The sequence below is a fragment of the Schistocerca serialis genome, chromosome 10 (genome assembly GCF_023864345.2).
Source record: "Schistocerca serialis cubense isolate TAMUIC-IGC-003099 chromosome 10, iqSchSeri2.2, whole genome shotgun sequence".
Taxonomy (NCBI): Eukaryota; Metazoa; Arthropoda; class Insecta; order Orthoptera; family Acrididae; genus Schistocerca; species Schistocerca serialis.
In genome coordinates, this window is record NC_064647.1 from 169,202,479 (window position 1) to 169,274,567 (window position 72,089).

At 40.1% G+C, this 72,089-nt stretch overlaps 2 protein-coding genes across 2 annotated transcripts; one reads left to right on the plus strand and one right to left on the minus strand.

The window, feature by feature from the left end:
• Nucleotides 1-1,876: 1,876 nt before the first annotated feature.
• Nucleotides 1,877-4,553, minus strand: LOC126424635 (uncharacterized). The gene is made up of 5 exons (XM_050087369.1): nt 4,362-4,553; nt 3,861-3,932; nt 3,508-3,745; nt 3,250-3,407; nt 1,877-3,135 (listed from the first exon to the last, which is right to left on the minus strand). Exons 1-5 carry the CDS (start codon nt 4,551-4,553, stop codon nt 2,647-2,649), a joined length of 1,149 nt encoding a protein of 382 aa, XP_049943326.1. The 3' UTR covers nt 1,877-2,646.
• Nucleotides 4,554-7,866: 3,313 nt separating this feature from the next.
• Nucleotides 7,867-58,733, plus strand: LOC126424963 (uncharacterized). Its single transcript, XM_050087836.1, has 5 exons — nt 7,867-8,475; nt 26,386-26,496; nt 31,175-31,547; nt 35,755-35,798; nt 57,958-58,733. The coding sequence occupies exons 3-5, from the start codon at nt 31,265-31,267 to the stop codon at nt 58,276-58,278; spliced, it is 648 nt and encodes a 215-aa protein (XP_049943793.1). The 5' UTR covers nt 7,867-8,475; nt 26,386-26,496; nt 31,175-31,264; the 3' UTR covers nt 58,279-58,733.
• The last annotated feature ends 13,356 nt before the right edge of the window (nt 58,734-72,089 follow it).

Below are 72,089 nucleotides of genomic sequence, written 5' to 3' on the forward strand. Positions count from 1 at the left end.
TCAAATCTCATGAAAAATCAAAAATGTTAACTTCAGAAATTAAAAAATTCTTTGATATCTATATTGGGCCTTTTGAAGTCATAGAAAATCCACACCCTAATGCTTATCGTTTGGTGTATCCTAAGTCAAATAAATTATTCGGTCTCAGGAATGTTGTCTCTTTAAAACTGTTTAAACAGAAATCATAATTTCAAAATTTAAATAACCTATTGTCATCTAAAACAAAAGTCCTCCACTGGAATATGCTTGTTAGAACAAAACTACCTGTACAACCAATTATGAATATTTGCATGTATAAATTAATAATTTGAAGTCACATGTTAATTGAAACTGATGAAAAAAAAAAAAAAAAAACACTGATGTAACAAAGAATGAGAGAAAGATTTATTTTTACTTTTTTATAAAAAAAGTCTCCCTAGTGAGCATTTCTGAATTTTTCTAATTTTGGAAGCTAAGTCTTCCCTGTGGGTGAAGGCATGCATGTGAGGACATGCATGCAAAGGCATAAGTTTCAAAACCAATTTTAGATAAAACCTCATGATATATGAGCAGTTTATTGTTGTTTATACTGATGTTGTGGGGAGCAAAAGTACTCTTCATAAAAATGTGACTTGTAGTAATATTGTAGTAGAGGCGCAAGTGTATATAAACAATTGCAAAAATTTAGATAATACTGATGTATCTTTAGCTGTACTAAAAAAAAAAAAAAAAGAAAATCATAAGCAAAAAAAATACAAAAACAAAAAAAAAACATGACTAATAAAAAATATAAAAATTAAAAAAAAAATCAGAATTTAAAATATATATATATATATAAAAGGCAAATATAGAGAAAAACACATTACACTATATATGTCCAGTATCATTTTTACTGTACAATATGTAAGCATAATGAAATTAACAATATTTAATAAAAAATTAAATCTTATTCTAAGAAATGAGTTTTACCTTTCTATTATTTTCAATCTGTATTCTGTATGTTAGAATATTTCTCATGTATGTTCTATACCATGTATATTTGTCATGTCAAATAATTTCTTTACTTGAATTTTTTTGTGTATGAGATTGATGGGGAAGTATCGTTGCAACAACAGCCAGTAACAAGTCCACAGATTCAAAGAGTCCAAATTTGGAAGAGGTTATCAGACTGCATCATTAATGTACTAATTGTGTAATACAGATCCATCACTGAGTGTTGTCGGGATTTTGTTGTATATGTCCATAACAACAAAAGCCCTGGGGAGCAGTTGTAATGGATCTGGGAGATGTTATTTTTTTTTACCGTAATTGTCGATACTGAATTGAAAATGTTTTCTTATATTTTTGTCAGAATTTATTATAATTTCTCTTATTATATATTAATTTACTTCTGCTTTTGAGAGTAAAAGCATATTGATTACTATTAGAAAATGTATCGAAGAATAGCAAAGAAACTGATTGTGTAAAATACCTTTGACATTGGAGTAGTCTTTGACTATAGTCAGTCCGAGTCGGAAGCTAACTCTTGGTGTGTGTTGACGGAAGAACAATGTGAAGGTCGCAGTCATAAATAATTTTGAATTATGTTAACTATTATTTTTGTATTATCTGAAAAGAAGAAACTACATTGGAAGAAACTGTATTTGAAACACCAAAATGAGAGAAACACGCTGAACCACGTCATTTTCTGCAGCCGACAACGATGCATTGTGGAATCATACTTAGACAACTGAAGCCAAGACTTATATTTGCTTGCAAACGTCTAATGGAAAAGGTACTGTCACGAAATATGGCAAATTTAAGTTTATAACAAAAATAGTGACCATATTTTCAACTTGTGTAATAGCCGGGAAGCCATATTTCAATATGAAGTAGTAACTGTAAAAAAAACTGTAACAATAACATTCCACTATGAAATGTAGTATTCATGAACTATGGAATAAGTATTAATTTAATGTAATGTAATGTAATGAGCAGCTCAGTCAAAAGGTAAAGGCCAATCCCATTCAGAATATGGTCGCAGCTGTGGTGCCTCTTTCATAGTCTCAGAGGATGTAATATGGCATGGTTAGTGTTAAGTTCTATATAGCATGCACAAAGCACAATCTCTCTGTTGGTAGCCTATAACTGAAAGAGCAAATGTTCCCGAGTTAATTGCATATGGTGTTCTAATGCTACAATCTTGAGAAGAAATTATACCTATTAGTGCAAGTGTGCTGTGTAACACCACTGTTGACTGTGGATGAATCTGGTGCAAGATCCCCTGTTATTTACTGCCTCACTACACACACTAAGCGCAGTCTATGTCGGTTTTTCTTAGATCAGATACAAAAGTTTACTAGAAGCACCAAAAACAAGACGACAGTCTCATCAACAAAGCTTTTATCAATACAGTTTGGTGATTGTGACAGCTACTACAATGCCAGGAGAGTGTAGTTGTGGGTTATACTGACAACAGGTTGTGTGCCTTGCATGCTGGCCAGAAGTGGAGACAGAGGACATGCGCAAAACATAAATGGCAATTCAATGCTGAAGAGTAGTGTGTACACTGTGCTGAAAACCCTGCACTTACAAGCACAAAAAAATTCTCAGAGTTATTGGATGGTTTCCTTACTTGTCTTTTGCATATACATGGTCTCAGCTACTGTTTCCCCTTCCCAAGAGGTCTTATATAATTGTCTCAATTTCTGCACAGGATGGTGTTGCAAATGAATGTTCCTTCGTTTCACATGTCTTCCTTACTGATTGGAACTGTCTCTGAATCCTGTATGTCTCATTTGGTGGAGCTGAAGTTACTAGAAAATGTGGACCAACGAGTTCTTTTTGCGATGCAATGCCTGCCCTCATTTCTTTAATTAATTTATCAAATGATGCAAGGAGAGAGCCAGCAGTTTCACTGCTAGCACTTCTTGCTACTTGTTGCACAATAGTCAGCCTGTCTTCCAAAGCAGCTCGGTAGTCAACAGTGCTGCCAGCACCTGAAGTCTGCTGAGCAACTATTTGTGTTAACTCCTGCACAGATGACACTCTGCAGAACCTGTCTTGCAGAGGGAGCTTTACAGTTCCTTTGCTGATTTCCACAGCATGAATGTGTTCATAGAGGTTACCCCTGATCAAATTGTCTGTGCAAGAACACACACAACTGTGCACACAGATCTGAAAAGAAATACAAAATAATACATTATACTCACATGTGGATTAAAATCTCTTAAATTGGCACAAATGGTTGTTACACCTAGGAATTTAACTGTTGAAAATAAGTGTACATACCTTGCACTCAGTATAGGACAATGGGCATGCAGTGCAAGAGTTCTCTGTATAAGTGACAGTATATGGGGGCCGATCAGAAACGGTGTATACATGCCATGTGCCATCTTCAACGCAGTGTATCAGTTCCTTATTGATACCACAACCTCTTCTGTGACTTACTTATTTCAGCACTGCATGTAGTTCTCTCTGTCCCCTTACAAAGCCTTATTAATCTTTGAAAAAGTGAGTCCCTCGTTCTGTGCAACAGGGCCTGGATACATTTATCTACTCTGTTATTTATTTTCTTCAGTACGTATGAGTATTTAAGAGTTTTATGGTTTGCTTCTAAGAACATATTTGTATTAAGGCCAAGTCCAATTCTGTAGCTGTATGCCCACATATGTGCCCTCCATGAATATCTATCTTTAAAGTACTTGCCAAACTCCTCAGTTCCTTCCTCCTCTGCACACCAAGTAAGAAAGCCATCCAGCAGCTCTGAGAATTTCTCTCCATCTGTCTGTAAGTGCAAAGTTTTCAGAGCTTTGAATACAGTACTCCTCAGCATTGCATTCCCATTTAGTTTTGCACATATATTCCGTCTCCATGTCCGATCAACGTGCGAGGTACATAACAACTATGTCACTATGGCCCATAACTACACTCCAGGCACTGTAGTAGCTGTCACAGTCAACAGACATGAATACCTGTAAAAATCAAACACATATGTTAATGCTATAGTTATTTTCAGCAAGCAGTGGATCAAACATTCTCTAATGAAACTGTCTTCTTACCTTTGTTTTGATGTTTCCAATACATTTTTTAATCTGGTCAAAGAAAACTTGCATGGACCTTGTGTCAGTATGTGTACCGAGGCAATAAGAAACTGGACATCCAGCACCAAATTCATCCACGGTCAACAGTGTGGTAAGATAAAATTTATACTTATTAGTGCCATGTGTACTGTCTATCAAAACTTTTTCTGCACAGAATTTTTTTGCCATTTTCTGCTGATACTCAGTCATAAGGACTATCATAAAGTCACTTTCTTATAATTTGTTTCCATTATCCTCAGTGCCTTGGGCTTTGTAATAAATCACCGGGGAATCTTTCCCTAAGTGCTCTTGTTGTCTCACCCACAGATCAACACTGGTTGCATCATCTTGGTGTGCACTACTATCGCCCCGCTTGTATTCTTTCCTAATATTTCTAATATCTTGTTTGCTTAAAAGATGAACTCTTCTGAAGAGTCCAACATGAATGCTCTCTCTCACTTTCTTCAAAATTGTAGTATCAGGAACACCTTGTGCAATTAATTCAGCAACCATTGCCCTGTCAGCTGTGGTCAGATGTAGGCTACCCACAGAGAGACTGTGTCCTGTGTGTGTCCTGCAGAACTTGACATTAACCATGTTAGATGATACACACAAGATAACACTGAGTAAGATCAAAACATATTAGCAGCTCTCTAATAATTATTATAAGCAAGGTGCCTGAGAAATAATGGTAATGGAGACAGTCTCTCCTACTCATGTGTCACAAGAATCTGAAAATGGTTGTGGTATGTACCTACAATCAATGTCAGACTGCTTTATGCCAACATTCCAAACTAAGCCTAGGGCTACACTACAGATCAGCCTGTCACCACCACCACCACCACCACCACCACCACCAAGATTTAGAAACATGTAGCATGCTGGGGCAAATCCCGATTAACAACTTAAGTCCAACAGTTTAGAGTAGTGTAAGTTATACACTGAAGATATATTGCCAATCATTGATTACCCTATGATACTTTCTTACCTATATTTACATAAATGATACCCAACATTAACACTAATAATTACTAAATCATATCATAAACTCACTGGAAAGTCCTACATATACAATGTACAAGATCAGTTATCTGGCAAATACAAATAATACGCTATACTTTTGTTTCCTCACCTTCCACAGAATTAAATGTCATTTCTTTGCACTCCATTTTCTGTTAGTGAACACGCTCCAAATGGTGTATCAGTTCTTGCCTCCGAGAGCATCTAAATGTATTGTACTTGGTACATGTCATCTAAATAACAAAAAAACAGGTTTTTGCTTAATATCTTAATAGCGTACTGCAACGGAAAAAGAACGTGTAACCACAATTAATGCACTTATTCATCCATCATGTTTCATACTGCCAATTATGAAGGAGAATCTTCAGGGACGTGGAACAACACAGTGAAGCCGTGGTGAGAAACTAGGGCCTGCATTACTTAAATATCTAACATACGTTATTTGTGCTTGGTTATATCTCCATAACGTTTTCGCCAATATAGCACGCTTCACTATGACCCAGCCATCTGATTGCAGTTACATTAAGATTCACGCAGCATTCATATGGTGACAGAGAGGTAACCAACTTGCCTCCTACCTTTCCAGACGCGAAATTGTGTCTCTTCATGTGTTTGTTTACGTCTGTTACCAACTTGTCGCAAATATTACATATTTCTTTTAAAGGCTGTACATAAATATTCTTGCGATGCTTCACCCTCATATGTCGGTACAAGCTTTTTCTTGTATTAAAATTTGTTCCACACACGTCACACAAGCCTGCCACACCACGAGTCCGTTCAACATTATCCATAGTGTACCTTGCGACGATGAATTAACAGAAGCACAACATCAATACACACACCAATATGGTTCCCGCGAAAATCATACGAAGCGTTCAAAGATCTACCTACAACCAGCTACGTCTCATTGGCTCTTACCTCCATGGTATATAATGCCTCGTCGAGAACGAATAGAAGGAGACGCCGTGACGTCACAGCTGCGAAGCTATGTGAAGCCGAGGGTAGCCATCTCAATCCGACCAAAACATTGCTGCTGTAAGCTTGTCGCTCGCTTTGGGAAGGATTTTGCGCAATTATGGTGACTTGTGTGGTGTTCGGGTGTACGAATCGTTCTGATAGTGATGCAAAATCGAAGGGAATAACATTTCATGTGTAAGTTGTCTCGTTAAGTGTGATTTTACAACTTCATTGTGAATGAACGTGTGCTACATCGGTACTTGTACTATAGCGTGTTTTTCTCCTGTATGATTTTAGATTTCCTAAAAATGAAAGTCGGAAAGCTCTGTGGGAAAATGCCGTGAGGAGGAAGAATTGGCGGGCGTCTAAATGGAGCACTATATGTTCTCAGCATTTCCGAGAAGAGGACATAGACCGAACTTCCCTTTCAACAGTAAGGCTCCGAGAAAATGCTGTACCATCAGTTTTCCCTACACACCCAAAACATTTGCAAAAGGTGTGTTAATTCAAAGAATTAAATTCTTAGTTTTCAAGTTCACGTTTCAGTATAATACGTACGTATCGTCGATAATCGAAGTGTTGAGTAACTCACTTTGTCTTCATCATGTACCAAATTAAAACCTAACACTACATTAACTGGCGTAAAGTATAGGCCTAAACAAGACACTGTGTAGATTTGCCATTCTATGTACCGTATTTCAGTAAATATTGGTGGTAATGAACAGTGTTTCCCAGTAGTGCAACGTAACTGAAATGTCAGAGTACTTATTACAAACAAGATGTATTTATGGGGCTTTGAAGGGAGGGTATAGCTAACTTAGTTTTCAGTTTCTATCAGTGTGCGATTTGCAGGGGGGGATTGGGGGGGATTACCCCCCTCTGCATCAGACCATCCCCTCCTCTGGTTTTAGTTTATGCATCCCAACCTGGGAATGTTTATTTCCCACGCACTGGAGTAAAACTTCATAAATAAATTTGTGGAGCCGAACACTGAAAATTTTTAATAAGTCTTACTATTAACATGTTTCAGTTTTCTATCATCAGAATAAGTACAACATTTTCACAAATGTGCCTCTACTTTTTGAATTCCCCTCGTATTTCTGTATCCGTATGTAGATGAATTTGTAAATAAGCTTTGCCCATAATGTACTTTTAAAGATATAACACAGGATGACTTTTCTGATACTGCATACGCGTCAGTAGTGAGTTTCGGCATTAACATCTATTTATAAATAGCTGTTTAACCATGCGTAACGCCACGGCCCAAGCTAGTAACATATATAATTCTACTAACCCCCTAAGACACCCCCCCCCCCCCTGGTAAAAGCACAAATCGCACCCTGGTTTCTATTATTTAGTTTGTGATACACGTTTATTACTGAATTAACAAAATTGTATCGTTTACATTGAAGGCTAGCTATTCGGAATATTACATTAAAAACTATTTTTAATCAGAAGAAACGCGGAATTTCGCCTTTACGAGATTTTATTTTAAACAAAAACTTTGAAACAACCAATCTGATGACGTTACATGCGTATATGGTGCAATTAGCAATTGTAATACACGCAGCGCTATAGCACACTGGCAATGTTTTGATCAGAGTGTCATGGCAGCGAGCCACGCCCCCATGGCTTCAAAACGTAGTACGGCTGGGATACGTAGCGCCATCTCCCCTTATTCTTACTTCCATGTATTATACTGCCTGCGTAAAACTAATAAACGTTTTGTCAAACTTAACTATGCTTGCCAAATATTTGACCGTGAACGGAGATGTTTCATGTGCTTGTCAAGCATAGAGCATGTTTGATGTGTAAAGTTTGACAAGATGGCGGACGTTGTTTATGTTGGTTCGTCGCATATATGCGGTGAAAAGTTATTTTACTACAATGTATGTAACTGTATCGTGGGTATCCAAAACCATGAAAACAACGATCAAGGCCAAAAACAACACAGCAATGACAGTTACCAAAATGGCTGAGGTATCAGATATTTCCCAGCAATATTTTACGCTGGGAGGGGTTATGAACAAAATCACTGTTGACGCATAACATAAACTAGATTGCAATGAAATTAAAGAAATCGAATCGGAATTCTCCGGTTCTTCTGTGGATGATGCGTGGTATATGTTCCTACTTTATGGTATTTTGATTAACTGTCATTAGAGGGAAAAGTAGAAAACCTTAAATTTTGGCATACATCCCTCTTTTTCAATTTGAGAGCCAAGTAACTAGCCAAGTCCCCCATTAAACGTTTCACTGCCCATCCGCAGAAAGTTGATGTAATGACAAAGTTCTGAGAGTAAAATTTCCATTAACAGGTTTTCGTGTGTATATTTCTCTCATATTTTAAACTATTCCCTGGACCAACATCTTGTTTTCGATTTCCTCTTCTTACTTACCCAAAAGTCAATGCCAGGACGGATAAGTACCTGAAAGGAGGACCAATTACGTTTATTAGGTATGTACAACTTACGTCTACCTGCATGTGTCATATTGATGTGAGGCACTTCATATAGTGAAGAATATCGAGACATGACACTGTATGATCTTATATTGTAGAGCTAATTTTTGCGATTTTTGAGCTAGATAAATCTAAAGTATGTTTGAGTAAAATGTGAGTTTATATATACACATTAGTACTATATTCATCTGCAGCGAAAAGTTATACATAAAGTCAGATTAACATGTTCTGTTTCATTCAGTTTCTTAAACTCGTGTGTATCTAAGTACTACTATTTGAGTCAGTTTCGTACATTGTGATTTTCTATTTTTGTTTCCCAAAAGATGAATAAAGATTCAAAATATGGCTCCAGAAAATAACAAGCAATGTCGTTCCTACAAAATATTTGCAAGTGTGCTCTGAACACTTTGCAGATGACTGGTTTGATAGGGAGAGGTTCGGAAATGCGTACTTAGTCTGATACTGTGCGAACAATTTTTGATTTCCCACAGCATCTGTTGCCGAAAGTGACATCAAGAAAATCACCAACAAAAAGAAATTCATTAAGAGCCAATATGTGTTGATTTTACCATACTAGTAGGCCCTACTCGTGGAAGAGAGGAGATTGCTGAGATATGGTTTAGCCACAAGGCAAATGTCCTGTGTTCAAGTCTTGGTATGGCACAGTTTTAATAACCCAGAAAATTTCATACCAGCCCAAACACCACTGCAGAGTGGAAACATCCCCCAGGCTGTGGCAAAATCATATCTCCACAGTATCTTCTCTTACAGTAGTGCTGGTCTTGAAAGTTTCTCAGGAGAGCTTCTGTGAAGTTCAGAAGGTAGGAGATAGGGTACTGATGGAAGTAAACCTGTGAGGAAGGTTGGTGTGTATTGCTTGGGTAGCACTTGCCTGCGAAAGGCAATGGTTCTGAGTTAGTGTGTCGATCTGGAACACAGCTTTAAATTGCGTGTTTGTTTCAAAATTGTGCTACTTCTTTACTTGTACAGTAGCGTATTTTCTCTCGTATGAAATCAGATTTTCAAAAGATGATTGAAAAGCACTGTGTCCCTTGAGGAGAAAAAGTACTGGTGATTATGTAAATGGAGTATTTTCAAGAATGTCGCTTTCAACCGTTCATCTTAGGGAAATTTCTGTGCCACCTAATTTTTCTGCTAACCCAAAATGTTTGAAAACTGTACAGTAATTCATGGATTCCAAGTTCATGTTTCTGTACAAAATATATGTACCACAAGTAATCGATAAGCATTGAATGATCTATTTCCTCAATATTCATGTGCTGAAGTCATATACTCATTTTTAATTTAAGTTCTAAAATATAAATAAGATGCTATGTAGCTTTAAAATTCCAGTTATTTCCATAAACATTGGTATTTGCAGAAGCATGTTCAACAGTAATGTTACTTAAATATGCATGTTACTTTATTCAGTGTGTTGTGTTGTATTTTATCACACTCTTTTGTTAATTTATGGGTAATTAAGCCCGCCCAGTTAGCAGTGTGGTCTAATGCATTGCTTTCTGGGCAGGAAGCTGCCCAGCAGATTAGTGTTGAGGTCCAGTGAGCTGGCCAGCCTATGGATGAAGGTGGTTTTCCATCTGCCTCGGTGAATGCGGGCTGGTTCCTCTTATTCCGCCTCAGTTTCACTATGTCAGCGATTGCTGTGCAAATACTGTCTCCATGTATGTGTACACCATAATTACTCTACCACGCAAACCTTGGGGTAACACTCGTCTGGTGTGAGACATCCCCGGGGGGGGGGGGGATTCACTGGGGGGCCGAACTGCACAATAACCCTGGGTTTGGTGTGGGGCAGCAGTGGTGTGAGTGGACTGCTGTAGCCTGTTGTGGGGTTGTGTAGCACTGCGAGCTACAGCGGGGACAGAGCCTCCCTGTCGTTTCTAGGTCCCCAGTTCCGTACAATAAAATACAATAGGTAATTATGTTTCAGTAGTAAATGATTATATCATAAATTTTGTTTAAGTTTGTTGATTTTGGGAGCATTCAGAAATCCATTCAGGTCTTTTGAATAAATGAATTTCAATCTCCACCCCCGTGAGCTCCTGGGTCAATTCTAGCATCGGATTCCACGTCCACCCATCAGCGTTGACCAGTGACGCTGCATGTGGTGTCATTTGTTTTTGATGCAAAGGACAGTGGCCTGTTATTAAATATTATCTGTGGTTTTATTAATATCTGATGTAAACTACGCTGTTTCTTGCAGATATGTTGTTATTTGCAAAGATGTGGTTAGACAGGAACCTAATAGGACAGCTTAAAACATAAAACACTGCAAGTTAAAACATTAGCAGTCATAAGGAATTGAGAAAGTTCCAATTCCACCCATCTACTTTTACCCATGATGTCATATTTTGAGTAAACTGCGTGGTTTACAAGAGTTACTTAAGACGACAACAAATAACATGTAATACAATTACATCCTTTAAGGTGAAGATCACATACTTAAAAATGACGCGAAATATTAAAAGCAGCCAATGAATGGAAATTAATGGGACAACTGCTGGAATTATGGGGTTATGGGCAGGGATGACCTAAACAAGATAAAACTGTAATCATTTCAAAGCTGCCAGAAAATCCAACAAAAATGCACATTTATTCCTATGGAATAAATTGAACAAAAAATACAGAAAAAACCAAATTGAAGTTGAATAATTTATTTGACCACCAAATGTGCAGTCCTCCATGTGTTGCAGGTGGTAAATGCGTAATGAATTACCGGAAATGGAACATGGCGAGATGCGTTGACTTTGTCAACTCTCAACTAAATTGTCACGTACCAATGTGACCTCGGCCTCAGTCTTTGCTACAGTGTAGACTGTCATGACATAGTTTTTCTCCATATCGAATACAAATGCAGTCAGCCACACCCTGTCATGCATCATGAAGTTACCGACTGCAGTACACAATGGAAGACAGGTACACTGTAACAACATTTAGACTGTGTATAGGTCAGATGAGGACAGTGATACCAGAACCCCTCTTCCCTCACTCAAAAAGATGTGTGTGAAATAGAAAGCATAGTTAACAAGTATCATAGTTTACACTAGTTACTAAGATGAATGTAGGTTGTCAAGAGTCAAAGCAGATGTATGGAATCTGACTGTTCACGTGACTCCAATCACATTTGTAATCTTAGTTCTCACAAAAAAATATTTTGCTGTTTTTTTGCAAATGTGGTATGATTTCCATGGATTTGGTTGGGCATGCACTGAAGTGTACAGCCCAGGTCAATTCTAGTTCACCTTTACCATACTTTTTTCCATCAGTAAGTGCATATTGTTATTTCTTTTGAGATTTTTTTTTTTTTTGTTTCAGGTCTCAGTACTTGAGCTTATAGGTCAAGTCAAATTGTTGATTATGTCATCTGTTATGTTTCGTGTTTAAGTAGCACATAGAGTGAAATGAAAAAGTGCAATCCCTTACAAAATAACAATTTACAACCTTTGTAAATAACAGATTTCAGCTATCAGTCGTCCTTTGGAATATTTATTGGCAGATCTAGATTTTGCCTTGCAACTTGCCATTCTCAATGCTACGAATACAACAGGTACATAGTTAGATGATGTCATAAAAAAGTTGCAATTAATGGCTTAACTCATATGGTTTGTATATTACATACCATAATCCTTTTTTTGGTCAATGCATGTAATGCCTGTTGGTCTGGCCTTGTACACAGTTCATGGAATACTAATATTTGCAGAAGGCAGACTGTGTGGAGAACACCATCTATGTGAACTACATATAAACCTCAATGGAAGTAAAATTCTTACATTATCGTCAGACTTATTTCATCTTTATCGTCAAGTAATAAAAGCACATTTGCTTAAGACAAAACATAAAGTGCCGACTTTGACATCCAATGGGAGGTTGCTGCATAAGTGTGAGAGGGCAGGTTCCTCAACCTCCTGGAAGAGCTCGAAATCTTCTGCCATTACAAAAATACCGACAGCAACCTGATTAATGATCAGGTAGTTGTGAAAAATGCTCGGTTCTGGGAATTGTTCGAGGACTTGTTGATGGGAACCGGTATAGGGTTTGACCCAGGGGGAACGAGGTAAGCACCTACCATCTTACCAATATGTAGCAACCATTTGCAGTATACTATATGAGTACGATGGGTATAATTCTGAACCAGTAGAACTTCTTCCATGATATGTTAAGTCAAATGCATAAACAGTATTATTAACAGCAACTCCATATATTGGCTGTTTTACATTTACAACGAAAATCAGCTTTAAGAAAGAAAGACGTTGGCACTCTCTGTATCTATAGCGGAATAGTCAAATTGCAATAACCATGCATCTAACTGATGTTTGACGCTGTCTATGAACTATTTAGTAAATATGACTAACTATATACTTATTAGATTTTAATAAAGGGAGATATAATATAAAAATAAATATATCTAAGCCATATCAACCAGTAGATGTATGCAGCATGATTCCTCCGATGGTTTTTTAAAAAATTAAAGAAGTTTTACCCACCTTACATAATTTAAATGTTTCAATAATAATAATAATAATAATAATAACAATAACAGACTCACAAGGAGTGAACATGGTAATTTTATTACTTGACGATAAAGATGAAATAAGTCGGATGACAATGTAAGAATTTTACTTATGTTCCATTTCATGTAATTAAATTTGAAGTGGTTTACTTTAATTGAGGTTTATATGTAGTTCACATAAATGGTGCCATATAACCAGCCGATGTGTTCTCCACACAGCCCGCCTTCTGCAAAAATTAGTATTCCATGAACTGTGTACAAAGCCAGACTAACAGGCATTACGTGCATTGACCAAAGGAGGATTGTGGTATGTAATATACAAACCATATGAGTTAAGCCATTAATTGCAACTTTTGTATGACATTATCTATGTATGTAGCTGTTGTATTCTTAGCGTTGAGAATGGCTGGTTGCTAACCAAAATCTAGATCTGCCAATAAATATTCCAAAGGACGACTGATAGCTGAAATCTGTTATTTACAAATCAAAACAATGATCACTGCGTGCAACAGCCTCTGAATGGAGGGTAACCTGATGAATTTACAACCTGTAAAAACCACATAACATAATGGAACATGGAATCAACAATTAAAATTGACCTATACAGCTTAGTTACAAATGCTGACTCCAAAATTTTAAATCTTAAAAGAAAGCACGTCACAGACCTATCACAAAAACACAAAAAAATAACAAACCTTGGAATCGACGACTAGAATTTACCTATGTGGGTGAATTATAAGTATCAGTTCCAAGGTTTGTTACTTTCTACATTTTGTTTTGGATGTGTGCACTGTTATTTTTTAGGAATTTCATTTGTCTATACTACTGTGAAAAATGAAGTACTTTGTAATCGATAAGCAGATACGACCTATGTAGGTGACGTCTGCTTGGCAATTCAAGGTCTTGGCAAACAAGGTGTTATATTTGCAGTTTTGCAATATGTATCCCCAGCTTCTTCAGCATTTCTGTTTTCTGTTGTTGCTATCCTAGGAATCAGTAAATAAAATTGACATATGTGTCAACTTAGTTGTCGATTTCGAGGTGTGTTATTTATCACATTTCTGCAACAGAACTGAAAATGACACCAAACAATTACATCTTTAACGAATAGCAGTCCACACCTAAAGAAAATGAGACATTGTGATGAAACACCGAATCAACAAGTACAATGATACTATATATTAAAATTCTCAAAGACTGAACAGTCTAGTTACCAATTCCAAAATTTTCTATTTTTCATGAATTTCTGTGTAGTGCCTCTTCCTTTAGGTTTTCTATGTTGCTGTTTTCTCCTTACTACCTATTTATGTCCTTTACACATTTTCTTTATATTACTGTTTATTTTATTGTGTGTTTGTTGTGCTCGAGTTTAGTTTGCCCTTGTCCTAAATGCCAACTTTCATGTGATTGTCCCCTTAGATTCAGTATTTTTTATTAAGAATTACTGGTATTCCATATATTACTAGTTGATGCGTGGTATTGTGGTAGACTTCAAAGATTGTCTGTAGTTCTTTCACTTATATGATGATTTATTTCATGCCTTCTGTTTTTTTTCTGTTACTTTCTTTTTACCCCCAAATTCTTTGCAGTGTAATTTGTGGCTGTGTAATTACTCGTGTGAACTGTGGCTGTATTTTATCATACACTGATCAGCCGGAACATTATGACCACTGACCTACTATCGATATAAACTCATGCAGGCCATAGCAGTGTCACATGGCTAGGAATGACTGCTAGTCAAGACACACAAGCTGTGCATGCAATATCAGTGTTGAGTGTGCAGCCCGTGTAGAATGGGGAAGATGCATGACCTATTGGACCAAGGGTAGATTGTAATGGCTCGGAGGCTTGGCACGAGCATTTTGGAAATTGCACGACTTGTCAGGTGTTCGAGGACTGTCTTCAATACATGGCGAAACCAAGGTGAAAACCCCCTGCGGATCCGGGGGTTAGAATAGACCTGAGGTATTCCTGCCTGTCGTACTAGGTGACTAAAAGGAGTATCGCACATTGCGTTCTTTATGTGATGGGCCCCTGTAGGGTTTGACCGCCATTCTTCAAAATTTTCCCGAAGAGCAAGCTAATTGGGGAAGGGAGCCGTACAAGGTGCATCATGTCCATCGAGCATTGAGATCTTTAGCCCACTTTCTCGTTGCATTGTAGTCCTGCCCATTCTTCACATTTTGGGTGAGGACACCTTCCTGGGTGTGTTTTCCACCATGCACTACGCAGTGTCGATTTCTGCTTTGACGATGACCATGGACTTCTTTGCACCTGATATCCAGCATGGTAGCCAGTCCGTTGTGGTGGGGCTGCCATGTACCCTGTTGGTTGTAGCCCCCTGACCACACAGGGATCACTCTGCTGATGCTTTCACCATTAACTCCCCACGTATGCCAAGGGGTAGGTGCCTATCCCCCTGAGGCATTGGGACTCCCGGCAATGGCCAGGTGGCCTTTGCTGTGGCTGGGTGGCGCCCGTGGTGAGGGCCCCTGGTCGGAGTGGGTACATCAGGGCTGATGATGCGCGATGAAGTGTAGTCCATCGTCTCTTGCTGGTGGTGAAACACCAGCAGTCTCTAATCAACCATGAGCTCAGTTCAACACACAGAAGTATGACCCCAAATTGTTCCCCTCCCTGGCCATGCCATGGGAGGAACGTCAGGCTGAGGATGGCAGCAGATCTTATTCACCCCAGTACCTTGTATGTTCGAGAGCTGATGGGGAATCTTTCATGACAATGAAGCCTCTGTTTTTTGTTGAGAATTTAGAGGACAAGTTCGGGAAGGTGGAGGGCTTGTCCAAAATGAGATCTGGGTCAGTCTTGATCAAAACAGCAGCCTCTGCCCAGTCATCGGAGTTACTCGCTTGTGGCAAGCTGGGGGATGTTTCTGTAACAATCATGCCCCATAAGAGCTTAAATATGGTCCAGGCTGTCATATTTCAGAGAGACCTTCTTTTGCAGTCCAACGATGAGCTGCACATAAATTTAGAGCGGTGAGGTGTACATTTCGTCTGGTGTGTCCACCGGGATACGAAGGATAATCAGGTTGCCACCGGTGCCTTCATCTAGGCTTTTGAGGGTGATACATTGCCCGAGAAGATCAAGGTGATGGTCTACTGGTGTGGTGTAAAGCCCTATATCCCTCCCCCCCCCCCCCCCCCCCATGCGGTGCTTTAAGTGCTGGAAGTTCAGTCAAATGTCTTCCCGCTGTACTTCCAGCGTCTCGTGCCGAGATTGTGGACACCCATCACACCCCAATACTCCATGTGCCCCACCTCCCATCTGTGTCAATTGCAGAGAGCACCATTCGCCTTGCTCGCCTGGCTGCAGGAAAATGATGGAGTACAAGACCCTGGACCAACTGTCTTACACTGAGGCTAAGAGAAAATTTGAACACCTGTATCCTGTGCGTATGACATCGTCTTACACAGCCGCTACAACAGTTTTGGCACCATCAGCTCCGCCAACCCAGGTCACCTCCCAGAGCCGGAAGACTACACCTGCACCCTTGATGGTGGGGGGCATTTCCCTCCCTGTTGCTCCTGCACCACTTACTTCACCCCCCCCCCCCCCCCAACCATCGAGGACGTCCGTCCCCACTTCTAATCTGGAGAAGCGTAAGTCTTCTTCATCTTCTCTCGCTAGGAAGGGGTCCCTTGGGTCACTCCCTTCCCAGGTTTCTTCTAGTGGGAAAGACGACACCTGCCAGTCACTGAAGGGCCCAAAAGCAGCTGGTCGTAAGGCTTCATGGTCATCCTCAGTCCTGGAGACTGAGCCAGTGAAGTCCTCCTAGCCAGGGAAACCCGAGGAGCAGTGAGAGAAATCCAAAAAGAAAACCCCTAAGACCAAAGAAATTGCGGTGGCACCCACACCACCGCTACCTACAAGCTCTGTGGCTGAAGATGGGGTGGAGATTTTGGTGTCCGCTGAGGATCTAGATCTCACCAGACCCTCAGAGACAATGGACATAGACTGCTCAGGCAATAAATCAGTAGCAGCAGGTGACTCTGAGGCGTAAACTGCCTCATTGAATGTTCCATGCCTTCCCAGTCTCATGATGTCATCCTTCCGTGGAATTGCGGTGGTTTTTTCCACCACCTGGCTGAGCTACGGCAACTGTTAAGCTTTACACCTACTATCTGCATTGCCCCCCAGGAAACCTGGTTCCCAGCAATGCAGACCCCTGCCCTCTGCGGCTATAAGGGATGTTACAGGAACTGTAGCGACAATAATTGAGTGTCAGATGGAGTTTGCATTTGTGTCCTAAACTTGGTCTGTAGTGAACATGTGCCTATTCAAACCCCTCTTGAATCTGTGGCTGGCAGAATAAGGGCGACGCAGGAAATAGCTGTCTGCAGTGTATATCTTCCTCCAGATGGTGCAGTACCCCTGAATGTATTAGCTGCACTGATTGATCAACTCCCTAAACCTTTCCTACTTCTCGGAGATTTTAATGCCCATAACCCCTTGTGGGGTGGTACCATGCTTACTGGCAGAGACGGAGATGGCGAAACTTTACTGACGCAATTCGACCTCTGCCTCTTAAATACTGGAGCCACCACACATTTCAGTGTGGCTCATGGTAGTAACTCAGCCATTGATTTATCAAAATGCAGCCTAGGACTTCTCCCATATATTCACTGGAGAGCACATGATGACCTGTGTGGTAGTGACCACTTCCCCATCTTTCTGTCACTGCCCCAGTGTCAAGCACGCGGATGCCTGCCCAGATGGGCTTTGAACAAGGCGAACTTTCACCTCTGCTGTCACCGCTGAATCTCCCCCCACATGGGAACATCGATGTGATGGTTGAGCAGGTGACTAGCACAATTGTTTCTGCAGCAGAAAACGCGATTCCTCGCTCTTTAGGCTGCCCAAGGTGTAAGGCAGTCCCTTGGTGGTCACCAGAAGTCGCTGAAGCAACTAAGGAGCATCGGCAACCTCTACAGTGGCATAAGTGGCACCCTTCCCTGAAGCACCCCATAGCTTTTAAATGTCTCCGTGCCTGTGTTCGCTACCTTATCCAAACAATGGAAGGAGTAGTGTTGGGAGACATACGTCTCCACCATTGGGTGTCACATATCACCTTCCCAAGTCTGGACGTAGATCAGAAGTCTTTTTGGGTACCAGACCGCAACAGGTATCCCCAGTGTTACCATAAATGGTGAGTTATGTACAGATACAAAAGCGATTGCTGAGCACTTTGCTCGAGCCTCTGTGTCGGAGAATTACGCCCCAGCCTTTCCCACACTCAAGCGGCGGCTGGAAGGGAATGTCCTCTCATTCACTATACGCTGCACTGAACCCTATAGTGCCCCATTTACAGAGTATGAGCTACTCAGTGACCTTGCACATTGCCCCGACACAGCTCCTGGTCCTGATTGCATCCACAGCCAGATGATTAAACATTTCTCATCTGACTACAAGCGACATCTTATCGTCATCTTCAACTGGCTCTGGTGCTATGGCGTCTTTCTGTCACAATGTCGGGAGAGCACCATCATTCCGGTGCTCAAACCTGGTAAAAACCCACTTGATGTGGATAGCTATTGGCTTATCAGCCTCACCAAAGTTCTTTGTAAGCTGTTGGAACGTATGGTATGTCGGTGGTTGGGTTGGGTCCTAGAGTTGCGTGACTTGCTTGCTCCATGTCGGGGTGGCTTTCGCCAGGGTCACTCTACCACTGATAATCTTGTGTCCATAGAGTCATCTGAACAGCCTTTTCCAGATGGCAACACCTGATTGCCGTCTTTTTGACTTTACATAAAGCATACGACACGACTTGGCGACATCATCTCCTTGCCACATTGTTTGAGTCGGGTCTCCGGGGACCACTCCCAATTTTTATCCAAAACTTCCTGTCTCTCCGTACTTTCCATGTCCATGTTGGTGACTCCCATAGTTCCATCCATATTCAGGAGAATGGAGTCCTGCAGGGCTCTGTATTGAGTGTGTGTCTAGTTTTAGTGGCCATTAACGGTCTAGCACCAGCTGTCGGGCCATCCGTCCCACCTTGTGTGTATGCAGATGACTTCTGAATTTCGTACTGCTGCTCCAGTACTGTTGTTGCCAAGCGGCGCCTCCAGGGAGCCATCCACAAGATGCAGTCATGGGCTCTAGCCCATGGTTTCCAGTTTTCAGGCACAAAGTTGTGTGTCGTGCACTTCTTTCAGTGTCGTATCGTTCATCTGGAACCTGCACTTTACCTTAATGATGATCCATTCACTATAGTGGAGACATATCAATTCCTAGCACTGGTTTTTGGCGCTCGATTGACTTGGCTCCCTCATCTTCGTCAGCTTAAGCAGAAATGCTGGCAGCACCTCAATGCCCTCTGTTGCCTGAGCAACACCAATTGGGGTGCAGATCGCTCTACGCTGCTGCAGCTCTACAGAGCCCTTGTCCAATCCTGAATTGACTATGGAAGTGCGGTTTATGGTTCGGCAGCACCTTCAGCGTTTCATTTACTCGACCCTGTGCACCACTGTGGGGTTCAATTAGCGACAGAAGCTTTTAGGACGAGTCCGGTGACCAGCATCCTTGTGGAGGCTGGTGTCCCTCCACTGCAGATCAGACGTACCAACTGCTCACCAGTTATGCAGCACACATTCATAGTTCCCCCTGAGCATCCGAATTACCGTCTCCTTTTCCCGCCCTTGGCAGTCCATCTCCCGCATCGGCAGTCCAGATCGAGGCTAACAGTTGCAGTTCGCGTGCGGTCCCTTCTCTCCGAACTGGAGTCCTTCCCTTTACCACCTCTACTTGCAGTCTGTTCACATATGCCTCCATGGTGTACACCTCGGCCACAGCTTCGTCTGGACCTTTTGCATGGCCCTAAGGACTCCTTTAACCCCGCTGCTCTCCGCTGTCACTTCCTCTCGATTTTTGACGTGTTCCGGGACTCTGAAGTGGTTTACACTGATGGCTCAATGGCTGAGGTCATCTAGGCTTCACATATGTTCATGGAGGACATACTGAGCAGCACTTCTTGCCAGTTGGCTGCAGTGTTTTCACTGCAGAGTTGGCAGCCATATCTTGTACTCTTGAGTACATCTGCTCATGCTCTGGCTAGGCATTTCTCCTGTGTACTGACTCATTGAGCAGCCTACAAGCTATCACCCAGTGCTACCCTCTCCACCCTCTGGTACCGTCCATTCAGGAGTTCATCTATGCCCTGGAACAGTCCCGCCGTTCCGTGTTGTTTGTGTGGACCCCAGGACATGTCGGAATCCCTTGCAATGAATTTGCCGACAGGCTGGCCAAACGGGCGATGCGGAAACTGCTTCTGGAGATACGCATCTCTGTGGTGTCACCGCCAGACACCACACTTGCTAGGTGGTAGCCTTTAAATCGGCCGCGCTCCATTAGTATACGCCGGACCCGCGTGTCGCCACTGTCGGTAATTGCAGACCGAGCGCCACCACACGGCAGGTCTAGAGAGACGTCCTGGCACTCGCCCCAGTTGTACAGCCGACTTTGCAAGGAAAGGTTCACTGACAAATACGCTCTCATTTGCCGAGACGATAGTTAGCATAGCCTTCAGCTACATTTGCTACGACCTAGCAAGGCGCCGTATTCAATTGATAATTAATATTATGAAGCATGTACCATAACGAGAGATGTTCTACAATTGTGGATTAAAGTTAAGTATTACATCATCTACGTACTTTATTTACAATTCTCAAGATACTGTCCTGTTCCAGACCTCACGCCAGTCAGCGTGTAATTAAACGCGTGCGTTTCGGCCTCCTCTAGAAACACAGTGTTGGCTCTTCTGCCAACACTTCAATCTCAGTGTTGCTGTGGCTCCCAAATGACAGTCGTCCACCTCTTGCTGGACTGCCCACTTTTAGCCACTCTGCAGCAGGCTTTTAGCTTTCCCAGCACCCTGCCTCCAGTGTTGGGTGACAATGCCTCCACAACAGCTTTAGTTTTACATTTTATCTGTGACAGTGGGTCTTATACTTCTATGTAGGTTTTAGTGCATGTCCTTTGTCCCTCTGTGTCCTCCACCCTAGTGCTTTTAGGGTGGAGGTTTTAATGTGTTGCAGAGTGGCAGGCTTTCCCTTTTTATTCTCGTGGTTGGCCAGCCACTGTAATTTGCCATCATGTTTTACTCTCTTCTGTTTCTGTTGTCTTCCTGTCCTCTTTTGTTCCTTTTAGTGTTCGTTGCCTTCCCTTTATTCTTGTGGCTTTTCCTTTCTTTCCGTTTTGTGTTATATGTTTCGTCCGTTTTATTCTCACACTTGTGGCATTGTTTTATTGGGAACAAGGGTCCGATGACCTCGTAGTTTGATCTCTTCTCCCGCCTTTAAACCAACCACCCGACCAAGGTGAAACCACATCTGACAATCGTGGGATTGGGGGCCACAACGCATTACAGCTTTAGCATATTGTAGTCTGGGCAGACTGGTGAAACAGGGCAGGTGCTGAACTTTAATGCTGTACAGAGTAGAAGTGTATCTGAACACACAGTGCACTGAACATTCCTAATGATGGACCTCCACAGCCAATGACCAATACATATGCCAGTGTTAACAACACCACTATGATAACTACGACTGAAATGGGAATGTGACCATTGACATTGGACAGTGCGTTGCATGCTCTGATGAATCCTGATATCTTCTTCGTTGTGCCGATGGCGGGGCACAAATCTCTTGTCTTCCAGGAAAATAGCTCTTTGACACCTGTACTGCAGGATGGAGACAAGCTGGCAGCGGCTCCATTATGCTCTGGGGAACATTCACACGGTTATCCAGGGGTCCAATAGAGGATGAGCAAGCCACCATGATGGCCAAGGAGTATCGTACACTGGTTGCAGACCGTGGTCACACCTCATGTTTCTTGATGGCACTGGTAGTTTTCAGCAAGATAAAACACACCATGTCACAAGGCTGGGAGTGTGATGGAATCATTCAAGGAACACATTAGTGAGTTCCAGTTGATGTGCTGCCTCTCCCCCCCCCCCCCCCCCCCCCTCCCCCACTTGCCAGATCTGAACCCAGTCAAACACATCTGGGATGTCACTGAACGGGCAACAAAGCTCATCACCTCCCCCCCCCCCCCCCCCCCCCCCTGGAATTTATGGGAATTAGGTGGGTGTGTGTGTGTGTGTGTGTGTGCGCGCGCGCGTGTGCATGCGTATGCACGCGCGCATGCGTGATGCTAGTTCCCTCCAGTGACCTACCAAGGCCTCATTGCTTCTGGACCACATTGGGTTGCTGCTGTTACCCATGCCAAAGGTGGACATACTGGCTATTAGAGAGGTGGTCGTAATGTTCTGACCGATTGGTGTATGTATTTGTATTACCTCTTTTTTTCTGTGATAAATTTGTTTGCATATGAATAAGCCTTGTTCAACCCTTGTTGCCTGTAGATATCTCCTCTATATAGTGTCTTTGGCTTAGGTATAGAGTAATCGGTTGAAACTGACATGTGGAATTGGGTTCAAGAATTTGTATACAGATTTTCAAAAAGGGAGCTGTGAATTGTCTCTACCCCACACAATATATTTTAAAGAAAATATTTGGATAAAAATCCTTTTTGATGAACATTTGGCTTTGCACATAAGGGAATTTTGGAGAAGTTCAGGTTCATTGTTTAGATTATGTGTGTGTTTAAACTGAACAGAAGTATGTCTTGTATAATTATTTAATGAATTCACATAAATAAGCATTGACTGCCTAAAATAGAACTGTGTATTTGAGGTTAATCACAGCAAATGCGCATTTTTTGTATCTGAAGCACCGTTAATTGATAGTCTCTGTGTAAAAACAACATTACTGATCAGAAAGCTTTGACACTATCTCCTTTGTAAAGTTGTGCACTGTTCTGAAATGCTGAATATATCATCGACTGCTACTGTGAAATTAGAGATAATATAACACTTAATGTTAGTGTTGGACCAGTTACATTAACAGTGTGTCAAGTGACAGTGCCCCTGGGCAAAAAGGAAGGCAAAAACTTTTTTTTTTAGAATGAGATTTTCACTCTGCAGCGGAGTGTGGGCTGATATGAAACTTCCTGGCAGATTAAAACTGTGTGCCCGACCGAGACTCGAACTCGGTTGGGCACACAGTTTTAATCTGCCAGGAAGTTTCACTTTTTTTTTTGTCAGTGGATGACTATATTACGTTACAAAATGTAGAAAAGACGAATTTTGTTGTGGCGTAACCGTAGTGATCTGATTTCATTAATGTTAAAGACCTGAAAAAATCTTGCTAATGCATAATTAATGTAAATGTAGTAAAAAGACACAGTAGCTCAAATTGAAATGCCATTCAAGGTTATTTTGAAATGAATAGAATATAATGAAATAGAAAATACCAACTGTGTTCTTCGTTGCAGGAGGAGGCATCCAGTTAAGGTATCATTATTGGTGCCATTAACTTAAACCTTTAAGTAAGCATACAGTGACTTTTTTGCTGGAATAAAATACAGAATACAGTGCTTTATTTCATTCCTCCCATTCACCATAACATCTTACAGATGTTTGCTAAATAATGAGAGAGATGGATAGTGACTGTGATAGGGAGCTGCAACACAGATTTTAGGTGACCCAATGGCTTTGTAATTTAGAATCATAATAGACAAAATTCATCACCATGGAAAACATTACAAATTATTGTTGTTTTATTTATTTGAAGATGGAGCAGAACCATGTGTTTTTTTGTTCTTACAGTGAATAATGCATGTGCTAAGTACACCATGTATGTGCTGTGGTACTTTATTTATATCTAATTAACAAAGGTAATATTGTACTCATTGTACTTTACTCCTTGATTTCTGCATTTTTATTTATTTATTTATTTATTTATTTACTTTTTAATGGCAAATGACCCTATTTAGCTGTGAAGCCCTCAACAGCACTACAAAAATTTCTATTTCTAACTTAAGCACTTTGCATATAGTAATGAGAAATATTCATACAGCACTAGAAGAGACCACGTTCAAAGATCACATTCAAACTCAACCAATGTTAAATGCAGCTGTAATATAAAATGTTAATATTTTCAAATTTTCGTTGAACTGCAACTAGTTAAGCCAGAACTCCCACTTGTTGACAGTTTGTGATTTTTTTCCCCCTGTGTGAACATTTCACATACATACTGACATGCTCTCTGAGCTCATAAGTCTGACTTTGCGTCACTCAGTAACATTGCTGTATGAGTTGACAGGAAGTATATCTAATGGAAGATCCCATGTTTGTGGTATCCCCCCCCCCCCCTTTATTATCAAATTAACAAAATTGTGTTGTTTATGCTGAAGACTAGCGTAGATATTTGTAATCTTGCATTAAAAATTACTTTTAAACATTGCTTTTCTGACATTTTATTTTAAGCAAAAACTTTGAAACAACCAATTTTGAGAACATTAATTATCTACGTGTTGTGTTGAGCAACGGCAGATATACAGAGCAATAACGCACTGTCATTTTTTGGTCAGGGTGGCATGGCAGCAAGTCCTGCCCTCTTGGCTCCAAAGCATAGTACAGCGCAGGTCCCTAGTAAATCTCCCTTTATTCTTACCTCCGTGGGTGGTGAACTCTAGTGTGGGATGTTTCTGTTCCTCCACTGTTTGTGAGAGATTTTAGTGAAGTGTTGGACTTCATGCTTTATATTACTCTGTGTTGTGGGAGCTTTTGTCGTCTTTCACTTCATTTACTCTTATGGGTAAAATGAAATTTCCAGTACCAGGTTTTCGATCTGTGTGGGGGTTCCTGGTATTGCTTTGTTTCTTTGAGCTATATAGGGCAAGCTAAATGTATGTTACCAGTGGTGCATATTCTTGCGTTTTTTTTTTTTTTTTTTTTGGTTGAGTTGATTGTTGACGATTTTGTGTACATCATTTTTGAGTGAACATTTGTTTGGAATGATGTCATGATTGTCGTTACAGGTATTTAGTTTGTTCCTGCTTAAAATCGCCTAATTTCTGCAGTTGCCCCATTAGTTTAATTTTATTTCTCGAGTCAAATATTTCACATATTACTGATGTTTGTTCATGGGTGTAATGAGTGAGGTTTGGTCACCATATTGCATATACTTGAATTAGCGATGTCCACCATCTTGATGACGGAATGGGTCAAAGGCGATGGGTGGTATCCAAACTTTTAGTGATCTCTTTTGAAGTTAACATTTTCAGTTTGTGAATGTAATTTATTTGGAGGGGAAGTTCATTTACATTTATGTTACTCTATTTTTTAAGGTCCTCCTACACAGAAATGTTATACAGCGTGTCCAAGAGGAATGGTCAGTATTCTGGGATATGACAGGAATGATCATTTGAAGCAAAAAAAGTCCAGTAGACATAGGCTCTAGACGTTTTTGCTTTGAATGAGCATTCCTGTCATATACTTGAATACTGATGATTCCCCCTAGGACACCCTGTATTTATAGAAAGCGTATGTATGACTTCTGAATTGTAATGTAGGAGTTTGTTTTAATTAAAAGTTTTCAGCAAATTGTAACTATCAAGTTTTGAAGTTATTCAATGTCTTATTTTATTATTTGACTGCTTTCTGTCAGGGTAACAGACATTATTTTTGTTGCTGCATATGTTAATGCAGACTAGATATTTAACTATAAACCATTTTTTTAAAGATTTCATAAATTTGTACCAGTCTGTTACATGAAAGTTTCACACTTGCATGCATTTGTGGAAGTACTGGCAGGTTAGATCCTAGTGAAAAGAGTGTCAAGATACACAAGTGACTTTAAACAGTGCCAGCTTAGGACCTTAACAGTACAGTCACTTCCTTGACCTTTCCTCCACCTAGTTAAATGGAGCTTCTTCCATAAGTAGTTATTTCCTCCTCCCCCCCCCCCCCCCCTCCATGTGTTAGTTACATGTAACATCTTGTTGTGAAGGAATAGGATATAAATACATACATACAAACAAACAAACCCAATTAAAGGTTTGTAAATATTGCAAATATTTGACTTCTTCTGAAAGAATGAGAACAATTAAAAATAAGCAGTAGCTTCAGTGAAAGTGCACTGATGGTTAGCTGTATTTTATGTTGCTTGTTGTTGTTGATGAGGGGTCATAATTTCCTTCACTTCATAAGTTTGTTTCACTTGTACCAATGTAATCTGTGCTGTTGGGTTACAACCTAAGCGCAATGTCAGAAATCATGATCTGCTTGGAAGAAAACAACCAGATTTTTACTATAACCATAATTATAATATTGAGTGATTCGTGATGACTGCTGTATGTTATCACCTTATTGGTTATGACCAATGATAAGATTGCCAACAGCAAGATTCAGTGAAAATTTTCTGGCATTGTAAGTGCATTGTAGCCGTACCTTATAACACACACACATTTCAGTTGCATCATTTTCTGTAATTGTTCATTTTCATTTTCTTCAGAAAACGAGGAAGAGACCGCCACCGCCGCCGCCGCCACCACCACCACCACCACCACCACCACCACCACCACCACCACCCCCACCACCACCACAAAGGCAGGAGGCTACAAAGGTACTGTTGATCTACCTACTATCAATGGAACTCATTTTAAAATATCTTCTCTTGTTGCTGACAACCCCTCAGTTTTTGAGTGAAAAAATTGAAGTAGTGTCAGTAGCGAAAATCCTCAAATGCAATATGAATTTTCTGTTAACAAAAAATGAAGAATTAAAGGAAAAAATAAGTTGTTTAGCATTCAGATGCCAAAGAGAGGATGTTACATCTCTTAGCACAATAGTTGATGAGCTTAGGAAAAAACATATTAATGGTTTGGTCTACTTGAAAGTACTTGCAGAATGCACAAGGAGTTGTTGCAGTGGCAAACTAGGAAAGGTAATTCTCTGAATGAGTCTAGAACGTACAAACTAGAGCTACATTCATTTGCTCTCACTTTAGATTTTTTCTCACCAATAGCGTACAGGTATGTTGAACGCTACTTTAATGTGTGCCTGCCACATCCTAGAACATTAACAAAATGGTACCAATGGGGCACATGGATTTACCTCCGAGGCTTTTAACGTAAAAAGAGCAAAAGCTTTCCATTAGCAATCAAGTAATGTCATTCTTTGCAGCCTATTGGTTAATGAGATTGCACAGGGAACACACAGAGTCCAGTGCTACTGAATATTTGGTTGGTGTTTATATGGGGGTTGCCTATTGCCGTGTATAAATTACCTGTAACAAAAGAGGCATTTGTAGTCATACTAATGCTAGTTGCTATTAATGGCTCTCTGAGACTTCCAGCAGGATACTTTGATTTGTGGGACAACAGGGGAGCAGAAAGATAGCCTAGTCGAACAGTGCATCAGTCTTGCCAGTGCCGTGGCATTCAGGTAGTTTTGCTATCTTGTGATGGTTGTGTCAAACACTTGCTAAGGACTGCACTTTCTGTTGAAGGTATCAGATATGAAGTGACACATCTGCTACAGCTCCCATTCATGTTGAAGCTTGTTACACTGCTTTAGGCATAAACAAACATTTCTTGGATGAGCAGGGTGATGATATTTCATGGTATCTCTTTGAATTACTTCATAAGGTACAGGTGAATGAAAGTCTTCATATAAGCAACAGAACTATAAGCAGCCACATTAATTTTCTCAGTAATAAAATGAAAGTGAGGTTAGCAGCCCACCTGCTCAGCAGCCCCATAGCAGATGCCATGCAAGATTTCTCTGGCATGAAAGTACATGGCTTTGACAATGCATCTGCAACAGTCAAATTTAGTTACATATTCAACCATCTTTTTGATTTGCAGAATTCCAGGTGCCTTATTCAGAATCAGAGGAAGCAGCTTTTGACAGTTAACTTTACAATTGTTGATGTGGTTTTGTTTGATGTGCAGAAGTGGACCTACAGGGTGAACTTAATCAATTAGTTTCAAAACACTAAAAAAAATGAACGACTGCTGAGAATGACATCCAATTTGAATGGAATATTTTTGAAGAGTGGGGAAACATTATAGAAACAAAATTTAATGAAGATTTTGCTTCTAGATGGTGCTGTAAGGGACTGAATATGCAAAATGAAAGATGCGGGGTACACAGTTGTTCCTCACTTTGTGTCCAAGATGAGCAGTATGACTGTCTCGATGAAGTATTGTGCACTGCTGGTAAAGCTTTTTTACAAGAATGGTGACTGTGTACCAGCAGCTGTGCAGAAGTTCTGGACACATTGTTGTGGAGCATGCTGTTCTCGACTTCAACTAGGGGCAGACAACCAAGTACAGCATATTGAACATCTGTTGCACTAGTCTCATGAAATGCAAAACTGATTTCATTGTTGCTTTTTTATATGGAATTTGGCCTCAGGACACTTAAAGACAGATTTTTGACATCTGATTTGTATGACCTTGCTGTGGTGGTTGGGCTTACCTAACTAACAGTGCCAAAAATGTTGAATGCCAAAATTTGTGCAGTGTGCAGTCATGCACATTGCACAGTATGGGCGATTTAATGTGCAGCTCATACCGTAGGTGTTATATTGAGATTCATCTGTCATTTGTAGCTGAACCCATTTGCATTATGACACTTACAGTGCCATCAAGTGGGAAAAGTTTTTTTGAAGGTATTCGCCCCCTCCCCCCACAAGACAATATTCCATTCAAATTTGATGTCATTCTGAGCAGTGGTTCTTTTTTTTACAGTGTTTGGAAACTGGAACTTTAATTATAACCACCTTGTCCATCAAAGTACTTAGGTCTCCAGTACCTCATGGCACAAGAGTTATGGATAGGAAGACAGGATTTGTCAGTTTTCTTATGTTTATTTCTAATGTCTTGCATCTCTATGCAAGGCTGGTTGAGCCTCAGTCTTCCGCACCCATAATAAAATTCCTTCCCACTTAAAAGTGCTCCCAGAACCATTTAGAAATGTTTTTCAGTGCCATTTGTCTCATCAGTTTGTCTGCCTACAAGTGAGTATTAGTGCACGATGAGATTCGTTAGTATAAGAAAGGCAATTGTGTAGCATTGGGAGTAATCTCTATTCTGACTTAAGATGGTCAGAGCATTGAAGAAGACATCAGTCTCACCTCAGATCATTCAGTTAGTAGATGCGGAAAGCCATTTGGTGCCTCATGATAATGACTTTATTGAAGGTGATGTGCCTCTAAGTGGCAAGCCATATTGTTGTTTATGTTGCACGATTTGTCATTTGCCAATTAGAAAGTACATAGCATTGTGAATCGTGTTTCAGTTTTGTGAGGGGATATCAATAATACTGTTTATTTTCTCATACCCAGGAAGAGCAGAGGTGAGTTAGTTTAACCATCAAATAAACATAAACATTAGGCTATGCCACATGTCATTCTGTTACCACAACCTCTGTTTGACATTAACATTCATTGGTTTCACTAGCTTGAAGCCAAATTATCACCTTTCTGCCTAATCTAGAACTCGGGCTGTGCTACAGAACAGTCTTGTCAGCACGACCAAGATTTCAGTCGAGTCAAGTACCATGCTCAAGCTGCAGCCTGCTTGTTTATTAATATTTCATCCAGGATTTTCCAGTTTTTATGTGTATGACTTTGCTGTGTACAGTACAGCTGTATGTTGAAATATAAATTGAGGCACTAGAGTTAATATTGAAAGTAATGATCGTCAGCCACAAATAGCATGAGAGAGATCATTGTATTATGATTTGTGTTGCTTCTAACTGCTGGTAATACTACCGTATTTACTCGAATCTAAGCCACACATGAAATTTGAGACTCGAAATTCAAGGGGGAGAAAAGTTTTAGGCCGCACCTCCAAATCGAAACAAAGTTGGTCCATTGCAATGTGACATACAATTTAGGTCAAATGAAAGACGATACAGCTACAATAGTTTGGTTCGAGTCGTAAGCTTAGCAGTTAAGCTTTACCAGGTAGCCATTGCTATGTGTCAGGCGCTCTGTCCGTATTTATACAGATACCCTTCCTTTTTCACGTGCTTCGTCTGGTTTGAATCGATTGCTTATTTTGCTTTGATCTGGTAAGTGCTGTTTTCTTTGTTATAGGTGTTTACGTCAGTCACTCTAAGCTGAAAATGCATTACTATACTTTCATGCATTGTTTGTCGCATTCTGATAGTGCGTGTTTACGGCCTGTCGCTGCTCACGGCATAGCTTGCTTTTGTGTGTGCTACCGCCACTTACAATTAAAAAAAAAAGAAAGGAATCATCTCATTAGCGAAATAATGGCAAGAGACTGCTATTTGTTGTTACTTACACTGCTGCTTTCTTTGATAATGATCAACAAGAACCAAATAATAGACTGCGTATGATAGGACATGTTCTGAACGAGAGTTTGGCGAAAATTTTCTTCCGTTTGAAAATATTTGCGGCCGCTTCTTTAGTACATCAAATGCTGCACAGAAATTAGTCATCTTAGATTTAAAAATCTAGTCAGTTGCTGTGCTTCATTTCTGACTGTATCACTATTAGGCATAAGAGTAATACGAATATAAACATGACCGATACGTATATTCTTCCGCGTTTGCTGTTGTCTCACTCTAGTTTCGTAGTTTTAGGCAGACAGGATTTAAATGAGATAGAAGCAAACACGAAAGAATACATGGCAGAATGTTTATATTTGTATTATTCTTATGATGAAGAGAATACTGCATGTGATTCACACTTCATCAGGTTTGTATTAGCAACCATCTCTTCTTACAGGTAGGAAAAAATTCAGAACGTAGAGTTGGCCATATTGACAAAAATCCCAAACAGTCTTGCCAGTCGGATTTTCGTAGTACATTGAAATTCTGCTACATTCAAAGATGAACAATACGGAATTTGTATTTACTTCGTTGGATAATGTATGAAAATGCAGTAGTCGAAACTCTGGGTGGAGAAAAAAAAGCTTGTCTTCCACCTTTTTTTTTTTTTTTTAATTTATTTACTGACACAGAGGTTTTGGCGCCAGTATTCATCTTTGTGCCTACAAAGGATGCCTGTGCAGCGCTACATATATTCGACGGCAGAAGTTAGTTGTGGCGGCACCTACCAACATTTTTCAGAACTTCCGCTTGCTTTGCACTCGATTCTAAGCCGCAGGCAGTTTTTTGGATTACAAAAACCGGAAAAAAAAGTGCGACTTAGATTCGAGTAAATACGGTAGTTTCTCCTTTTAGAGTATCCAGTATTTTATCCATTGTAACAAATGAATATTGAGAAACATTTACCACAGAGATTTATTTGCTTGTAATTGCAGGTAGAAGAACCTGAGGTGCCTGCAGCTGTCATTGCGCCTGGGGGGAAATGCTTTGTTTGCGGCAAAGCAGCTGGACCAACAGGATCACCTATGGCAGCTCTTACAACCACCACAAAAATCCAGCTTCATCAAAAGCTGGGTAGAGTTATAGGAGCAGAATTGGATCTTGTTGTTGATGAAGATGGAGTACTTTGCCATGGCTGTTGTCGTCTACTGAACTACATGGACCGAATTGAAGTGGAGCATAGATTGCTCACAAAATCAATTTTGGACTGTATGCGACGGACACTTGGTCTTGGTTACATCCAAGGTGATAATCATATGCCTGAAGCTGTTCTCGCCAGCATAGAAAATTGCAGCAAAAACTCCAGAAGTGAGTCATGTTATTTGATTTTTAGTGTATATGAACATTTTGTTTGATATTTCTTGAGGACAAAAACTCTTGAGACTAATTTTGTGAGATTTTAAGCATAACAGAAAAGGGGAGGAGGTGAGAGAATTGTGTGATCATTCTAGTTGGTTGAATAGTAATTTATGGCACCTGTGCTGAGGATCATGTCAGTTGTAGTGAAATGAAGCTTGCATTTTATGGTGTTGGAGGGAAACTGCTAATGCTCCATCATGTTTTATATTTTATTCGCCTATGGTAATATTTTTGACAGTTGACAAAGACTGGCTGTAGTTTCCCATTTTCCATATATTTTTATTGTTTAGTTATTATGGTAGAAAGCTCTGAAGCATATTACTGATGACAATGAATATTTAATATAGACATTTATTTATTCATCTCTGAATTAGCTGACAAATTAAGTTGTACAAATATTTTGTTTAAGCCATTATTCTCGTCTGTATTTCACAGAATTAGGCTTACATGGCAGTTCTTTCTGTCTACACTGAGGTGATAAAAGTCATGGGATAGCTCCTAATATAGTATCGGACCTCCTTTTGCCTGGAATAGTGCAGCAACTCAATGTGGCTTGGACTCAACAGGTCCTAGTCACCTACAGAAATACTGAGCTATGCTGCCACTGTTGTTGTTGTTGTTGTTGTTGTGGTCTTCAGTCCTGAGATTGGTTTGATGCAGCTCTCCATGCTACTCTATCCTGTGCAAGCTTTTTCATCTCCCAGTACCTACTGCAACCTACATCCTTCTGAATCTGCTTAGTGTATTCATCTCTTGGTCTCCCTCTACGATTTTTACCCTCCACGCTGCCCTCCAATACTAAATTGGTGATCCCTTGATGCCTCAGAACATGTCCTACCAACCGATCCCTTCTTCTGGTCAAGTTGTGCCACAAACTTCTCTTCTCCCCAATCCTATTCAATACTTCCTCATTAGTTATATGATCTACCCATCTAATCTTCAGCATTCTTCTGAAGTAGCTTCGAAAGCTTCTATTCTCTTCTTGTCCAAACTATTTATCGTCCATGTTTCACTGCCATACATGGCTACACTCCATACGAATACTTTCAGAAATGACTTCCTGACACTTAAATCAATACTGGATGTTAACAAATTTCTCTTCTTCAGAAACACTTTCCTCGCCATTGCCAGCCTACATTTTATATCCTCTCTACTTCGACCATCATCAGTTATTTTGCTCCCCAAATAGCAAAACTCCTTTACTACTTAAAGTGCCTCATTTCCTAATCTAATTCCCTCAGCATCACCCGACTTAATTAGACTACATTCCATTATCCTTGTTTTGCTTTTGTTGATGTTCATCTTATATCCTCCTTTCAAGACACTGTCCATTCCATTCAACTGCTCTTCCAAGTCCTTTGCTGTCTCTGACAGAATTACAATGTCATCGGCGAACCTCAAAGTTTTTATTTCTCCTCCATGAATTTTAATACCTACTCCGAATTTTTCTTTTGTTTCCTTTACTGCTTGCTCAATATACAGATTGAACAACATCGGGGAGAGGCTACAACCCTGTCTTACTCCCTTCCCAACCACTGCTTCCCTTTCATGTCCCTCGACTCTTATAACTGCCATCTGGTTTCTGTACAAATTGTAAATATCCTTTCGCTCCCTGTATTTTACCCCTGCCACCTTTAGAATTTTAAAGAGAGTATTCCAGTCAACATTGTCAAAAGCTTTCTCTAAGTCTACAAATGCTAGAAACGTAGGTTTGCCTTTCCTTAATCTTTCTTCTAAGATAAGTCGTAAGGTCAGTATTGCCTCACGTGTTCCAGTGTTTCTACGGAATCCAAACTGATCTTCCCCGAGGTTGGCTTCTACTAGTTTTTCCATTCGTCTGTAAAGAATTCGTGTTAGTATTTTGCAGCTGTGACTTATTAAGCTGATAGTTCGGTAATTTTCACATCTGTCAACACCTGCTTTCTTTGGGATTGGAATTATTATATTCTTCTTGAAGTCTGATGGTATTTCGCCTGTTTCATACATCTTGCTCACCAGATGGTAGAGTTTTGTCAGGACTGGCTCTCCCACGGCCGTCAGTAGTTCCAATGGAATATTGTCTACTCCGGGGGCCTTGTTTCGACTCAGGTCTTTCAGTGCTCTGTCAAACTCTTCACGCAGTGTCATATCTCCCATTTCATCTACATCCTCTTCCATTTCCATAATATTGTCCTCAAGTACATCGCCCTTGTATAGACCCTCTATATACTCCTTCCACCTTTCTGCTTTCCCTTCTTTGCTTAGAACTGGGTTTCCATCTGAGCTCTTGATATTCATACAAGTCGTTCTCTTATCTCTAAAGGTCTCTTTAATTTTCCTATAGGCGGTATCTATCTTACCCCTAGTGAGATAGGCCTCTACATCCTTACATTTGTCCTCTAGCCATCCCTGCTTAGCCATTTTGCACTTCCTGTCGATCTCATTTTTGAGACGTTTGTATTCCTTTTTGCCTGTTTCACTTACTGCATTTTTATATTTTCTCCTTTCATCAAGTAAATTCAATATTTCTTCTGTTACCCAAGGATTTCTACTAGCCCTCGTCTTTTTACCTACTTTATCCTCTGCTACCTTCACTACTTCATCCCTCAAAGCTACCCATTCTTCTTCTACTGTATTTATTTCCCCCATCCCTGTCAATTGCTCCCTTATGCTCTCCCTGAATCTCTGTACAACCTCTGGTTCCTTTATTTTATCCAGGTCCCATCTCCTTAAATTCCCACCTTTTTGCAGTTTCTTCAGTTTTAATCTACAGGTCATAACCAATAGATTGTGGTCAGAGTCCACATCCGCCCCTGGAAATGTCTTACAATTTAAAACCTGGTTCCTAAATCTCTGTCTCACCATTATATAATCTATCTGATACCTTTTAGTATCTCCAGGGTTCTTCCATGTATACAACCTTCTTTCATGATTCTTAAACCAAGTGTTAGTTATGATTATGTTGTGCTCTGTGCAAAATTCGACCAGGCGGCTTCCTCTTTCATTTCTGTCCCCCAATCCATATTCACCTACTATGTTTCCTTCTCTCCCATTTCCTACACTCGAATTCCAGTCACCCATGACTATTAAATTTTCGTCTCCCTTCACAATCTGAATAATTTCTTTTATTTCATCATTCTTGCCACTGTAGCCATCCATAATTGCAAAAGTGTTACCAGCACAGGATGTTGTGCATGAATTGACCTTTTCTTTATGTCCCTTAGATGTTCAATGGAATTTGTCAGTCGATCTGGGTGACCAAATCATTTGCTCGAATTGGTCAAAATGTTCTTCAAACCAACCACAAACAATTGTGGCCTGATAACATGTTTGGGAGCATGAAGTCGATGAATGGCTGCAGATGGTCTCCAGGTAGCCCAACATAACCATCTCCAGTAAATTATTGATTCAGTTGGACCTGAACCCAGTCCACTCCATGTAAACGCAGCCCATACTGTTACGGGGCCACCACCAGCGTGCTCCGTGCCTTGTTGACAACTAGGGTACATGGCTTCGTGGGCCCTGTGCCACCCTTGAACCCCACCATCAGTTCTTACCAGCTGAATTTGGAACTCATCTGACCAGGCCATGGTCTTCCAGTCATCTAGGGTCCAACTAATGTAGCCACGAGCCCAAGACGGGCACTGCAGATGATGTACTGTTAGCAAAGGCACTTCTGTCAGTCTTCTGTTATAGCCCATTAACACCAGATTTTGCCACAATGTCCTAACAGATAAGTTTGTCATACACCCCTCATTGGTTTCTGTGGTTGTTTCATGCGGTGTTGTATGTATGTTAGCACTGACAACTCTATGCAACTGCCACTGCTCTGTCATCAAGTGAAGGCTGTCGGTCACTGTGTTGTCTGTATTGAGAGATAATGCCTGAAATTTGGTATTCTTGGCACACTCTGACAGTGTATTTCAGAATATTGTGTTCCCTGGTGAGCTCCAAAATGTAATGTCCCATGCATTTAGCTCCAACTGCCATTTCACATTCAAAGTCTGTTAATTCCTGTTGTGCAGTGCATATTGCCATCCCATGACTTTTGTCATCTCAGTGTATGTTAACTTAGAAAGCTAGAATAGTAAGTATCTAAGCATAAATTTCTTTGAATTGTATTTTTGTTGTGAAATACCCGGAAAGTTTCTTGAAATTTTTTTCTTTGTGCATGCAGTTCCTGCGGAGAAGCACGATATTTGCCTAGGCCTGCCTGAAAAGGTAAGAACACCAGTAAACATAAGATATTTGTATTGAAAGCTATTAAAATTAGATTTTATGTCAAAAGGAAATCCACCTGAGAAAACTATAAAATGGAACCAGAATTGCTGGCCAGGAATGGGCTCCAGGAGGCAAAATATCAGGTCTGCTGATAGCCACAGAAGTACTGATTTTAAATCTTTAGTCTCTTGTCGCACTTAGATACTTATTAAAAAGTGCAGAGGTATTTGTTTGTAAACAATATGACTGTAAAAGAGCTTATGGGCATAAGTTGAAATTTTTAATATTGTATTTTACAAAATCCTAAAATGAGCCATTGAGTAAAAGTTTCAGTTAAAGTATGAATGGTTTGCCTCCCCACTAAGAATTGCAATTAAGTATTTTCTTGAGACTAGTTGGAAGGTCTTTCTTCAGATTAGATTACTGCAGTAGTAAAGGCGTGAGCCTCATATTAATAAACAATGGTTTGAAAGCCTGAGTTAAATTGTATGTGCTTTCCTTCAGTTACATCAAGTAATGATTACTTTAAAAGAAGAAAGGGATGAGGTTGAAGCCAATTTTGATCTTGGTCTTTGTTTCTGACAAATTATCAGCAGGCTTTAAACTCTTCAGTATGATGAAGTGTAATGTAATTACATTGATTTATTCAGCAACCCAACATTTCATAATTTGCGGCAACCAAAACTTTGAATTCCACAAGTTCTGGTTAAAACTTTATTTTTGGAAAGTGAAGAGAGAAAAATTTAAAAGATTGAAACTAAATGAACATGCCAAAAAGGAACAAGTACTTCATCAGCATTTGTTCATCCTTCTCCAGGGTGTATACGGTCCCGGACAACCAGGAGATCTGGGAGAAACCCGGGAATTTTTTAGAATTCCAGGAATTTTTCATTGTTTTAGTTTTCAGTTAAATGTTTGTAACTTTGACTGGTAAGAACCAGTACTCTAACAAAGGACATTACTGTATCTCGCTATTGCAACAATATATTGTGAATGAGAGGAAAAAAAGAGAAACAGAAATAAAAAACTTAAGTTGCAAAGGAATTGTGCCATATACAACAACAAAACTCAGTGCTCATACAAGTGTCTGCCAACAGCTAAATGTGTCAAAGGCTTTAGAAAGACTTTGCAATACTTCATAAAAACAAATTGCCTCCGATGGGCGTGATGTCACAACTGTTTACATTAGGTTCATTCGAGCAGTTGCGAGCGAGCTCATGCGCATGCTTAGTTGAGTCGCATATGAGTAGTACCTTCTCCTGCTTTTGGCTACAGAAGTATGGCAGTTAGCTGTATAGACAATAGTAGCAAGCAACCAGCTGTTAACCAGGAAAATTTTACTGGTGCGCTTAAGCTGCCATATTTATGCATGTGCAACAGGCCCGTGGACGAGGTGCAAACCAGGGTATCTGCCCTGGGTGGCAACTTCAGGGAGGGGGGGGGGGGGTTGCCAAATTCATATTCCTGAGGAAAAAACCCTTATTTCACGAAGTGCCTAGCATCCAGTGCATGTTGGTCTATCAATTATTTATGTGATTTTGAAACGTATCCCTATTGGTATTTGAACATTTTTGAACACATTTTAAGTTGATTTCTGAATGAATCACAAGTTGATTTTTGAATGCATGCATAGTGTATATGGTGTCTCTGCCAGGGGAATCCCCGTCGCCTCTAGAAATTAACTTTCCTGCAGACAAAAGGGGATGGGGCTATACAAATCCGAATGGGTGAATGCCAATTGCTGTTCTGATTGACTGGGTTTGCGAACGATCAACGTTGTTGTAATTACTAGCGAAATCCATAGATTCGGACTACCAGAGTGGAAATAAACGACTAACAAGAATAACAAGTAAAAAAGATTGCATATTATCTTCTCGGTGTATCCCAGAAAATGAAATTTTGACAGAAAATTTTTGACCAGACCTCTAGACTAGTAAGGGCCATTTGTACAGCTGCTATAGTTCTATTCTGGAAGTATCATGGAAAACACGTTTTATGAACACGTAATAATTCCTAACTGGAGAATAAACGTGGGATAACTAAACTGGTGATTGTGGCAGGGTTAGTGAAATTAACTGGAGAATAAGTTTTGATACTGGCAAGAATAGTTATAGAATTAGTGACGACAGATTGTTAGAATGAGGAAAGAGAAGAAACGGAGACATCGCACAAAATATGGAAGAATGGGACGATTCCACATTTATACAAAAATTTCGTACTACTACTTTTCGATCTCGTGGATCAGAAGCTGGGGCTTATGAATGAAATTTCCAACATAAAACTTTTTGCTTGTAGTAGACCTGACAGACTTTTGATATTGGTACTTCATGAATTATATTCTGTTATAAAAATGACCATTTGTGCCAAAACAGTCTTGCTTTTTGGTGTGCGGTACAATTGCTGCAATATTAAGTAGACCTGTTTCATTTTATTTAGCAAACAGTGACAAAATAAATGTTATCAGATTGAGAAATTGCGTCAGTCTTAGGTACTATTTGTATTAACAGCTTTTTCGATATTAGACGACATTTTGTTTTTTCATTTAGCAAAACATTTGACGAAATTTGATGAGGTAATAGATTCTTTTCCAAAAAGGAAAGCATGGTATGTAAACCTGTAGCTGGATTAGAGAGGGAAAAGTACTAAGACGTAAAGGATTGAAGAAATGTGTACTGTCTTTATTGGTTTTATGTATCCTATATTTAATTTTATGTCACACAAAACAGCAAATTATTAGCTAGTAGGCAAAAAAGAGTGCAGATTTCCTGAAGGGTTCTTGTTCTTCCGGTTGCAAATAATTCCATCCAGTATTAATTTTTAAGAGGCACAGGATGTCAAACCGGCCGACTGGGACCAGGAGAGGCACCACAGGACATTTTAATTTTCTTTCCTGAATATAGTTTAATGGCATCCATTGCAAAATATTACATGTTTGAATTCCACGGAGTGAAATACCGTGACGTGTGATAGCAGAATTCTGTGTGAAGAGGTGTGGCACTGCACTTTGGCACACTTAGGACCAAATAACATGTCTTACATTTCCTCAAACACATATGTTTTGTGTATCAGACTCTTCAGAAAGATGTGCACTGTGAACAAATTTTTGAAAAGTAGATTTTTTTAAATTTTTGGCATCCTATTTTAAACGCTCAAGGGAGGATGGGTGAGGGGGCACTACTATCTAGTATTGCCCCCATTCGGAAATATTGTAGATCCAGGGTTGATACAAAGAGCAGTCTGAGTTGTAGTGGTGGGGTAGGTAGTCTCCACATGACATGTGTTGACGTTTAGTGATTTTGCTATTTCCTCTTTGTTTATTGCTCTCACGTCAAATAAAACAAAATGGATTCCTGTTGCCGGGAGCTATCAAGCCAATTAAAATACGTCCACATAATTATGGAAGGCTAAAATATGTTTTTAGTTTCAGGTTTTATTTTATTTCCACCTTTCTGACAGTCAAGTATTAATCACTTTGCAGAACAATTAAGTTATTTTTGTCGGTTTGCTGAAGATATTTGGCTTTTATTAATCTTTTCTGCTGAGGCAGTCAATTAATTTGAAATGAAGTGTTTAATTCAACACTATTGGCTAGTTTTAACTGTTCACTGCATTTCAAGTGCATGTTTTGATCTTCTAGCACGTATGGCATTATGCCATAATAAAGAACCAAACACGAGATAATACAGAACTGGTACTCTAAGAAAATTTATAATCAAATGTGGACATACGAATGTGCAGTTTAGGCCGAATTATGCATTTTAGTATGGTTCATGAAATTCCGATGCACTTGGAATATCCTCTAATGTCTCGTTTCTTTTATGACATAATGTAAGATCTTTCAATGTTTTACAAGTACAAACATACGGGCTTCCTGCGTCATCGTAGCTGTTCAAGCGGTTATCTGGCGCTGTCTGGCTACTGCTGAAATGAAACTATTTCTAACAGATCGCGGGTAAATACTGCAAATGGTTGTGTGAAAAGCATTACTTCCAAAGTAAATTTCCTTTTACGCTAGGTGAACTATGTGTGAGAATGTACGATGAATTTCTTAAATCAGAGCATTTGACTCTCATTTAAAAATCAATTCTTTGAGGATGACCATTTAGAAGAATTTAGAGCCCAAAAGATCAAACATTTATGTCATTGTTAAAAATTTTACTGGCCCAGTTGTGTGACGTATCTTAAAGTGTAACACACTCAAAAAAGATTAACATTATGTGTGAAAGCTTAGCTTCTCTTGTAGCTTATTAATTAATCTTTGAGACCAATATTATATGTGAAAGCTTTTCTTGTAGCAACACTATGTAAATTAATTTAAACCATTAACTTTTCCTATTTGATTTGTGTGTTCGCACTACTTAACAGTGATGTTGCTGTTGGCTGACTACGTCACGTGTTCTTTGCTCTGAGTATCAGCTGTCATCAGCTGCCGAAATCACGTGACATGAGCAATGACTCTTAGAAAAGCACATAGCAATCTCAATTTCAATGCTTCAGAAAGTAACGTGTGGTGTTTGGTGGAATTCAAATTTATAATTTCGTAATACAAAAATATGCAGTATACATGTTGCTGCACATCAAACATTTTTCCAAAACGTGCTTTTCCCCTGTGTTTTGTTTTCTAAAGTGCCGGGAAATTCTACACTGGTGTAAAAAAACTATAACCATTCAAAGGATTGATACGTTCTACACTCAGGAAAAGTATACTGTCACTTATCTCAGAAAAAGTGTATTTTCACCCGGGAGAAAGCGTATTTTTAACTGGGAAATCTGGGAAAAATCAAGGAATTTTTTTTCCTTGTCTCGTATACGCTCTGCTCTCATTTGTCACAAAAGGTATATGAAGAAAAAGTTGCTCTATGTATTGTCTTAATCACTCTCACCTTTTTCGGTTGCAACTGACATTGGCCAGTTGCACACAGGTATTCAAAAATGTGACGTCACATCACTGCATGGTAGCACGCGCAAATGGTAGTAAGTCAGGATGTGAATTTGACTCTCAAAGAAAGTACAATCCCCCTTGAAAATGTCGTCTGCAGATGCAGACAGAACATTGGGTTTTAATGTGAAATCTGTCTGACCACAGCATAATAGCCTGTAATGTTGTATTAATTGTGACATTTCCAGTTGTGAAAGTTTACATTTTACAACAGGGCAGGGTTGTCAGGTGCAGTGTCATGAGGCTGTTCTGTAGGGGGAGGGGGAGGATATAAATACAGAAGAGGAAAGTACTAATCAGTTTCATTGGTGGGATAGAAGGTGTGTAGTAGTAGTACTGGAGTGGGAGTAGGGAAGGGGATAGGCAGGTGGAGGAGAAGGACTAGTGAAGGTTGAGGCCAGAGGGCTATGGGAACAAAGGATTTCTTGTAGGCAGCGTTCCCACATGTGCATTTAATAAAGCTGCTGTTGCCGAGAAGAATCCAGATGACACAGGCTATGAAGCAATAATTTAAGTGAAGCTCATTGTGTTGTGTGGCATGTTCAGCAACTGGGCAGTCCAGCTGTTTCTCAGCCCTAGTTTGGTGGTGGACAGACAGCGATTTGGTTTCATGCCCACGTAGAATGTGGCACAGTGTATACTGCTTAGTTCGTAGATAACATGGCTACCTTTGCATGTGACTCTGTCTTTGATGGGATGGAGATGCCAGTGACAGGAATGAAGTATGTGGTAGTGGGAGGTTCTGTGGGACAGGTCTTGCATCTGGGTCTTTGAATCATGAGGCAACTAGTTGGGAGCAAGGGTGGACTAGGAATGGACAAGTGTATTGCTTAGGTTGGGGTGGAGGGGATATTCCTAATTTCAGGGCACAACAGGTAATAGTCAAAATCTGGGCAGTGAATGTGATATAGTTGCCCTAGTCCTTGCTGTTACTGAGTCGTGAGAGGAGTGCTCCTTTGTGGCTAGAGAGTGGGTGGTGGGGGATGGTAGGTTACAGGTGGGAAAGCACAAGGGATCCGTTTCTGGATGAGGTTTGGAGGGTAATTTGGTATGTGAAGGCTTCAGTGAGACTCTTGGCGTATTTTGAGAGGGACTGCTCATTACTGCAAACAGTGACAGGTGCATAGGTTGTATGGAAGGAATGACTGGCTATGGATTAGTTGGCACTTGTTGAAATGGAGGTTTTGTTGGTGGTTGGTAGGTCCAGAGGACGGAGGTACTGATGTAGCAATGCCTGAGGTGGAGGTAGAAATAAAGGAAGGTGGCTTATTGGACAGAGGAAGACCAGGTGAAGCGAATGGGGGAAAAGGTGTTGAGTTTCTGGATGAATGTGGGGTGAGAGCACTCTGCCTTGGTCGACATGTTCGTCAATGAATCTGAAACAGGTGGGGTTTGGGATTGTCAGTGATTAGGAAGGATTCCTCTGGATGGTCCATGAATAGGTTAGGATGGTGCCATGCAGGTCCCCATTGCTGTACCATGGATTTGTTTGTGGAGAAGTAATTATGGGTGAGGATGTAGGAGGTTGTAAATTTTGAGTCAATGGAGATTGGGAAATGTTAGCTGGATTTGTGGATTGGCATCTTAGTGGCAGGGCTTGTAGATGGACATACCTGACTGCTGGTGAAACCTTTGTTGGCAGTTAAGATTATCTGGTTGGGATCAGTTTTTAGGTGATGGATTTCTGTGGATGTAAGGTGGGTTTCAATGTTGGGCAGGGTCTGATGGGGGCAGATCACAATTAGATGTAGGAGTATACTAAGCCAAGCGTTACCACCCAAGGAACTTTCCCTCCTTGACCATGTGATGGAGGAAAGCCGATGCAGGTGACCTTTGGAGAGTTATTCCCCTCAGTTCCTGGTTTGCACCCAAGCAGATGAAGTGTCCTACTTTCTACAAAACTACTGGTTTTTGTTCTGGAAGGTATTGAAAATGTTTGACAAACTCTATTTCCTTAGCAAACTGCAAAATGGTTCCACCTTTAATTCATCAAATGCTACCCAGTCTCAGGTGTTACTGTCTTTGTAAGCAACTGGGTGATACCCCTGTTACCATCATGGTAACCTCAGCGTGTTCCGGGAGCTAGTTTTCACAGTGACCTCACATTGCACACCAATGGAAAACTATGTGAACACTTAGAGTGGAAAGGGATCCACTTCATACATTGTGTACATAAAGGACCACCGGACAGCAATATAGACTGTGGTGTATTCAAGACCGTGATGTATTTATTCTCTCTTTTGAGGCAGACTTGCTTCCAGAAAAGGTATTAGTTGGTTAATTACATGTACCATAAAGCATTTCAATGTTCTTTTATCAAAATGATGTGGGACACACCAGTTTACAGGAATGGACACATGAGTTTGCAGCTACACTTAAAACAATTTTTATTTATTTTTGAATTTTTATATTTTTATTTACTGGTTACCAGTATTTAAGTGAAAATCCATCAGTGGAATAGACAGAGCTGTCCAGGAGAAATGACTTAGATTTAAAACTTGCTTTGCTATCTGTCAGATGTTTTATGTTGTGCAATTATTCAAAACTCTTGTTGCTGCATGTTACACTCCTTTGTGAGCCACTGGCAGTTTTAATAATGGAAAATAAAGGCCATTTATCCCTTCAGTGTTGTAGGTGTGGACATCACTGTACTTTTCAAATTGTGGCGGAATTTCATTAGTGATAGCTCCTTGGAGAGGTACCTACTTGACGTCCATAGGTGAACGCGACATATTGTTTTTACTGTTCACTTTTGTGTAACCAATACTTCCTTTCTGAGTTTTCAGTTACTCCAGAAATATCCCATAAGACATTACTGAGTGAGTGGAACTAAGCAAAATATCTAAGGAAGCTGATTCATTTGTTCCCAAGGTTAGCAGTTATACAAAGAGCGAAAGCAGCTGAACTTAACTGTTTGGGAAGCTCAGTAATATGCTTCTTCCAGTTCAAGTTGTCATCAATATGCAATATGTACACCCAAAAATTTGGAGCATTCTATCCTATTCACTGCCTCCTGCTCATGTGCTGTGGTGTGACTTACTTGTACTGACTGAATTAGTGTTCCCCCCCCCAAATTTAGGGAAGTCCATTTTCAGAGAACCACTTAACAGTTCTTTGAGAACCATTATTTACCATCCCTTCTGTTGCTTTCTCTTTAATGGGATTTATTATAGCACTAGTATCATTGCAAACCAATGCTGCTTGTATTTTAGGTGTACGGTCATTCACCTAGTTAAGGAATTTGAGTGGACCCCAAATTGAACACTGTGGGACTCCCTTTGTTGTTTCTCCCCAGTCACTAAAATTTTCTTCCCTTCAGACATTGTTTGAATTATTGAGCATAATCTTTTGTATTCCTTTTGTTAAGTATAATTCAAACTAGCAAATAAGATGATATACACAATAAAACGCCATGGAAAAATCGCAAAAAATATCAACTGGCGATATTAATTATTTAAGGTGTATTCCCTTTGATGAGTGACTGTATAAATAGCATTCCCCGTAAGTCAGGAAATTTTATGATGATTGTTTAAGCCTGTCTTGTCACCTATCTTATGAAGAGGTTTAACCATTGCATATTTTAACGCTGGCCGTTGTGTCTGAGCGGTTCTAAGTGCTTCAGTCTGGAACTGCACTGCTGCTACGGTCGCAAGTTTGAATCCTGCCTCAGGCATGGATGTGTGTGATGTCCTTAGGTTAGTTAGGTTTAAGTAGTTCTAAGTCTAGGGAACTGATGACCTCAGATGTTAAGTCCCATAGTGCTTCATAACCATTTGAACCATATTGTAACATGTCTGGAAAAATTCTCTGCGCCAGCAATGCACTACATGTATCATTAAGGACATCACTTATTAAGTTGAAACCACTTTTATGTGGAGAATTCTGTTTGACATTCTATCAACACCACATGTGCTTTTGTATTTTAGAGTTTTTATAATTCTTTCAATTTTGGTGAATGATGCTGGTGCTACTTGTAGTCGCTTAAAGTGATGTGTAAGTGAAATGATATTTTTAATCTCTTGCTTCTTTGACTGGACCATTTATTCTTATTTTTGCTGCTGCATTTAGAAAGTGACTGCCAAAAGTACTCGCAACTTAAGTATTATCAGTCACACCATTGTCAACTGGTTTATGTTATGGTATCTTATAGACTGGCTAGCTGTCCTGTGTCCCATTTGACAATATCCCATATAGTTTTAATCTTATTATCTGCATTATTTATTCCTGTCAGGACATGCATACTTCCGGACATTGTAAGACTTTCCTTAAAATAATACAAAATTTTTTTGTAGTATGCAAATGATTTATCTTAACTTACTCTGGCCTTTATATAATTTTCCCCCCTCTTACACAAGAGATTTTAATACCCTCAGTTATTCATGGTTTACTTGGTTTCTAATATATATTGTGGATAATTTTTTAGGAAAGCAACTTTGAAATATTGACACAGATTTACTATGGGATAAATTGAATTTGACATTTAGTAAATCTTTAGCTGTATACACTTCCTCCCATATCACCCCTTTTCATCTACTCTTAAAACGTTGTATCCTGATCTCATTAATAAGCCTCACTGCTGTGTATGAACTTGCCTCATGGCTGTAAGCTGCTATATTGTTTATTTATATTAATTATGCTTCCTGATGAAGTGGTCCATTAATGATTAGGTACTCATTGTTTCAGCCTGAGCACTGTGTATGAAAACTCTGCAGTCAGTGACCTACTATCTCAGTGCACACGAGTTGCAAAAATTGACTACTGAAATTGGACTGAAGCATCCAAATAATGATTCACAACCTTCTTTTATGTGTGTGTTCTGCTACCGCTTGGGTAGTAGATTTTTTATGTATCCAATTAAATTATACAGAAATGTTTGAAACAGCACTGAGTGCAGTATGTATTAAAGTTTTACTCCCACCTAACACTGTTGGTTCCCAATGTTCCCTCTAGGTGGCATGCACAAATGAGTTATTCAGCAGTCATCATGGAGTCATATAATGGTGTAGAACTTGTGCAGTGTTGTTTACGGTTTTATGAATCCAAATTCACTTCTGCAGCTCAGAGACAATTCAGGATTAAATATCGTAAGCCACCACCTCAAACTATTAAACTAGCAAAGAAAAGTTTACTTTTTTCCTGTAAGTGGCATGAAAACATCTAATCTTTATGTTTTCAGATTTGCTGATGGTGAAAATGTTAATGAAAATGGAAGATTAGTTCTTGTTTTGAAGTTATGATAACTTTATGTTGTTGCCTGTATAAGCTTGTGCATGTATTTACACTGAAGCATGAAAGAAACTGGTATAGGCATGCATATTCAAATACAGAAACATGTAAACCGGCATAATACGGTGTTGTGGTCGGCAAGGCCTATATAAGACAACAAATGTCTCGCACAGTTGTTCCATCGGTTACGGCTGCCACAATGGCACCTTATCAAGATTTAAGTGAGTTTGAATGTGGTGTTATAAACGGCACACGAATGATGGGACACAGCATCTCCCAGGTAGTGATGAAGTGAGGATTTTCCCATATGACAATTTCACGAGTGTCCCGTGAGAGGAATCCGGTAAAACATCAAATCTCAGACATCGCTGCGGCCGAAAAAAGATCCTGTAAGAATGGGACCAACAGCAACTGAAGTGAAGTGAAACATTCAACATGACAGAAGTGCAACTCTTCCACAAATTGCTGCAGATTTCAGTGCTGGGCCATCAAGTGTCAGCATGTGAACCATTCAATAAAACTATCATCAATATTGGCTTTCAGCTGAAGGCCCACTCATGTACCCTTGCTGACTGCAAGACATAAACTTTACGCCTCGCCTGGGCCTGTCAGCACTGACATTGGATTGTTGATGACTGGAAATATGGTGCTTGGTCAGACGAGTCTCATTTCAAATTGTATCGAGTGGATGGAGGTGTATGGGTATGGAGACAACCTCATGAATCCATGGACCCTGCATGTCAGCAGGAGTCTGTTGAAGCTGGTGGGGGCTTTGTAATGGTGTGGGCATGTGCAGTTGGAGTGATACGAGACCCCTGATAAATCTAGATACGACTCTGACAGGTGACACATACATAAGCATCCTCTCTGATCCCCTGCATCCATTCATGTCCATTGTGCATTCTGCCAGATTTGGCGAGTTCCAGCAGGACAGTGAAACACCCCTCATGTCCGGAAATGGTACAGAGTGGCTCCAGGAACTCTCTTATGATTTTAAATACTTCAGCTGGCCACCAAACTCCCCAGACATGAACGTTATTGAGCATATCTGGAATGCCTTGCAACATGCTGTTCAGAACAGATCTCTACCCCCTCGTACTCTTACAGATTTATGAACAGCCCTGCAGAATTAATGGTGTCAATTCCCTCCAGCACTACTTCAGTCATTAATAGAGTTCATGCCACATCGTGTTGTGGCACTTAAACCTATTACCTGGAACCTACCTTCCTATATAAAAGATACTAACCATTTCCTCCAACTCTCCACAGTTCTTGTCCCTTCACCTCATGGTGCCCCGCTCATCACTGTTGATGCCACCTCCCTGTACACTAACATTCCTAATCCTATTTCCCAATGCCTGACGGATTCCAAACCAACAACCTCCTTCCTAGTCACCATGACCCACTGTATCCTTACCCACAATTAGTTCTCCTTTGAAGGCATTACCTATAAATAAATCCAGGGTATGCCTGTGGGCACCCGTGTGGCACCATCCTATGCAACCTATTCATGGGCCATCTAGAGGAATCCTTCCTAAAAGCCCATAATCCTAAACCCCTCACCTGGTTCAGATTCATTGATGACGTCTTTGCTATCTGGATTGAAGGTGAGGACCCCCGTCCACATTCCTCCAGAACCTCAACAACTTCTCCCCCATTTGTTTCACCTGGTCCTACTCAACCCAACAAGCCACCTTCCTAAATGTTGACCTCCACCTCAAAGATGGCTACATCAGTACCCTGTGAAATCCTGCTCTCGTTTATGCAATGGCAATTTGCTTTTGGAGACTACTTCTGATTCTCAAGCACAACTGCTTGCAACTTCACTCCTCCACAGCTATCCTGTTGAGCCCCATCAAGTGCTGAATTCTCCCCATGGTGCTATTTACATTAGGCTGCTCGATGGTCTGACAAAGGCAGAAATCTAAATGTACCTCTCTGATCAGGTTGTCATTGGAGTCTAGCGTGTGATGAGAAAGGTAGATACATCCTTAGTGCCCACACGCATTCCATCTCATAGGGGAGTCATGGTGCTCCCTGGGATGACATTCATAGTCAACCCATCTGCCTGACTACCTAGCTTCAAGCTGTTGCAATCTGCATTTTCCTTCCTTGCATGACCTTTTCTCTTTGTACCATTTACATCCCTCCATTATTGGGTGTCACAGGGGCAGACTTCCTCCAGGTTTTTTGGCAAGATCACCCCCCCCCCTTTCTGCTGCTTGGTGACTTTAATGCACACCATCCCGTTCTTGGCTGACCTTCTCAGTCAACTTGACCTCATCTGCCTTAACATGAGAGCACCCACATTCCTTTCAGAGTCTACTTATACCTGTTCCCATTTGGACCTCTCCTTCTGCACTGCCCAGCTTACCCATCATATTGATTGATCCATTCTCTCTGACATGTAATCAAGCATTTTTTTTTTTTTCATGTGCTATCCGTTTGCTGACTCCTACCCCTTCTTCATGCACACCCAAATGGCAGCTTTCTAAGGCCGAGTGGAGGCTTTCTTCATCCTTGGCGACCTTCAGTGAACAACAGTTCTCCACTTGTGATGACCAGGTAGAACATCTGACAAAAAATTATCCTTACTGCCACAGAATGTTCCATTCCATGCACATTGTCTTTAGTGTGCTGTGTCCCGGTCCCTTGGTGGACTGAGGCATCCCGCGACGCAATTTGTGCACAGAGATGTGCTCTCCACGTTTGTAACAGTCATCCTACGATGGCAAACAACATTCGTTATAAATAGTTGTGTGCACAGTGTCGTCGCATTCTCCAGGACAGCAAAAAAGCTAGCTGGCTTTCATTCACTAGTTCTTTTAACAGTTGCATTCCCTCTTCCATCGTGTGGGCCAACCTCCAATGGCTCTATGTGACCAAGGTCCATTCCCCAACTTCTGGCCTGACACAGTAGCACATGATGTCATAGTGGACTCTATTGCTATCTCCAACATCTTTGGCTGCTATTTTGAGGAGATTTTGAGCTCCACACACTATCACCCTGCCTTCCTCACATCGAAAATGAATGGAGGAGGCTCGGTTAATATCCTTCTCTTCTCAGAATCGTGAGTGCTACAGAGCTGCCTTTACTATGAGGGATCTAGATCGTGCTCTCGCTTCATCCCGATCCTCTTCCCCAGGGCCAGAAGACCTTCACATTCAGATGTTGCAGAACATTTCTCTTCAGGGCAAGCACTTTCTCCTTGATACATAGAGTTGCATCTGGGCAGATAGCACATTCCCCAGATGCTGGCGTGAAGCAACTGTCATACCTAAGCCTAGCAAGAGCTTCCTTCTAGTCATTTGCTCTAACTTTCTGTGCCCTTTAGAGCCTCTGTGTGCTGTGCACCATCCATCCCTTAGTGCAACAGGTATAGGAAAGCTGTCACTTGCTTACTCTTGATGGGGCCACTGCGATGTTTGTGGGTTCCTGGTCACATCGGTCTGGTAGGAAATGTGGCTGCTGATGCTGCTGCCAAGACTGCAGTCCTCTTACCTCGACCCGCTAGTGCTTCCATTCCCTTTTATGATCTGTGTTTGTCTGTCAGCAGGTGGTGACATTTTGGCATCACCACTGGTCCTCCCTTCATGGAACTATTTACAGGGAACTAAGCCTCTCCCAGCAGCTTGGACGAACTCTTCTCGGCCCTCTCGCCATGAGATCATTTTAACTAAGTCGCGCATTGGGCACTTTCCTTTTAACTATCGCCATGTGTTAAGTGATGCTCCACAACCAGTTTGTGCTCATTGCCCTCAGCCTTTGATGGTTTGCCATTTCTGACAGGATGTTTTTAACTACTTATGTTCTCATTTATGTTTGTCGTCTGAGTTATCGGCCGTTTTAGCAAATGATGCATGGGCTGTCGACTGCGTCTTACTTTTTATCTGTCATGGCAGTATGGTGAAGGACCATTTAATCTTCAGTTCAGGACCTCCATTTATCTATGGCGTACTTTATGGACCCCTCTCAAATTCCCTGTTTTTAGCTACCTTTCCTTCCAGCGATTGGGCTTAACATGTAGTCGTTTTTTAACTCCTTTTTTTGTCTTCATGTTCTACAGTTATGACACGGGCATGTATGACCCTCATTGTTTTTGCACCCTAAAACATAACAAAACCATGGTCAGGCATCTGGAATTTCAGAAGTGCATATAAACAGTTCTCTGATTTGCCCATCACCTACTGAATGTCAGATGGGAATATAGAGCAAAGTGGCAAGGAATATGTGCTCTGATTGCCCTACACTTGGAGACATTGTGTAGTAAGAGTTTGTTAAACATGGCAGTTTTCATGCAACAGTAGCATCTTTTTTGCTGGGTTGGGGTTGTGGCTGGCACAGTGCAAACAGCAGAATCGGGAGCAGAGACATGTGAAAAGACACACCCTCGGTTTGGGTGTGAAGGGTGAAAGGTTGCTGGTTTTAGACGTTGAGAGCTTAAGAGTTCAGACAGTGGAGGTACTTCCCGGTGTCACAGAGTCCTAACGAGTGAGCTTCTGGATTTTCACATGTGACCACACACAGCTGACTTACCACCACAGCTGATTCATGTGAGAATGCATCAGCATTGCCAATAGGTGGGTGCTGATGTTTGTGAAGGGGCATACTGTTGCCTCAACATTGTTTGTCCCGGTTTCAGTGATAGTATTACTTTCATTTATTATTCAACCAACCACTTGAGCAACTAAAACATTTAGAGGGTTGCATTCATGTTAGTGATTGAATGTGCAGCCAGGATATGATAGTGTCCCTCCCAGTTCCTTCATACCTTTATTGCCATTGTATTGGTCTTGTCACTAAGTCTTATGCTGTGTCATTGCTTTTAATATAATGAAGCATCAATTTATTTTATTTGAAGTAACTTGTAGTTTCCTTCAGTCCATTATTATTATTATTATTATTATTATTATTATTATTATTATTATTATTATTATTATTATTTGTTTATTGAGTAAAAATAGTCATTCAGTAGAATTTTATAGCAATTCACCAATGTAGAATTCCGTGTTTAGGGTCTCTTTTGATATAACAATTCCATTAGGCAGTTAACATTTAACATCAGGTATTAAGCGGTGTGTGACGGAGTCTGGGCAGTTCCATCAATCTGATATAATTTCACATCCACACATTCTGAGGTTTTGCAATTGATGCATTGTCAGTTTGCATCACCAGGTTTTACAAATTTGATCAAGTATGCCTAGTACGCAGCACAGTGTGCAGAACAGCAGCCACAACCATTTCTTAACTCCATACCAGTTCTGTTTAAATAAAACTAGTAATTACTGTGAGTTGCCTAAATACCTTTTTTTTATTAGGTGTGCGTGGTGTAAAGAAAATGTTTTTGTCATCCAGTAGATGCCAGCATTTTTGTTGTGGCTACTGGAAATAAAGAAGGAAATGTTTAATTATTACAAAAGTATACATTATTTAAAAAAATATCACAGGAACTGTGCTACAGAAATTATTATAAAATATTTCATGTCAACATACTAAAGTCCCAATTGATGGAAGTCGGCTGTAATTTAATGTTGTACACTGCCTTGATTTTCTTTCCTCTGCTTGTTATTTGTGTAACAGTTAAATCTGCAACAGTTCAGTTGATGATATGAACTGCAAGTTATTCAAGAAATTAATGATTTGAGAGTTTTTGGTGTGGTTTAAGTGTTTAAAATGTGCATATGTGCACTTTGGAATTTGCGCTATGTGGAGATATGTCCTCTTGTCACAGCTGCATCTGCTCATTTGTCAGTTCTTGTGCCAGGCAGGAAGGGCTTTACAAACTGCTGGTATAAGTAGTTCTTTGTATGGCAAAACTGAGTAACCTTTTAAAAATATTTGCAATGTGCCTTAGCAGCTAAAGTTTCAACAACACATTTATTTCAGTCTGTTCTTATTGTATGAAGAATTTCAGCATAGGTTTTGACATTTGGAATTGGACCATTTCGTTGCAAAAGTCTTGTCAGTTCAGTTTCTTCACCATCTCGGTGACACTCTCCCACAGGTCGGACAATCCCGTGACCATTCATGCTGCCCTTCTCTGTATACATTCAATATCCTCTGTTAGTTCCATTTTATACAGATCCCACATGCTTCAAGCACTGTTCAAGGAAGGTCTTTAATGACATTATTGTTGGAAAGATGCACCAGAATATCAGCTTATACTAACTATCCTTTATTCACGACAGACTGTTTAAGCATTTCTCACCATTGTCCAGTACATCTAGACTGATGTGATGTCCATATTAGGTCATTAGTGAACTGTCTTATAACTGTTACTATTTTGATGAGATTTTAAATGATGTAAATACACTGTATTGAAAACATGTTAATTAAGGTTTAACAGTAGTTTGACAGTTGAACTCTTATGACACTATACTTGCCTTACCCATGACTGAGCCATCTCCACAGTGTGTTACATCCAGGTATTTGTATGTGTTTACTGATTCTATCTGTGACTCATTGATATCATAGTAATAGGATAATACTTTTTTCATTTTGTGAAGTGTGTGATTTTATATTTCTGAATGCTTAAAGCAAGTTTCCAACATTTGAACCAAATTGATATCTTATGAAGATAATCTCGTACAGTGCTTCATTAGACCAAAAGTCACACCCTTCTACAAGAATGATAGCAGAAATTATCCGCAACACTACCATCCAATATCATTGACATCAATTTGTTATAGAACCATAGAAGGATTTTATTATGTTTGAGCTATTAATATTGTATGCACGCAAGTGTGTTAATATTGCAAGCAAGTGTGTTAATATTGCAAGCAAGTGTGTTAATATTGCAAGCAAGTGTGTTAATATTGCAAGCAAGTGTGTTAATATTGCAAGCAAGTGTGTTAATATTGCAAGCAAGTGTGTTAATATTGCAAGCAAGTGTGTTAATATTGCAAGCAAGTGTGTTAATATTGCAAGCAAGTGTGTTAATATTGCAAGCAAGTGTGTTAATATTGCAAGCAAGTGTGTTAATATTGCAAGCAAGTGTGTTAATATTGCAAGCAAGTGTGTTAATATTGCAAGCAAGTGTGTTAATATTGCAAGCAAGTGTGTTAATATTGCAAGCAAGTGTGTTAATATTGCAAGCAAGTGTGTTAATATTGTATGCAAGCTTATTAATGTACAACAGGAACAGCAAGGGTCATAAAACACTTCACTTGGGCACACCTGTGGTTACTTCTATATCTGCCGATGACTCTCCGTATAAGATAACTTGAACTTGCTGCATCCCCCGTACCAAAAATTCTTCAGTCCACACACAAATTTTGCCTGATACTCGTAAATCTTAAATTTGATGATAATGTGGTACTGAATCAAATGCTTTTCAGAAATGGAGAAGTACTACATCTACCCGATGGCCTTAATCCCTACCTTCAAGCGTGTCGTGAGGAAACTGCAAGTTGATTTTGACATTTTCGGAATCCAAGATGGTTGGCTTGGAGGACATTCTATTAGAAAATATTCTTAGCTCAAACTTAATGAAATACCTCTATGGTTCTGTAACAAATTGATGTCAACAATATTGGATGGTAATGTTGTAGATGATTTCTGCTGTCGTTTTTGTAGAAGGGTGTGACTTTTGCTTTCTTCCAAGTGCTGGGCACAGTTGTTTGTTCAAGGGATCTAAGACAGATTATAATTGAGAGGGGTAACCTAGCTGCAAATTCAGTATATAATCTGATAGGGATTCCATCGTATGCTGGAGCTTTGTTCAATTTTAATGATTCCAGTTGTTTCTCAATGCCACTGACACTGATACTTAGTTCATTCATGTTTTTAGTGGTACAGGGAATAAATTGGGACAAACCTCCGCACAACCAGAACCATATGGTTGTACATCTAAAACTATACTCTGCAAACCACCATGAAGTGCAAGGCAGAGGGTATGTCCCATTCTACCAGTTATTACGGTGTTTTTTTGTTCCATTCACATATTGAGTTCAGCAAGAATTATTGTTTGAATGCGTCTGTGCGTGCAGTAATTATTCTAATCTTATCCTCATGATCCCTATGTGATGGATACATAGAGAGTTGTAGTATTCCCCTAGAGTAATCATTTAAATCTGGTTCTTGAAATTTGTTTATAGACCTTCTGAGGAAAGTTTACGTCTATCATCAAGGATCTTCCAGTTCAGTTGCTTCAGTATTTGTGTGACACTCTCCTATTGATTAAACAAACCTGTGACCATTTGTGCTGCTCTTCTCTGTATATGTTAAATATCCTCTGTTAGTCCTATCTGGTGTGAGCCCCACACTCTTGAGCAATATTGTAGAACCACTCACACGAATGATTTATAAGCAATGTACTTTGTAGATAGATTACACTTCCCCAGTATTCTACCAATAAACTGAAGTCAATTTCCTGCTTTACCCACAACTGAAACTGTGTGATCATTCCATTTCATGTCCTGTCTGCCCCTGATAGCAGAGTGCTCAGTGCAACAGAATGTCGTACCTAATGGCCCGGGTTTGATTCCCGGCTGGGTCGGAGATTTTCTCCTTTCAGGGACTGGGTGTTGTGTCGCCCTTATCATCATCATTTCATCCCCATTGACACGCAAGTTGCCGAAGTGGCGTCAACTCGAAAGATTTGCACCAGGCGAACGGTCTACCCGACGGGAGACCCTAGCTAGCCACACAGTATTTCATTTCATGTCCCTACAGTGTGTAACAACCAGGTATTTGCATGAGTTGGCTGATTCCATTTGGGACTCATTGATATTACAGTTATACGATTCTGTGTTTTTTCGTTTTGGGAAGTGCACAATTTTACATTTCTGAACATTTAAAGCAAGTTGCCAATCTCTGCACCATTTTGAAATCCTATCAAAGACCTGACTGATATTTATGCAACGTCTTTCAGACAATACTTAATTATAAATAACTGTATCATCTGCAAGAAGTCTGAGGTTACTATTAATATTGTGTGGAAGGTGATCAATATACAACATGAACAGCAAGGGTCACAACACACTTCCATGGGGCACACCTGAAGTTACTTCACGTCTGACAGTGACTCTCCATCCAAGATATGCTGTGCCTCCCCCTCCCTCCCCTCCAACCAAAAAGTCTTCAGTCCAGTTAAAAATTTAACTTGATACCACATATTATCATTGACAATAAGCACAGGTGTGGTACTGCGTCAAATGCTTTTCAGAAATCAAGAAATACTGCATATACCTGTCTGCCTTGATCCAAAGCCATCAGTATATCATGTGAGAAAAGTGCGAGTTGGGTTTCACTTGATGGATTTTTTCGAAATCCATGTTGGTTGGCATTGAGGAGATAATTCTGTTCAAGATACCTCATTATGTTTGAGCCCAGAATATGTTTTAAGATTCTACAACAAATCAATGTCAGAGGTATGGGATGGCAGTTTTGTAGATCACTTCCACTACTCTTTTTGTAGACTGTTGTGACCTGTGCTTTTTTCCAAGAACAGGGCATGCTTTTCTGTTTAAGGGATCTATGATAGATTGTAGTTGTAACAGGGGCTATCTCAGTTGTGATTTCAGTATGTAAACTGATAGGGATTCCATCAGGCCCTGGAGCTTTGTTCAATTTTAATGATTTCAAATGTTTCTCAACACCACTTATACTAATACTTATTTCAGCGATCTTTTCAGTGTTATTAGGATTAAATCGGGACAATTCTCCTGGGTTTTCCTTTGTACAGGGACATTTGAAGATGCAGTTAAGCATTTCAACTTTTGCTGTGCTACTCTCAATTTCAGTTCCTGTCTCATTCGCTAGGACCTGGGCACTAACTTTGATGCCACTAACAGCCTTTACATACGACAGGAATTCCTTTTGGTTTTGTGAAAGATCGTCTGACAATATTCCGCTATGGTAGCCATTGAAGACTTTATGCATTGCTCTGCTGACAGCCAAACGTGTCTCATTCATTATCTCTCTATCTTCAGTGCTATGTTTTGTTTTACACATTATGTAGTAAGCTCTGTTTCTTTAGAAGTTTCTTTACAGTGACTGTATACCATGGAGGTGTCGTGTCCCCCCCCCCCTCCCCCTCCCATTATGCACTGCTCTATTGGGTACATATCTGTCCTGTGCATGGTCAACTATTCTTTGAAACTTGAGCCATAGCTCCTCTATGTGCTCCTGCCTTGGGCTGAAGGTTTCAAGTTCCTCATTGAGATATGGCACTACTGATTTTTTTTTTTTATCTAGTTCTGTGTGTGTGTGTTGTGTTGTGTTGTGTTGTGTTGTGTTGTTTTAGTTGTACTTTGGTAATCATTGTTGCCACAACTGCGTCATGGTCACTGATATCAGTTTTGATGTGTATGCTCTCAATCTGATCTGTTTGTTTGCCATTAAATCCAATATATTTCCATCATGAGTGGGCTTCCTAACTAGCTGTTTTAGGTAGTTCCCAGAGAAGGCACGTAGTAAAGTTTCACAGGAAGTCTTATCATGCCCACCAATAACAAAACTGTATCTTCCCAATTAATTGTTGGATGATTCAAGTCTCCATCAATGATTACAATATAATTTTGGGCTTATATATAAGTGAACCAGGGTTTTCTTAAAAGTTTTTTGTTACATCAGGGGATGAGTCTCGTGGGCAATAGGAGGAGCCAATTACCATTTTATGCCCACCCCTGATACTGAATCTTCACCAAACAATCTCGCATGCCACTTCAATTTTGCCCTTGGTTGATTCCAGCTTCTTGTCTACTGCGACAGATACACCACTTTAATTTCCCATTTGCCTATTCCTTTGATATGCACTTAAAATTTCCCAAAAAATCTCACTGCTATTGATTTCAGGTTTCAACCAGCTTCCCATCTGTACCACCCCCCCTCCAATACCACCCCCCCTCCAATACCACCCCCCCCTCCAATACCACCCTCCCTCCCTCCCTCCCTCCCTCCCTCCCTCCCTCCCTCCCTCCCTCCCTCCCTCCCTCCCTCCCTCCCTCCCTCTCTCTCTCTCTCTCTCTCTCTCACACACACACACACACACACACACACACACACACACACACACACACACACACACACACAAGTGCATGTTGTTAAGTAAACAGAAATTATCCTTACAAGACATGTATTCTAGTCATCCTGCCCTCAGTCTCTGCTGGCTCCTGACCCACACCTGCCTCCACTTGTCTTCAGGCCTCCCACTAAGCTTGATTAATCTACACTCACACACACTTTTATCTCAGCAGTTTCCCTCTTAATCTCCCCCCCCCTCCCCCCCCCCCCCCCCCACACACACACACACACACACACACACACACACACACACACACCTCTTCTGTACTTTGTGTACAACATGCAACTTACTGTGCCTGCACAAGACAGGCTCACCAGTGCCATATTATTATTTGTTTCCCTTGCTTACCTCCTGTGCGCTCTCTCTCTCTCTCTCTCTCTCTCTCTCTCTCTCTCTCTCTCTCTGTCTGTCTGTCTGTCTGTCTGTCTGTCTGTGTGTGTGTGTGTGTGTGTGTGTGTGTGTTAGCTCTGGATAAGAAAATAATCCAGAAGCTTAGTAATGTTTTAATTGTATCTATGTGCCTGTCAGAAGTTGGGCACCTCAGCTGTACAATGAATATGTACCTCTACGCGTTCCGCTACCTGTATTCCACCTAGAACTTTCCAGTACTATATTAATTATCGGTATATGACATGGAACTTGGTCTGCTGTTGCTTCTACATTACTTCCTGCATCTAGTATCTCATTTGATCCAACTTTTCCTTTCCTTCTGTAGAAATGTGTGCTATTTTCTCTTCTGTTCGCTATCTTGCTTCTGATCAATAATGTTAAATTGAAAAACTAAAGATTCAAGTTTTTGGCTGATTTGGATACTAATGCAGGTTTTTTTCTGAAATGTTTCCAGTCTTTATTGATAACTATTTTACTTGCGGGTGCCCTCCACTGTTTTTAATGGTAGTTATGTTGTCGGAGCTACTAGTTGCGAAGAAAATGTGCGTATTTCTAAAACCAATATTTTCTGTTACAGGAAACGTCTAATGAAGCTGTGCCACGGAGTAAGACAGTGACATCTAATGGTGCTCTGTTACGGAGTAAGACGGTGGCTCTGAGTGAAAAAAAGAACCGAACATTAGTTATAGCCAGAGGGCCTGAAAAAAAGACTGATGCTGAGCAGGATAAGCAAAATTATCAGTGCAAAATCTGCAACTTTCAAAGTAAACATAAGTCAGTGTTCCTCTTCCATTTGCAGAGACACCTTCAAAGTAGTTACAGGTGTGATTTCTGCTGTGAATTATTGCCAAAGGATTTAAACTACTGGATAGCGAAGATGCAGAAACAGGCAATGTAGAAACTGCCAACAAAAATGTCATTCCACATACTAAAGCATCAGAAATGAGAGATTATGTGGAAACAATGATTGGAGAAATACATACTGCTGGCTTTGTTACCACGTGAAACCTGTAACTCCTACTACACTAAGTGAAACAAAACATAAGTATCATTTACGAATATGAGGATGTGAGTAGTATTGAGCAAGGGGCACTTAATATCCTTCTGACTTTCTATGCTCACTTTGTTCACCTGTTGTGGTGAAACTTTAGGACTTGGCAAAAATACAGTAACATGTCACCTATCCATAACTGAAGGAGGAGCAACTGGATTAATTGTACTTAATTGGATGAAGTTGAAGTCTTCTCAATAATCTTGCAGTTAACATAAATTCTCACATCCAATTTTGGTGGTGTAATAGTTCCCAGAACAAGCTAGAGAGAGAGAGAGAGAGAGAGAGAGAGAGAGAGAGAGGTGGTGGTAGTAGTAGTAGTAGTAGTAGTAGTAGTAGTAGTAGTATACCACATAGTATGAATGACAAAAAAGTAAGTAATCTGTTGCAATCAGTTGAAGACTTTATAAAATAACTGGGTTCAGGCTGGTGTTGTTGTTCTAGCTTTTGTTTGCACATTTTTGTGACAGGTTAATAACTTCGTAAAAAATGGTACAATACGAACTATACATGTTGTGAATATAGTTTACAGTCATTTATATTCATGTATGAGAATGTTAACTTCTGTGTTGTTGAGATTGGTATCCTTAGTTTGACTTAGGGGGTACTTTCAATCTGCTTGTCAAATCAGTTCTTGCAGGTTTGTATTTTCCAGGTCTAAGTTAGGTAAGTTTTGTGTTCAATATCAGGAATAACAAATTATAAAAGGAATTTTGGTGTGGTTAGTTTCGTGAATAAAATATGTTTTCGAATCCAAAATTATGACAATTCCCACATTTCATATTTGGATATTGTCTATTTAGGATAGGTTTGACAAAAACTAGAAAGTGTTTGTCTCTCTGTCTCCTAAGCTCTCTGGTGAGATATAAAGTTCCAAAAGAGAATTTAAATTATATTTTACCATAATTACACAGTTTGTAACTTTCTTCTTTTGGTTTCTTATTGGAAGTAAAATGACTGTTTCTGTGACGTTAACACTTGGAGACTTGGATACATGTAATATGTATCTTTCTTTCTTTCTTTTGTAATTTATTTTTTCTGAATAATTGTGTGTTCACATATTTGGTTGCAAATATAAATTGATGACAGTCTTTGATAATCAGTAAAATCTTATTTAGCTAATATTATATTTCTTTAATGTAGGCATTATGAAGTGCCTACCAATGTAAACTACTAAAATATCATATGAAAAGATCAAATGGCAAGATCTGTATCCAGTCAGAATCATAAAGTGTGACTAGGAATCCTTACTGAATCCATTAGTACCATGGTTATACTGTTAAAACTTTCCCAAATAAAACAAGAAAAAGTATATAAGCTCATCATGATGTCTCGGCTGAAAATATTTTCAGTAATGCTGTACTAGCAAGACACTGAGGAATGTTTTTGGAACCAACAGATACAGAAGACAAAACTGATGTCCATGGGGGATAAAATGTACTCATAGAAAGTTTAAACATAGCTTTTGTGAAAACTTAATCGGGTCTTCCATTGCTCAAAAACCATCTGGTAATGATTGACAGTGAGAATGTAAATCATAAATGAGCTGAATGAAGCAGATCGGAAGGAGTTATGCAGCAAAAATAAGATTCACAAGCATATGCAGAGGAGGTGATTGTCGATCCATAAAATAGCTCCTGTAATGAAGGTACAGAAGAAAAATATTGGAAACAGTTGGCTTTGCTGAATTAAATTGGTTTGATAATGTTACTCAAAAGGAGTTGGCCATGTCAACACGTGCAGAATGATCAAAGGACGTTATGACATGGTAGAGGATAGCAGAGATCAACATTGGGATGACTTGTGCTACACGGGAAACACTGTAGAGCCAAGTCTAGAACATGATGATCAAAACATTCTAGAATGTGAATTACAAGTGCTGAAGAAGTACACACAGTGGTTGCCAGAATCTCTTAATCCTGCAGAGACAACCTCAAGCACAACAAGAAATGGTAACAGTGCTGACAGAAGGTTATGCATAGATGTGGTCTATTCACACTGCTGGAAATGGAAATGAGTGGTTGAAATCAAGTGTCACACATGTAAATGAGAATCCCTATGGGCTCCATCAGACTGCTGCCACATCCACCACAAATGGTAATAGTGAGATGACAGTGCGGATAAGTACTGCTAGTCACTCTGGCTAACTCGAAACACTAACTAAAGTAGAAGTGGAAAGATGTTGGCTGCTACGAGATAATTGGATAAAATGAATTTCTGACTTAGTTTGCACCAACACGAAGGAAATGGAAAACCGGAGGTGTTGCTAGTAATAGAGACAAACATGTTTGGGACCATCACAAAATGTTGATACAGACGGTGGTAGGGACTGGTGGTGGTGCTGAAGGTGAAGTGAAGGTACTGATAGTAACCAACCTTTTCTTGAAGTAGAAAAGGAAGAGGAGCCACAGAATTTGCTCAGCAACAAACTATGTCTAATGGCTGATGAGGAAGTTTTTTGTGGTGTCCCGTCCACTTGTCTCTTATAGGGTGCCTAAAGGATGCTGCTTTCTCGGATAGCTACACAACAATTCAAGCAAACCGCATGTTTTTTATTACTATAAAGTAGATTGACAATACTTAACTTTTGTTTACAATGTCATGTCACAAGCTATTGGTGATATGGAAATAATCAATGTCTTTTGCTGTATAGAATGTGCAAGCAAGTAATGGATATGATCACAAGTAACTGAATCACTGATCGCAGAAACAGCATTAGTCCATGCATGTTGATTTTGAGAAAAACGGAAAAATAAGTTTGTGGGCCTGAGTATTCTATTTTCTTTGACAGCTCTATTTTACTTTGAACGGCACAGTTTCTGGTGATGTCCAGACACTATTTTCAATGATGTAATTATTAGATTATATAACGAATTAAATACGCAAAGTTCGTGGACATGTGCTGTTTCTGAAATCAATTGGTTGCCAGAAATGTAAGTCTGTGTTATTCAGCAGTTTATTTGTAAATTTATTATGTTCAATACAAAAATTGTTATTATTAGTTTCTGAAGATCAGCTATATTATTTCTCATTACCAAAATTCTTATTTTATGTGTACATGACAGATTCTGAACAACTACTTTTAACTACAAATTACGATCAGGTAAATAGCAAGCTTAGTGAAATATTGCTTGTACCTATGTCTATTATCCACTGTCAGGCCCTCTGCTGTCTACTGAAGGCCAGTTTTAGAGAGCTCTGTAAAACGATAGGTGCTGTTCAGGGATATATGGCTCCAATTTCTTGAGGTCAGCTATTTTCTTCTCACTTAGTGGTACACATTTTTCGTTTGCTGCAGCCGTCGGTAGAGTTACTGTTTTTAAATCAAGAAGTAAACAAAAAGTATGTGTCTCCGGGCTTCCAATGTATGATTTTGCAATGACGTTCCCACTACACTCACTGTTATATTCAAATTCCATGAATTCTGAAACGGTGAAGGATTGTTTCTCATTCCTTGTGAGCACTTTGCTGTTCATTGTGTCCAAAGACAAGGCATTGGGCTTGTAAAATTTAGGCCACCATTGTTTGAAAGCCAGTACAAACTCTGTTGAAACAACTTTAACCTTGTATTTGTTAAAGGTACTTACAGCAACAATAAGTTCTACAAACTGCATGATGCTATAAATCCTATCAACAGCTCGAATTTTCCTCTTAATCACTGCAAAGTCCCTGTCACAGGGTAAGAATGAATGGCCTCTGACCGGGAAATAATGATAAATTCTGAGTAAACGCTGAGATGATGGTGCAACTGCCATGAGGAACATGGCCATTGTATTATTATTATTCTGCCCTGGGCAGCCATCTGAAAATATATGCAGGTATTTTATGTTTGGTGGCAACTCATTTTGTATGTAATCCAGCAGAAACGTCAGACTTAATTGGGACCCTTCTTTGCTACACATTCATGATAAATGTAGAATGTTGCATATCCTGTCTTCAGGTTATGGATATTGAATATATTAACATTGAGTTGCCGAAGGTAGAAAACTTCCTGAAGTGGAATGGTAGGAAGGGACAGATTTTGCATAAAATCTATGGCAATACCTGCAGCATCCTCATCTTTTTGACACAGTACTTGTCCATCACAAATACGAGCAGAAAACTTTGCAGCCCTGCATTTATGAACCATCATTTCTGCAGCGGCAACCCTCTTAGCCTTTCCATTCAGTATTTTGTTTCGTAATTTATTTTGAAACGCTTCACAAGTACCAGGTGTCAACTTGTGGTCGACCAAAAGTAAGTGAAAAATGTTCTTTGAATATTTTTAAATAAAATTCATACTTAATATTACTTGCTTAGGGATGTCGTAATCTGAACTGCTCATGCACGATTTGGACATTAAGTTGCGTATTTAAATAATGCTGTTCTCTTCTGCCATAGTGAGTAATGTTCTGGGGATAGGAATTTATGTGATCAATTATCAGACTTATTTCTGCACCCCCCTCCTGATGCATTTTTACCCCTCTGGTCACTAGGCGACTTTCCACAAGCAAGCAGATTGCTTATCCTCCTTACGCTTTGGTTTGTGACACCATGGATACTTAAGAAAGCTTTCCTGCATACCTCTGATCGTCCAGTGCTGGAATTAATAAAATACTGAAAACTGTTGCATCTTGGTTTGCAGTTGCCTCCTTCTGGTACTCTTCTTCATCTTCTGGAAATATTACCCACAGTAATCAGCCCTTGGCGATAAGAATCTTGTGCATCCTTTGATGTCATGTTGTAGAAAAGTGAAAATACTTCATTTCTTTCCTCTTCAGGAATTCTTCCAAAGCAGTTTCTACGACATCTAGAAAATTACACAGATATTTCAGTCACGCAATAAATCATTAGTTTACTATTTTACTGACGTATAACCTCCCATATTAGAACATTACTTACTTGCAGTCCACACCAATGCTTTTCTTTGAAACTCTCTCTCCATTGTAGTTTTTTTACTCTAAAGCTTTAATTCGCGACCTTTTTATGGTTTCACGCTGATACTCAACATTCTTTATACCTTTTTTCCTCTTTCTACTTTCACCACCATCATGTACATCCATATCTTCCCTGTTCGACATTGCTGTGCTTCACGAAGAAAAACCATGCGAACACAGAGATGATATTACACAACAGGCTAGCCAACGTTGGCTGCAGAAATAGCACAAGTCCTGGACAAGTGTTCTTTCTCCTCTGACTCATAACGTCGGGATCTTGTTTGTCCCATTAAGAATGATGGACAAATGTTGTTTCTGCATTCATTCGATAGAGGAAGTGCCGTAACATGGAAATCAGCTCTTAACTCAATATAACCAAAAAGTGGAAAAGTGTTGTTTCTGCAATCAGTGATTCAACTGCTCTTCTAGTGCTCTTTTCTAGTCCGTGTCTACTAGTGTCCATCTTCTACTGTCCAGCCGAGGCTGGCAGGAGCGGCGCTTCTATTCTCTTTAGATAGAGACCAATCCTGTCGTGGTGCGGTCCTAGTCAACGTACTATTGGCTCAAAGTATCTCATGGCCTTCTCTGCTCTTGCATTCTTCATCTTATGCCAGTGCTTGTTGTAACACTGGAACAATTTTAATGAGAATGTAATGAGTTTACATTCAGCTCCAGCTGTGCAGAATACTGATAAAAGGTTCTTCTTGTGTACTACTGTGTACAAGATGTTGTTTTTACTTATTTAGCACATCATTTTATGCTTCTTACAAATGTTGAAACAAAGATATACAAGAAAAAAATCAATAAAATATGCTATATAAGAAGTATAAAACATACAGATGATGAGCAATACAGTTAAATACAGACATCAAGATTATATATGGTCAATACAATTAAATGCAAACTTCAAGATTATGTATTAAGTCTCTTGCAATGTCTGTTGCCATCAGAAAATCACTGAACTTGCCACTGTATGCTCTTCTGTCGCACTCTTGGACAATGTGGTGGATGGTCTGTCTGTTGGCTCCGCAGTCACAATTGGGAGTTGGTGTTGTTCTCCATTTTTAAAGTGTATCTGCTCATCTTCCGTGATTTTTGTGTATTCTGTTAAGGGATGACCATATTTTACACAGTACTTCATATTCAGGTCTCTCTGTGATGCAGGAGAGGGCTTGACAACGCTCGGGGCACACCACTCACCATTGTTCCTTCCAGGTCTTTATTGCATTAAAGTTTATACTTTGCAATTGCTTGGCTGTTATCATTGTTGGATGTCGAGACCGAAGTCTAAGGTTAGGCATGTCACACTGTATAGGGAGCTGGGCATTGTCAATTATCTTCCTATATTTCCGAAGAAGAGCATTCTTCCAACATAGGTTCACAGATTGTATGTGGCTCACAATTGGCAGCTAATGTGTTGTGGTTGATCTCATGGTTCCACTAACAATTTGCATCGTGCAGTTCAGCTGCACATATCTCTCTCTCTCTCTCTCTCTCTCTCTCTCTCTCTCTCTCTCTCTCTCTCTCTCTCTAACACTGTTCATCCAGACTGGTGTGCAGTACTCCACGGCCGAGTAGACCAGTCAAAGTGCCGACGTGTGTAGCGTGTCAGCTGAGGAGCCCCAAATAGTGTTGCACAGCTTCTGCAGAACATTATTTCTCATCTTTAGTTTGCCTGCAGTATTTTCCAGACGTTTATAAATGAGCGCTCTGTCCATAGTGACTCAGTTACTTTGGATGCTCATTAGATGATAGATTTCCCTCGAGATGAATGTCAAGTTGTTGGCTTGCTAATCTGTTATTGAGATGGAAACATGTAGTTTCAGTTTTTGTAGGATTTGGCTGTAATCTCCATTTACGAAAGTATGTACTTAATGTCGCCAAGTCTGATATCAAGGTTGTTCCTGTGACCTCGAAAGTTCTTGTGTTGTGTTGCCAAGGCCCAATCGTCTGCGTATCCAAACTTCCTGGAAGATGTGGATTCCATATCGGCAATATATAAGCTGAACAGTAGTGGAGCCAACACAGAGCGCTATGGTAGGCCTTGTTCAGGGTTCTTTGGACACTTATCTGTTCTGGCAGCAAGCATGACCTCTGTCTGGTAGTTCTCAAGCAAGGGATTGTTTGCATGAATTTGTACAATAGGCCATGCCTCCAGACAGTGTTGTAGGCAACAGACAGATCTATGAAATCAGCTGATGTTTTTAATTTCCTTTCATACCCAGCCCATACATAGTTATACCCGGGCCGGTGAAACACGTCACTTGACAGCTCGCGTGTGGTTGTCTATACTGCGGTTGTGAGGTTCCAATAGCTGCCACCGCACACACCCACAATTCCAAAGTATGTTTTGTAAATGTAAGCTACAATCAACATTTATACGTAAGTGCAACAAAGTACATTTTTCTAACAATGGAGAGAACGACGACGAAGACTAAGCGTTTGATATTATATTAAATCGGGAAATAACACCTGAAGTTAATGACAATATCTATGAAAAGTTGTCCAAATGGTTACAGTAATAGCTGCATGTAAAACGTCATATAATAATGCAAATCTAAGCATACCAAATAACACACTCTCCTCACTCATAGAAAGAAATAAAGCAAAACATACACAGCCTGCCCGATTGCAGAGAGAAAAAGAATTAAATCTGTATACATTTACACTCACCAATTTATGATGTCAATGGCGCAATTCCATCCAGTTCTCCTTCACTATCATTGGACTCGGCGCCAAAACTATTGTCTTCATCATCATCATTGTCATGAAGAGAAATCATTAACTGTTCATTTTCATTTATAATGCCATCTATAGTCTGTGCTTCTCTTACCAGTTTAGCAACATGGTCTACTTTTTCCCTCCATGAGGTAGCGTCTACCGTAGCAAGACCTTCACGTAGCAGTCTTTCCGCTTTCTGTTATAGTAAAAGTCTTGTTGCTATTTCTAATGTACACTTTGACTTCACTCCAAACCAATTCAATTGGATTAGAGTGACAGTGATAAGGCAGTAGCCTAATTACCAAGTGACCCTGTTCGCTTGCAATTTCATTACAACATATACAACATATTTAGGCGTCACAGGCCTATTTTGTTTCATGAGCGAGTATAACAGCAGCTTTGTCATGCTTATGTCCACAGCAATGTCTTTCGCCTGCAACCACTGCACCATAGTTTCTTTATGGTCACTAGTGGTGGGAGCTTTATCTAAAATCACAGAATGATATGGTGCATTGCCCGTCACAAAAACTGCCAGAACACTAAACTGGAGCAACAAATTTTTAAACCACTGTAGAAACCGAGGGTGGTCCATATTCCCATGATAGTCACCAGTTTTAGTTTTTCGATAAAAAAAAAAAAAAAAAAAGTCCTTCAGGCACGAAGATGTTTGAAGATCCTGCATGGGCCACAATTAATCATGATCCTCTTCCTGTTGGCTGATGACCGCTGGTATTCGGAGTATCATCTGTCCAACATTTCTCAACTGATTCTTCAGCGTTGACCCAGGTTTCATCTAACCGTATAACTAAATGTACAGTATGTCCTTTCCTACAATTTTGTGCAAGAAAATGGTACGAGCTGCAACAACATGAGCGTTTTCGTACATCTAACTTTTTAAAACGAAAGCCCATACTTTTTAATATCATGTTAAGTGATGTTTCCTCTCCCCCCCCCCCCCCCCCCCCCCTGCCCCACCCCCTACCCCTCCGAGAAAAGTTCACTTCCTTCTAAAAAAAATTAGCAACTTCACTATTGTGGGGTATTCTTTCCTTTTATAGTATCCGTATATGTGCCGACGAATTGCATTGGATTCGAAAGAATCAATATCTGTAATAGGACGCGGCTGCTTCTTTTTCTTACCCGGAGTACTTAAAAACACAGTTTCTTCCACAGGGGCTTTCTTCCACACTGTTTATTTCACTGTCTTGTAAGTCTTGAAGTAGCACCCCTTTCCTTATAACTATTCTTTCACTGAGTCCTGGAGTTTTTGAGGTACACTCTAAAACTTTATCGGCAGGAATCGATGCATGCCCATGAACAGAATCAAATTCTTTTTCTCGCTCGTAAAACTCACACATCCACCATATTAATTGCAAAGCCTGACTATTTAATGGCACTCCACAGCGCAACGGATTGTCGCTTGGTGAACGACATCATTTTGGAGACATTGTTTAACAAACAAAAACTGTAGTCGAGGCAGTAACACAACACAACAGCAGGCGTTCGCACTCTAACATACAATGTTTACACGGAAGCCGGCAACGTGGTAGCGTCGACGCCAAAACTGGCTTTTGTTCAGTGCAGTTATTGGTTCAGTAGATGCGGCGCCTCCCGTTCCTCACTTGTTTGTTTGTTAGTTATACTACCAACTCTACGGTGCTTGGGGAGTGACCTTGAAGTGACATGTTTCAGTGGCCCGGGTATAGTGACATAACTGGGTCTGTACAGCTGCAGGCGGGGTGGAACCTGGCTTGCTCCATGGGAACTGACTCCAGAATTTTGGTGATATGCAGTTATAGAGAAGTCTTTCCAGGAGTGTTTTGACAGAGCTCAATGATTTGACTTGGCTTCCTTGGCTTTAGGAGGGCAATGATTTTTGATCATTTCATGTGCTGAGGGACTATGCCGTGTGTTACAGTATCTGTAAAGAATTCTGCTAACCATCTTTTCACATATTTTCCACAGTTCAGAGGAAACTCCAGATGGACTCCATCTAGTCCAGGTGCTTTTCCCGATTTTATGTTTGTGAGAGCGCTCGTTATGTCTTCTGCTGAGAATGGACGGGAAAATTCCATTTTGTCATTGCAGAGAGATTTTAATGTTGTGAGCTCATGCTTAATCTGAGTGGTGTGAGCTCTATCTCATGGAGTTTTAGATGTTGATACTATATGGGAGGCAATCTTGTTTGGATATATTGATCTTTCTTTGTGGACACTCTTCTTGCTTTCATTTAGTTTTCTTAAAAGGAACCGTGCTTTTCTACTAGGTGTTTTGAAATCTAGTTCTTGAATAGTTTCCATCCATCGTTCTTGTTGAGCTACATCAAGATTGTGTAGTAAGTCCTCAGCAATTTCTTGGTCCTTGCTGTTGAGGAATGCGTGGTATTGATTTTCAGATTCTTTGTTCTATCCTGGGATATGTTGTTTACAGTACCCTCTAGGCATTGCCTTTTTTTTGCGGAGCTTATGACTGCTCAAACAAACCTCTTGTAGTCCATCCCCGGCACTTACCTAAGTCGTTAGAAAAAATTTCCCAGTTTGCTTTCTGGAGATTCCACCACGGTCGAGGAAAGGAAGTAACCAGGGGAATAGTTATTCAAATTCCTATGTCAATGTTGCCTGTGTGGGAAGTCTGGTAGAATATTATGAGAGATTCTCAGCGGTATGTTTTCATTGCCTATGGTCACGAAGCATAGGTCTGTGTTATATCCATGTCTCCATGCTGCTGAGTAGAAGGAATCTCGATCCTTTGCATCAAATATTGTCTTCATAAGCCCAGTTTGCGAGTTCCTCACCATTGTCATCATTCACTTTGTATTTCCATCGGGTGCGATGACTGTAGTCACCTACATAGGCAGATGGATGTTGCAGTAGGGGTGGTACTTGTGATGTTCATGAGACTGCAGGAGGCTTGTATGTGTTACTTACGGTGTACCCTCCGATTTGAATAACCACTTAATTGTATTTTGCTGTTGGTAATGTTGAATGCAATTGAACATTTTCGTTATTGGACCCCACATAAGTTGTCACACCATAAACGTGGTGGTATATGTGTGATCATCAGTGAAACCAAATGAAATCCATTAATCATTCCCACTGGAGATGGACTAAGCATAAAAGCCTTAACATTAAAGTGCACATGGAATTAAAAGGCTGTGACTGGTGCCATGTAACTGACAAAGTTGTCACAGTGCACAAAATAGCAAACATTGATAGTTGACGCACCTGCAGAAAAACATATGCACATAGCAAACAGAATGTAATGAATCAATTGCCATGTTATATCAAGAAGAGATTGAGAAAAAAATTTAGGTAGAAAAATGAGGAAAGAACAGAGGAGGAGGGGAAATTTTAAAAATTAATTATGACAGTAAAAATGAGAATAAATAGAGAGAGAGAGAGAGAGAGAGAGAGAGAGAGAGAGAGAGAATACTTTAAAAATAGAAATTTAATGAGAATAAATGACAAGTGGAGGCCACCATTGGACTGTAACTAAAGATTGGTTTGAAGTACTGACTTAAAACCTTCTATAAACTGTCCAGTGACAAGTTGCACCCTGGTAATTTAACATATTACCATCCCTGTTGAGTGAGTGTTAAAAAAGAACCATTTCTTCACAAAAGTCGAATTTCCACCATTTAACGTCCTTAGATAAAATTATTGTTTCTCCCAGATCTTTAGGGGAATGATTAGGTGTGAGCAAATGTGTAGTGTTGCACATTACCACCCTTCTTTCCTAGTAAACGTTCTTTATACCTAACTGATCACACTGCCAGTTTGACCAACATAGCAACAGGGAAAATTATTACAAATCATTTTATAAACACTCAAATTAGAAAAGGGGTCACTGACATTGATATTTGTATGCACAAGGTTTTCCTTTAAGCTGTTGTCTGTGAAAAAGACTACATTAAATTTATATTTATTTGCTAATAAGCATTTTATCCTATAGGATATGTTTCCTAAGGAATAGAAATTTGTTTACTATGTTTCTGCTTTGTTGGCGCCAGCTGTATTCCTCGGTAACGTGGAACACTCTTCAGAGGTTTTCTGTTGATGATGATGATGATTATGCAGTCGTCTAAATTTTGATAATATCCATTGTTAGTGGTACAGATTTCTTCTGCAGAAGACAATTCTGCAATTGTTGAAACCATGGTCAAGGATGTTAGTAAAACTTTATACTTGCAACTGGTTGGCTGTTTTTCTCAAATCATTCATTTACATTCACCATTGCTTGCTTTTGTAATAGTATGACCGGAGCGGGTGACATGGTCGGGGTTGTAGGGCATGGCTGGATAGGATAAGGTGGCTGTTTTTAGCAGTCTTCGCCTTTATTGTTGGTTCTTCCAATAAATTTTCCGGTAGCTCAGCCCCACCGCTCATGTCGTGGTGGAGATGTGCTGATGCGTGCAGCCCGGGGAACGCGACGCCGTGCTTGGTCAGCGATTGCATAGGTGGTAGAAGGTTAGCAGCACGAGGCCTGGCCTAGCTCGCCTCCTGCAGACGCTGTGGCTCGTGACAACGCCGGGAGACACCGGTGCAGCAGCGGGCAACGCCCTCCGCAGGCTGGCCCTCAGGGACAGCTTCACTGACGACGACGATATAACAGCAACCGAACACCCAATCGGTCGAATCGATGCCGACGCCCACCTCTGATGCCCTCAAATAGTGCAGACCTCTGCTGAATCCGCCGGTTACGCGGCGCCGTGTTTATTAGAATGTTCTCAATGAGTTGGCTAACGCAACCGCGCCACACGCGGCTCGCGCCTGCGTAATTCAGCTAATGCTGCGATCTGGCTGTTGATGGCTGCCGCGCATGTACACACATACCGACACTCCTTGCAAAACTGTGTCGCCTGCATAACGTGCCGGCCAGCCATCGTCCGCTGTCTGCTGTGAGGCTGGTGCATCGCGCACTGAAACACACTAAATCACAATTTCACACCATATTTCCTAAAAAACCCTTGTCTTCTACAATTCCTCCCTCGTACGAAAAGAATTCGTCCCCGAATTCAACCAAAAAGTCAAAACTACAGTTCACTTCACAAACACCACAAAATGTGATTGATTCACTATTTACACTGTCTTCATTCACTTCTATCCTCAGTCTAATCTTTGTTCATAAACATTACAGTGTTCTGCTGCAGTACCTCACAACTGTTCAGTGATTTTGTCTGGACCCTTAGGTTAAAGGTTGGAAGGGGTGGGATTTGGGCTGCCTTCCTCTTGAGCCGATAGTACACTAATCCTATGGCAAAGATAAAAATACAGATGGTGGTGGTTGATAATCCAATAACTAGTAAGCGTTGCTTATGCTCATTACGTTACTCATGCACTCATTGAAAAAGATGTTCCGTAGTTATATGTCCATCCTGAGCTGCTAGCATCCAGTCCAAAGAGGCGAGCAAAGTCGGGTCTAATGCAAAAGAGTGAAATTTTTTTTGTGGCGTATTGCACCGGGTGGTTGGGTACATAGATCAGTGTGCGTGTTATGTTTATGATTGTACCTTGTAATGGTCGCCTAGTCGTTGATATAGCTAATTGCTGTAATCGCACTATTTCACTCCCATTTACGGAGCTTGTTAGCACTTGATGTTAGGTTGGCACCATTAAAATGCGTTGTAGTAATCGCTGCTGCTTGCTGGATCGCTGCTGTGTCTCGATGCTGATGCTGGCTCTAAATCTGGTTGTCTAGGGTTAAAAACATGAGGTCCCGTGTTTTTTATGTGCTTTTGATGATAAAGAACGAGCGAAACCAACAAATATGTAACCTTCAAATATTTATTATGGTGGCCATCTTAATTCCACTGTCTACCAAAGACCATGACACAACACAAAGTAGTACTTCCATTACATGATCTTTGCATTGTTTATCCACCTCAAACAATAACACACAAACACACTTTACCAGAGTGACATTCCGACTGCCTCTTCGACCCTTCTTGCTGCTTGTATTTATAACATTGTCAAAGAACTACTAAAAAGAGATATAGTTTATAAGTCACATGTACATCTGTTA

What these genes read in the sequence shown, in the direction of transcription:
- LOC126424963 (XM_050087836.1), top strand. Translation starts at nt 31,265, where the DNA reads ATGGCAGCTCTTACAACCACCACAAAAATCCAGCTTCATCAAAAGCTG. An exon ending in TTGCAGCAAAAACTCCAGAA is followed by an intron (nt 31,548 to 35,754) that starts GTGAGTCATGTT and finishes TTGTGCATGCAG; the next exon opens with TTCCTGCGGAGAAGCACGAT. An exon ending in GCCTAGGCCTGCCTGAAAAG is followed by an intron (nt 35,799 to 57,957) that starts GTAAGAACACCA and finishes TTTCTGTTACAG; the next exon opens with GAAACGTCTAATGAAGCTGT.
- LOC126424635 (XM_050087369.1), bottom strand. Translation starts at nt 4,553, where the DNA reads ATGGTTGCTGAATTAATTGCACAAGGTGTTCCTGATACTACAATTTTG. An exon ending in TGGGCCATAGTGACATAGTT is followed by an intron (nt 3,746 to 3,860) that starts GTTATGTACCTC and finishes TTGCACTTACAG; the next exon opens with ACAGATGGAGAGAAATTCTC. An exon ending in TGTCCTATACTGAGTGCAAG is followed by an intron (nt 3,136 to 3,249) that starts GTATGTACACTT and finishes ATTTCTTTTCAG; the next exon opens with ATCTGTGTGCACAGTTGTGT.